The following is a 69,423-nucleotide window of genomic DNA, read 5'->3' as shown; positions in this document are numbered from 1 at the left end:
AACTAATGCGGTAGCCAACATCCGCCTCGAAAATCGTTAGGTGGGAGAACCCAAAAACAAAAGCAATGAGATAAAAAATGTTCTTCATGAATTAACACAGGCCATGAAAAAACTGCAATTTGATACAAAAGATGGCGTTTCGTATACACCCAACGCATCATTTCGTTAACAAGTTTCGTTCCAAACCCCCACTTTTAATCGCGAAAACAATTAGAATTATTCTCGCTCACTTTTTGGTAGTAACGAGTCGTTACTACCAAAACGTGTCGTTACTAACGACAACACCACTCAGCACTTTTCTAGATTTCCGAATAGACCTAGAAATTTTACTTCGTCCTTTTCAAGTGATTTTGATTCAAGTGATTCTCCATACAGGCCCTCACAACCTTTGACGACTTGCATTTTTTTGGATATTGTCACACTTGACTTGAAAACGTTTGTATTTTTCTTAACACAGAAAAAGAGAATCTTCGTGCGTTTGAGTGCGCGTTAGTGCGGTTTGTTGACGCAACATTCAACAACCAGCGGAGCCGCTCCAGCCGGTTGTACTCCAGCGACCGAGTGTTTTTCTTTTCAGTGCTTTCAGAAGTTATTCAGACTGGTGCTCGCCTAACTTTTTCACCATCCGTGAGCACCCTTTGGTTTGGAGACTATTACTTCAGGTAAGAAAAATTTTTCTTTTTTACAATTTTCTTAATTTCTTTTAATTAAACTTTTCTTTTTTCCTTTTGTTTTAGTAAATATTCTGGTTATGCCAAATACCGCGAACTGTTTTCACTGACTCACTCGCGTCTTCTCTGGTGGTTGGAGTCAGATGAAGACATTTTTCACCCGACTCCGCACTCTTCAGAATTTTACACGGAGATAACGCAGGCTGAGATGGACAACCGACTCGCCACGCGTTCAACGTGGAACGACGTTTTAGCGTCGTTCGATATGGAAAACCCCGGGCAAGAAGATTTTCGTCTATTACGGGATTTCTCACATAGTTTAACTTCTCTCCTCGACTACGTCGAGGATTAATTAAACGAAGAATAATGTAACTTCTTCTTTGGCGAATTTAAAAAAAAATACACTTCTTTTTTTTTTTAAATCTTGAATAGTCTTTTTCTTTTATTCCACTAGTATCTCGTTACACATCTTGCGTTTGTAACTCATCCCTCCCGCGGTCTCCGGGTGGAGGGTTGTCGTACTGTTCATGTACGGCTAGTCGTACAGTAAGGGTGTACTGCTTGTAGGCTAGGGCGATTATCCCTAGTGTGAGCAGTAAAATTGCCATTACCAATTCGTAAGGGTAACGTATGGAATATGCTTCTTTCTGTTTTCTAGTTTCAGCGATGAGATTATGAATCTGCTCTCCGGTCATTTCTGTTGAAAGGCTGGCTTGAGCATTGCGTTGTAACAGTTGACTGATGATGTCAAATGATGACGTGTTTTCTCGCGGCAGTTCCACAAAGGGATGTTTCTTGGTAGGCGTGATGTTTACATCTTGGGAGAAGATTTTTACCGAAGGTAGGTCAACTGCTTGTAATTTCGGTGCCACTACGTTTCCTTCTATGCTAGCTGGGAATACCCATTCTTCTGTACGAGCGGTGCATCCCAAAGGTATTTCAAACATTCCTACTGGAGGCAATGTTGCTGTTCTTAGTGGTGGCTGCTCGCCACCAGGTGGACATGAAAACACAATTTCATGCGGCTTTGTTGCTGAATAAACCCATTGGTTTGTTCCAAGGTAAATTACTTCTGGGCCGCGCCATTCCGTAAATTTCTTTTTGCATTGTGTATTAATTCTTGGTGTATCATTCAGGAACACAGCTATTGCGCAGGATTTTCTAGCAGTTCTTTTACTGATGCCGGTGTGGAATTTACAAAGAGGGCGTCCTATCTTGCTACAATCTTGAACATCATCTTTAGAAAGTTCCAAAAATGTTTCGAGATCTGCTGACACGGCAAGGTAATCTGGTAAATTTCCGAACAAGACACCATGAGTTCCATTATCTGTTGCTCCTGGTAGGTTGATAATTTGGAAGAGCTTGTACTGATGGGAGTAATCAAAAATAGGAACATGTATGAAGAGGCGAAAGGAATTTTCCATGGCTGCAACTGAGACAGTAGACTCCCGGTAAGCGACCCAAAGTTCGTTGCTAGAAATAGACCATCCTCTTGGTAATTGATCATTGATGGTTTTGATGACTTTGTTGAATTTAGTTGGAGAGATGATTTGAGGGGCCAAATGCCCGTTGGCTAGGAGACTAAAACCGACGTCAAGGCTATCAGCCAGTTGTTGTAGCCACTGCAAGATCTGATTCATTGCTTCAAATGTTTCATCCAGTTGGAAAAAGTATTTGAAGTGGCTCAGTTCTAAGTCTTCCATGTCAGTTATTTTTATCCATTATGTTGATAGTGGCGTTTCTCAGTATTAAGTATTGGCCTCGTAGATCTTTTATTAACTTTGCGTTTGTTCTTGTTTCCCACAGTGATTCATTTAAGACTGTTGCTTGCTTGTCGACAATGTGGATTATTTCTCGCTGATTTTGGGAGAGATTTTGAATTTCCAAATCTTTTTGTGTCAACACTCCAAAAAGCCATCTTGAATTTCTTCCATTTCTTCAGCTTCGGGGTGTTTCTCTAGGGTTCCCAGTGTCACTCCTTTTTCTAGCCACACTGTTTTTGGAGACAGGTTGGCGACTGGAATATCTTTCAAATCCGTTTGTACGAGCGCGTGACCGGTAGACAGACTTGATGTTGCTAACAGTGAAGCTGATGGTGTCACGATGCACGAACCTTCCATTCTGTGAGAGATAGATGTTGGAATTTGCTTTACCGTGTATGCTGGTATTTCTTGACTATCTTTTGAAATCAGCCGGCTTTCTTGTGACTGTTCTACTTGGAGAGCAGTGATTTCTGGAAGCGGTGATTTCCCTGACGTGAATGATGACTCTTCTAACTCGTAGTCAATGTGGATAGCTCGAAATTGTTGTAGAAAGTCATTTCCTAACAGTAGTTCAAAACCCGACATTGGCATAACTATTGCGTTACCTTTTATAGTTTTGCCTCTGTGGGTTACTACTATGTCTGCCGTACTCTGTGGTGACAGGGTTTGACCATTTACTAGACGGATCTTTGGTCCGACTAGAGGTTTTTTTGACAAATTCCGTTTTCTCTAGTAATTCGGGTGAGATTACTGTGACTGCAGCTCCTGTATCAATCAGTGCTGTTGCAGTTATTTCTCCACACCTTACTGCTTCCTTTATTAGTCTTGCAGGATTCAAGTTGAACACGATCATTTCTGGGTCAGCCAATTTTTCTTCCAACGTATCTGGAACGGTTAGGTTGATGGAAAGATTTCCCTTTGAAGTCTCCCCTGCAGCTGCATCTTCAGGCGGACCCCTGTTTTGTTCTGATTCGGGGTTCTTGAAGCAGTTGCGAGAAATGTGTCCTGACCTCTTACAAAAAAAACATTGTGGCCTTCCTGTTAGAGTGCGACCTTTTGGTTTAAAAGGTCCTTTTGAATTTACTTGCTCGTTTTTCTCTTTTGAAATTAACTTTTCGCAAGTCTCTTGAATTAATTCTCTCATCGTCTTCATCAAATCTGCTTGCTGGTCTGGGTAGACCACTGACAGGTTTGGTAACTGCTCCTGAGGCTTCTGCGGCTCAGCTGTCGTATCCTTCCATCCTCGTGTGTCTGACATGAGTGATGCTTCTGTATAGGATTTTGCTAGTGCCAAAAATTCTTCGCATGTCTTGGGCTTCAGCGGATAAATTTTTCTGAAAAGTGTTGGGCGAAGTCCTCTAAAAAGATGTTCCAATCGGTGCGTTTCTTACATATTCGGGTCAACCAGTCTGCAAAGATTGAGAATTTCGTAGTAGTACCTAATGGTTGGCTCGTCCACTCCTTGGGTCCTACTTCTGAGTCTGGTCTCTTAGAAAAGACCGTAATTATCTGGTTGAAATTCTTTCAAAAACACCGAACGTAGACCGGGTACTGCGGCCACAGCCACATTTCCTGCAGCAGCTGCCTGTGCTGCTGTGTCTTCCCAGTCATTCGGGAGTCTTGCGCACAGGAACCAATTTCTTGCAGTATCATCCAAGTAAATACTGAAATTATTTCTTTTGTCAGCATTTCTCCAACCGTTGTGGGTAGAGATTATTTCGTAGCGCTCTAACCATTGACGAGCGTCTTCCGTTGGACTCGCCCGAAAAACAGGTGGGCTTATAAATTTTCTAACGGCTGCCATAGCTGTACCTTGAAATTGCTGCTGATGTCTTGGAGGTACCAAAGGGTGTTGTCCTATCACAGGAACAACCTGATGTGTGGGCAGAATTAATTCTACTTCGGAGTCGGATCTTTAATCTGCTTCGGAGTCAGGTTGTAAATCTGCTTCGGAGTAAGATCTTGAATCTGACTGATTTTCAGGGTTTCTGAAATCGCCCTGTTTAAATTTTACTTCACCTGAGGTAACTAGATTTTCAATAGAAGTTGAGAATTCTGGATCTTGTGTCGGGCCTGTTGTTGCACTTTCACCACCTGACAATGCGGGTGATTGTTCTGGATGCAATCGTCTACTTGGATCGCGAGGGCAACTAGGTAATCTTGGATTAGATTTTTTCTGCATCGACTAATTTTTAGAGCAGCACAAAATTCGTTAACTACGGGTAACGAGCTGCATCTCCACAATTTGTCACACTTGACTTGAAAACGTTTGTATTTTTCTTAACACAGAAAAAGGGAATACAATGATTACATGAATAATGAATTGAATCCTTACTTTTACTAAGCGTCTAGTTAGGGGAAAAGAGAGCGACTAATAATGGTAAAACAGTGGGTTTTATACTAGCTTTGAAATTACGCCCTCTCCCTAAGGTTAATAGATTTTGCTGCACATTCTAAAGCTATTCTGGAATTTCTACTTATTTAGGGAGTAATGTCTGATAACATAACAGATAGTAGAACATTCGTAACTATAGCGTTTGAGTTTGGCGCTTCTAGGAACAGATAGGGACATCTGCTGTTGTTCCCCCGCGACAATATTGAGACCACACTAAGTCTACTTGTCGCAAATTTCAACGCCAGAATCTGGAACAAGCACAACCCCCTATTTATTATTCTGGCCGCGAAATAGGTCACAAATCTAATAATTGTCCTAAGATAAGAAAACCAAATAGACCTAACATTCCAGGCTCACCTCAACGCCAAAGAAACCACTAGGGATCAACTGTAGCATCGGGTCAGTTGGTATCAAGCCTCCTTTAAAATCCCGACAAGTCGCAAAATTAACAACTATTACAAATAAATCGACCCCAAGAATTCCATTAAAGATTTCCCAAATCCCTTTACAAGCATTATTTGATACAGGCGCGTCTAAAAGTATTATACACGAGAGATTATTTAATAAGTTGCTCCCTAGAAGTCAAGTGATCTGCAGTCAGCTTGATTTGATTTATACGATATAGGGAAGAAAAAGTTACACACACTGGGAAGAGTGACATTGCCCGTTCGATACGGAGAGTCAGTTTTAAGACAAGAATTTATTGTTACAAACGGTGTTACAGAAGACTGTATCCTTGGATGGGGTGCAATCCAGAAACACGGATTTCAGCTTGATGGAGAAGCCAAGAGCATTTATTTAGCAAGAGATGAGCAGGGCCCCTTAGCTATCTCTAGGGTACCAGACATTGCAATTACAACGGTAAAAAAGACGACACTATTTCGTCAGACGTCACTGGTAATTGCAGCGCAAATGAAAGGTTCATTCCGTATGTCCCCCCTCAAACAACATTTATATTTACCCCAGAAGAAAATTTGCTGGAAGGAAATTATATCGAAGAATTCATTGGAAAAGTATCAGGAGAAATGAGAGGAATGATAATATTATGGTCGAAAATAATTCATTCACTGAAGTCAACATACCAAGAAACACTAAGTTAGGAGTAATTGAAATAATTCGTCAAGAAATAGGGAAAGTCGCTTTAAACAAATCAGACCACAAACCTAACGAGAAATTTGAGCCTGTTGTAATTTCGGATGTCGACACGGAATTTCAAGTACCGTTCTCTAAATTATTAAATGACTTACACGAATTGTTCGCTTCAAAAGATTCAGAATTAGGGAATACTAATCTCATTAAACACACAATTGATACACAAGGACGAGGCCCTCTTCGACAACGCCCATATAGAGTAAAAAAAAATCAAATACAATTATTAAAATAAAATGCGTGAAGCGGATGTAATCCGATATTCACATTCACCATGGGCTTCACCCGTGGTGTTAGTAGAGAAAAAGAACGGCGAAATTAGATTTTGTGTCGATTACAGAAAATTAAATAGTATTACAAAAAAGGATTCTTTTCCAATGCCATGAATTGATGAAACTTTAGACAAATTATTCGGAAAGAAATTTTTCACAACTCTTGATTTAGCTTCTGGCTATTGGCAAATGCAAGTGGATGACTCAGCTATTGAAAAAACTGCATTTGTAGTAGAAAAAAACCTTTATGAATTTAAAAGAATGGCATTTGGTCTGTGCAATGAACCGGCTACTTTTCAAAGACTAATGAATTATGTACTAAAAGACGTCTTAGGTAAAAAGCATTAGTACTTGGATGATGTCATCATCTTTTCTGACTCTTTTGAAGATCACTTACGTGATATTCGTGAAATTTTTGACTTATTAAAGGCTGCTAATTTAAAATTAAAGCTTGAGAAAAGCCAGTTTATAAAACAATTGATAATCTATCTCGGTCATGTTATTTCAACAGACGGTATTAAACACGACCCTCGAAAAATTGATAGGATAGTGAACTATAAAACACACACATCTGTTGACGAAGTTCGGTCATTTCTTGGACTTGCTGGATATTACAGAAGATTTATTTAAGATTTTGGGTCAATTGCTAAACCACTGACTAGATTAACTCAAAGATCTCAGTAGAAAACCTTTTGCTTGGGGAACTGAGGAACAACTTGCTTTTGAGAAATTGCGTATTTCTCTAGTAACGCCCCCCAGTTCTTGCTTACCCCAATTTAACTGAAAATGTTTTACTCTTTACTGATACATGTGATTATGGAATAGGATCTTTACTTTCTCAAATGCAGGATGGTCATTAACATCCAATTGCATATTCAAGTCGACAACTGACTAAAGCTGAATTAAAATATGGAACGACAGAAAAGGAAGCATTGACCGTAATTGATGCAATTAAACATTTCAGGCATTATCTATGAACCGTTCGAAATTATTAGTGACCATAGACCTTTGCAATGGTCGAAAAACCAAAAAGATAACAATGGAAGATTAGGAAGATGGGATATACTTTTAGCAGCGACCAATTATGAATTAAAATATAGGCCGGGTCGTATTCATCAAAATGCTGACTGTTTGTCACGCTTAAAAATTGCTAGTATTCAGCTAGCGTCAACCAATATCAAATTCATTTGCCAAAAGCAAACGGAAGGACGATCTTTGTGTTGCAATTAAAAAGTATTTAGGAAAAGGTGAATTCGAAGAAAAATTTTCCCACTGTAAGCCAGATTGGGTGACAGAAATTGAATACTTTGAAATTCTAGAAGGTACACTTTATCGCCCACACCTCATCAATTGCCCTGCCCAAAAAATAGCAAGTGGAACGAATTAAATCACCAATTAGTTTTGCCTTTGTCACTCCGTCATCTTGTGCTAAAAGAATTACATGATGCACCGATGGGAGGACATTTAGCTTTTTATAAAACTTACTTGAAAGTGAAAAATCATTACTGTTGACCGACTATGAGAGCTGATATTAAAGAATAATACCGTGCTTGTGAAATCTGCATGGCCAACACCTCTTCAACATATAGAACACTTTTGCACCCGCACGAAATTGCGAAAGCTCCTTTTCAAGTAAAAGGAGTGGACTTTTTAGGTCCTATCACTCCGATTTCCCCAAATTGTAACAGTTATATATTAGTAATTACTGATTATTTTAGCCGCTGGGTGGAAGCCGTTAATACTATATATATTATACATAGTATTCTATTACTCTAGTATATATATATATAGTATTCTATTATATATATAGTATTCTTTTACTCTGGTAAAACTGTAGGAAAAAAAACAAAGGGTTGCTAAGAATTCGGCAACTCTGGTTGATGCCGCAAAAAAGGAATTTCCATATTTTCGTTTTTTAACCTACTCTAAAATCGTTGAATAAAAAGAAAAAAATCTGAAAATTAGGCTGCAGGTAGAACTAACGTAGCTCTTTTTTTAAGCCCTTTTGCGTCTTCGTAGCCCTAACTGTTGGTTAAAAAAAAAAAGCCAAAGTGACCTTATTTGCATAAGGTCCTCTCGGCTTTCTAAAGACTTTTTCATCGAATTTTCACCCACCCTTCCCATTAAAATAAAGTTCTTGAAAAAATGTGGGACGTTTTCACTATTTATGAGAACGTACACACAAAAAATTGTACCATTTGGGTGAAAATTGTGGCACTGAGAGAACCGCAAAAACGGCGTTTTTGCATAAGGTTCTCTCAGGCTTCCAAAGACTTTTGGTAGGTACTGTACCTTACTTAACTATACTATACTATTAGTAATTATAACTAAATGTTCATCGAACTCAAATAGAAATACACTTAACTAAAATGTATTTTTTTATACTAAGTATCGTTGAATAGTAAAGTAAATAAACAATTTACTTCATTTAACTAAACTATTAACTAATTAAATTTCACTACATGAAATACGACAATCTTACCTAAGCTAGATTTGAACCATAACCCTTATTATTAACAATCCAGGGTCGAATTCCGAACTTTTTTAAGACTTGACTTGAACTTGACTTGAAACAGTCTTAGTTAAGTACGACTTAAGTCAAGTATTGGGCTGAAGTTCGAAACTTTAATTTTCAAGTTGAAGTGTGATTCCGAACAAAAAAAGCTCACTTTATTTCCTTTACTTAACTAAGATTATTTACTCGACTTAGGAAATTCACTTGACTTGAAATTGGCAACTGAGCCAACGAGAGAACGCCTACTGAAAATATTTCTTAATTTAGCAGCAGACGCTTTTTCATTTTATTACAGAGTGAAAAGAACTAAAACGAGTAAACAAGAATTGAGCCGTCGATCGTGTAGTGGTTTTAAGTTTCATTTGTGCTTTTCAACTTGTGCAATGAGTCTTCCAAAAGGTACAAAAAGATCAAGAGATGTGTGGCTTGAAAAGGAAACTTACACGATGCTGGAAACTTTTATTATATACAATGTACCGTGTGAATCATGTCATTTGAACTTAAGAATGACTTTAATTTTGATTTTATTATCACATCATATCACGTATGCTTTTTCGTGCAATATTGGACGTTGAATCCGAATATGAGTTCCGTCAATGGAACCAATGATGCCTGGAATACGGGCTATTTCTGCAAAATCGCGTTTCAGCTATATATTTAACAAAATTTTACTAACATATAAACTTATAAATTTAGAATGTTTTCTCACGTCATTTAGGTTATCGGGGAATCGAATATGATTCAGTGATATAAGGCATAAGGCTAGGGATACTGAAGAAATGGACCGTGAAACAGACGATTGGCTGTATCGAAGAACATTTCCTATTACATTTTGGGATGTTCCAGTTGCATAGAATTGTAATGCAATCAGTACCATGTCAAGTGGAAGTAAATTCCTCTTTGCTGCTGTCTCTCGTTTTGGTAAAATGTCTGTTACCAGTGCTATTAAATATAACAGTTATGGTAGGAATATTCAATATACAACAATTTATGTTCAATTTAAACCTGTTAAATATTCTATGGAAGGTCGATCGAATCTAAATGTCCTCATTAACTTTTCCGCGGAGAAATAAATTAAAACATCTTTCCGTGTTTGGTAAGATGGGATAAGACGACGTTTTCTTGCACTGCGTTCATCGGCTCGTTCTGAATTAGCATAGCACTTTCTGTTGAGAAATCGTCAACATTGTCTGTTAAATTATCTAGATCTTCTAAAAACTCATCAATTACGTCAGTATGATCCGCCATTGTGAAAACAAAAACAATAACACTGTCCATTTCCCACACAACTTAGGCAAACTTGAGCCTTAAGTCAGTTTCAAGGCACCTAGGAAGGTACCGTGAGATTTCGGAGACTTAACTAAGTTTGGGGACTCGACTTTTGCGTTTTCAAGTACAAGTTTTTAACTTGACTTGAGATTTTTGTGCTCGGAATCCTACTTGGATGAAAGTCTGAAAAAATTTTCAAGTCAAGTCGGAAAACCACCTAAGTCAAGTCCAAGTCAAGTAAAAAGGACGTTCAGAATTCGACCCCAGTACTATTCCACTGAGATACCTAATCTTTACCAACGTATGCTCACAAACTTAAGATACAGATATGTCCTGTTTTTTCCCAAAGTAACAGAAAAAGAGTTGTCTAAAGAAATTTGTTTTTAAAATTTTTTAATGATAATAGACATAACATGGATGCTTCATTAAACAATTGATTTCATCACGCTTGGTTCGAGGAGTTTTCAGTTCAGGATGGTATTGCCCAAGTGAGAGGTGTCCAGTAATAAAATACCCATTTGTAATAATTAGCAATAAGGAGTTTTAGGAGCAGTAGTGAAGTTCATTCTAAATTGTACATTTCACAATTGTTTATTTTATCAAATTTCATTTATAATATTGGTTTATTATTAATTTTATTTTTATAGATAAAAATTTAAATTGAACAATTTTAAATTGTTGAAAAAAGGTTGAGAGTTTTTGCCAATCGCGAAGATAGGATAATTTAGAATTTAATGAAGACAAGCCGCAATTTAATTCGAAATTTCTTCCAGTTGTTCTAAATTTGTCATCTCAAAAATTATGTTATGATCCTATTCTGGAGTTTCATAGAAAAGAAGAAGAAAAAAACGAGAGCGAGACGATGGCGGCTCCCAGGAAGCCGACGACGAAGCGGCATTGAGAAGAGAGAAGAAGAAAAAGGGAAAAGAGAGGGGCATTAGACCGACGAGCGGAGAGAGGAACTGTTGAACGTATTGGGCTATCCAGAAAAAGCGCGTGAATTGTTATTGTCTTTTGAGAGAGTATTTTAACGAGTCTTTTTGATTCCTGTTGATTGAATCAAGTGGTGGCCGTAGAAGTCATCTGAAAAAACGAAGGTACTGGGTATACAATTTACTGGTTATGGCTGTCCCGTTGTCTCGGAAATTCATCTGTCTATACGTGAGGCGAGGTAGAAGTGACGTAGTCATAACATTTTGGGTCAGAAGTGGGATACAGAGGCCTTAGAAAGGTCGAGCTTTGTCTCGGCTGCCCTAACCTTGACTCCAGCTATTAAAAAATAAACATGTGATGATGTGATGATTTGAGAATATGTGATGAACCGATGGCGTGTGACGATTATCTTGGTAATATTTGACGATTAAGTGATAAATGATCTAAAGAGATGTGATCAATAAAAAAAATGTGATGATGTGATGAAATGAAAATATGTGATGGAAGGGTGGAAGTCATGGTCTGAGATGATACGAGACGAAGTAGTGAAATGTGAAGCTAGGGGACGGCATATAGGATGCAATAATTTTATCTTTTTCGTAACAAAGTGAGGTGTGTTTGAGAAAGATGACAGGACAGGAAGGTGAGGCGAGAGAGGACAACACCAGATGGGCCATGAGGGAGAAGATCCTCTGATCCAGGAGGAACGAGAAGATAGAGGGCAGCCAAGTCCCGCTCTTTCGCTACTGATTCAAAATATCGGGGCCGTCATGCTGCTCCTCACGAACCTATTAGCTGGGCAGCAAGAACAACAAGTGGCTCAACGGCAGCTGCAGATGATGCAAACGGAAGCCCTCTCAACTGCTTTGCGTAATTTGGCGCAAAGAGAGGCAATGCCGGGGAGGTCCAACAGAAAATTGCCGGCCTTCAGTGTGAATGAAGAAGAGAAAGTGGACGACTGGATTCACGCGATAAATGCGGAGGCACGAACGGGGGCGTGGAATGATGGTATTAAGTTAAACATGGCAAAGGCCGCACTAAGAGGAGAAGCAGCGCGGTGGAGGCCAAATGGATTCGTGGAGAACGAGTGGGAGACCTGGTCACGGGCGTTAGCGGAGGCGTTCCGGAAGCAATATACCTTACAAGAATGGTTCCAGCTAGTCAAGGCAAGGCAACAAGAAATCGGTGAATCTGCCGCTCGGTACGCACTAGAAAAATCGAAATTACTTCGGTATTGTTAAGAACCCTTTTCAGAAAAGAAATTCGTGATATACCTAATACGAGGGATACGAAATAGGCAATTTAGTCCTGGATTAATTCAAAATCCACCACAAACAATTCAAGAGTTTGTGGCTACCTACGGAAAACTGAAAAAACCGTCTTTTGCACCGCCTTTGTGGGATCTTTGCCTCACCGTGTAGGATGGTTTTCCTTTAAGAAAACAAGCTACGTAAGGAATAGTTTTCAGTATAGCCAAAACATTTTATAAATTTACCAAACACAAAATGAATGCTACACACTAATTATTTGGTTTTGATGTTGACATTGGATATTTTAAATCTATCTAACCAAAGTGCTCTTTTTTTATGAAAAAGAATTGAATCAAGTGGATCCCCTGTGTCAGCCGAGGGAGGAATCTGAAAGAAACGTACTTCCCCAACTGACTTGTATCCAATTCTATTATTTGGACACCTTTTGCAAACGCACTTCACATAGTACTTTGACATATTAGTGAGGGCCCTCTACAAAAAATTAAGTTAAGATAACTTCAATTAGACTTACGGTAAAACATTGACACACTAAATGTTACCTGAATAATGTAGTTTGTCACTGTGTAATCCAATTTCTCCAAACAGTATCCCTTGTTGAGATGATTTCCCTTTCGAAAATATTTCCATAAGAACACTGCAGGAAAAACGGTGTGGTTTTGTTAAAATGGCGGATCTCAACGTTGCCGGACTACAGGGATCCTGCTATCTGCAATGTGCATGAGGTCTATTAGTAATTATTCGCTAGTTCCAAGGCTTCGTGCCACTGTTGAGTGTAAAAATTGTTTTTGTCTTCTAAAAGACGATTTCTCATTAACGGTCTCAGTACAGTTGGCTCGAAAGCATCTCGCCCCTTTAGAAGATAGAATAGGGTTTCACCAGTGCTGGAGTGAGGCGTCTGGCTATAGGATGCAACAGCATAGTCTAAGTGCTCATCCCACACGGATGGATTGTGAGCGACATGGGCGGTTAACATATCTCCTAGTGTTCTGATAAATCTTTATACAGCTCCATCACTTTGTGGTTGATAGGCCGTAGTTTTCAATTCTTTTACACCTAACTTCTTGCACAACTCGGTCATTTCCAATGACTGGAAATTGGATCGTCTATTCGTTAGGATTTGAGAGGGCAACCCTTCGGTATTGACAATGTGTTAAGATTATAATTATTATAAACTTACAGCTTATTGTTTGTGCTGAAATTTCTTTCAGTGCTAGTGCTATTACATATCTAGTCGTATGCTCACTTATTATAAGAATGTTTTTATTCTTTTTGTTACTTTTCAGGCCTACAATATCCATAGCCAGCCTTTGCCAAACTTAGTCGGTAATAGGAATTGGATGGAGTGCAGCTTTGCATACGCTAGAGGCTTTCTTCTTTGCATAATTTAAACAGGTAAGTATGTGTGTTTTTATGTCACTAGCCCTTCTTTGTCAAATGTACTTATGGTTGAGAATAAAAACTGTGTCCATTGTGATGCATAGGGATGCTTTATTTAACACACAATAAACAGTGTTAATTAACATTAATTTTACCAGAAGCAGTACAATAGACAAGCACTTTTATAGTGCAACTGAGAAAGTTTCAGGTACTCTTAAATATCTGTGGAATACTTATTTCAGGTTTAGATGACGAACACTCTTGAGAACAAGACTGGTCTAAGGTTTACATAAAGAGAGAGCTTGATTTAAACAAGGTGGGTACAAGAAGACTAAGGAAAGGCCATGCTAAACAGCATCTTCGGTTTCGCTAGGTTTTGGCAACAGCAGATTTCTGTTTTGTTGCATTCCCTAGTTTCAACACTTATCAGTAATGTTAACTATCGTTATTGAATTCCTAAAGGACCTGCTAATTGGTGGTAATGAGTTCCATTTTTTGCTGTCGTAGCGTAAAAATTATGAAAAAATATTCATAAATAAAAAACTTGGGACAAGACGTTTTTTTATAGTTTTTGCGCTCTATAGATATACTCGACCCCATTGACAAAAGTAAAAAATATAATCCCTTTTTTTAACGTAATAATTTTGCACAAATGAATAGATCTTATCAAGAGCTATCCATTCCTGTATTTTTTTTTCAAATATAGAGCTTATAGTTTACCGATTATAATTCATTTAGTTTCACGATCTGTTAAACCACACCGACAAAAATATCCAATCGGTTTAGTACTCGGTTAGGTATTTTTTTTAAGCAAAATTTTAACGGAAGTGGATAGCCCCTATCATCGGCTATCCATTACTGTAAAAAAAATATATTTAGACCTAATATTTTTACCTATGAAGCTATTTTAATTTTGTGTACTGGGATAGAGGGATTACCCGAGACACGTTGAACCGCACCGACGTACCTACCTGAAAAATATCTGATCGGTCATTACTCGGGTAGGTGCTTTTCAAGCGGTTTTCTTTCGTTCAAAATACCCACTTTAAAAGATATGGCTCAGCCTTAACTTTAAAAAGGGTGGGCAAGTGAAGTAAAATAAATAAAACTATAATGTATGGCACAAAACAAGTCAAATAGGGTACACAGAAATGATATCGGGTTTTGAAACCGGTTTCACTACCCGAATGCCCATGAGTTGAAATTCATAATTATTACAGTAATTTTAATGAAAGTATACCATTGCTTAATTAAGTAATCTTCTAAAAACGAAATTATAAAGTTAAAAGGCATTGTATTACGGAAAGGAAACAGAAAGAAAAATAAACAATAAACATAAAAAATAAAAAACACAAAACAAAAAAATAACGGCTCGGGGTTTTGTGTAGAGGTTGCGCTAGTATAGTGAATTGAGCTGCCTATCTCTTGCTGCAAATTGAGGCCAGGGACCTGAACCCTACCAGGAGTTGTCGTCATGGTTTTCCTGACATGGTTCAGGTCCCTGAACGAGATGGAGTTGATATTAGACGAAAGTTCGCTTATAGACCTGTTTCGGATGCTGAGTTGCCAAGTTTCATCAGTTTTATTATAAGGCACATTTTTGTAAAAGATTTTGTTATTTAACCTAATTAAAGTAAATGTAAAATTTAAAAAACCACTGTTCCTCCTATTGGGCTGAGAGGACTGACATCACCGATGCATTTTGAGAAATGGCAACGCAGCATCCGACACAGGTCTTCTTAATTTTATAGTTAAAAAATCCTTTTTTGACAAATTTTTTATTCTTATTTCCTTTCACTTTAGCATTATTTGGTGCCTCAGACGGGTCATAAAAAACATAGTATTAATGGATACCATATTTTATTATATGCTAACTGTGGTCTGATACTGTTGCTGGGACACCATAATAGTTGGCTCTTAATTAGTAAGCATCATCTAGACGATAACTGTTAGCTAGATTATAAGTGTACGCGGCTCTATAGGAATAAGTACCGGTGCAGCTTTGCCATAAGCATCACCTTAGATGTGCGCGACCAACCTAACGAAATAGGTTAAGCAGTGTTTCCACGTTGTAAGCTTTTGCTAAATTTTTAAGCTTTTACGATCATTCCGACATAACACAATGCAGTCTGTCGGATGTCCGGATGTTGAGTACATCTTTTTGATATCCGCCGGACAGCCCAATATCCGATTTGGATGTTCTATGGATGTATTTTTTTTTTTTGTTGACCGCCCTCAACAGCGCCGTCGGACATTCTAAGGATATCCGAACGGGCTTTCATTTGGCTATAAATATGACATATATGGACCTCTAATCTTTAAAAAACATTAGGCTATATCTGGATTCGAATTCGGGTCTCCCGCAGCACAGTCGAATATTTTTCCACTGTGCCAATAGACAAATATACTATTCATCATTTTCGAATAATCGAATCGAATTGTTGTAAAACACTTGATTTTTTTTCGATAACAAATCACCAACAGGATTTTTAAGAAGTCAAGATGATGTCGAACTTAGGTTAAACCAGAAGTGTATAAATTGCAATTATACGATTTATGCTAAATATTTTTGAAATTTTAAAATTCAGCATGATTTATTAAGTTTAAAGTAGTTTTTTATTATTTTTAATTAAAATCCTATCATAAGTATACTTGCTTCGAATATTATTAAATGCCGAATAATATATATTTTCTGTAAGTTAATTTCCAATGGCTTGGTTCCCGTAAGCTAAACGGCAAACCTGTGCAAACAAACTCACGACTTACATATATTTTATTCATTTTTTTGTAATAAATTTAAAAATAAACCACCCGGCAAATAGATAACTACTCCTTTATTTTTTAAATTTTTCGTATTGAATGCTGGACTTAAAATAAAAATACTTTCAAGGGAAAAATTTTAACACGGTTAAGTTCTCCCCTTTTGGAAACAAATAAATTTGACAATTAATAATGAAACCTAGCGATCGGCCCCAATTAGCTCTAATCGAGTTAACCGCCCCGCACCGATAAAGTGAATTCTGGGCTGAATTGAGGTGCCACTTTTTCAACCGGGGCGGTGCGGGGAGAAATTTAAGGTCAACCCGTTGCCCCGACGCAATTTTAAAAAAATACCGTTCTTTCGGTTTCAGAGTAAAAATCGGGGCAGGCGGGTAGATCCAGCTATTATCGGGGTTGTTATCGGATCGATCGGGTGAAATATTCAATCGATTAATTTTTGCATCGATGAATCGATTGATTGCAATCGGGGTAGCATCCCTGATTAAGTACCTCGAGTAAACCCCAATTGAATTCGGGGAGAAGAATTTTCCACCCTGAGCCATGCCTCGATGGCCCGAAATGAGAAACCTGATTGGCAAAAAAGGCCCTGATTCGGACATCCGACGGCAGAAATGTGCTATATGGGTTGTAAGCTTCAGCTTTTTGTAACTTTTTTTAATATTGTGTAAGTTTTTTCAGCAAAATGGAACCAGATGCATAGATTATATGGTCAAACTACTCCTGTACGCACGACGTCACTTTACGCGAACCTCGCTTCCTCCAACAATGCTGCCCCAAGCGGATTTTAACTGGGATAGGATGGATAAAGGATACTAAGGATGGCGTTTTGCATTGCGGTTGGTGCAGCACTGTCGGAGGGATCAAGCCATCGTGAGCGTTAAAAAATCCGATTCACGAAATGTGACGTGGGCAGGGTTTATTTACAGGCGTTTAACATGGAGTACTTTAACCATCTAATCTATGACTGTGATGGAACACTTAGTCTTTTTGGCTAATTTTGGGGCTGCACATTGCTGTCTTCTGCAGGTGGTCTGGTAACTTTTGTATTATAAAGTGGGACAAGTGGTCTAAGCCAATAGCAGAAACAAATTAGGAGACAAACTTTAGATTTTAAAACTCAATACTCATACACCATAGAAGAAGATCCAAATTTCGAATGCGTGTATTCATATCCACATGCGTATGTTTATACGAAATTTCATTAATCTTATTGATTGGATGTGTGGAGTTCTACTTAGCCGGGGGGTAGGGGAGTCTACCGATGATACAGTCTACACTTTTTTCCAGATATTTAATACCTAGGGCAAAAAAAAAAAGGTCTGGACTGACATTACCCAACCCCCTTTATGATGATTTTGCGCCAAAACCGCCCTACCTCTCCTTAAAAAGGTAAACTATTAATATTTTCTACCCACAGATGGCTTTTTCAAAATAAATCGGTGTTCACCTTTTTGTGCAGGATACTGTACAAGCACTTGATGAAGGTTGGTGAGAATCTTCTCTTCCGTTTCACCCGTAACAAGGAAATCATCAAAGTAGATGAGCACGACGGGCAGGTCCCCAAACAAGTCATTCATCGTCTAAAGATAAATTTCAGAAGCCGATTTTAACCCGAATGGCAGTCTGAGGAAGCGATAGTAGCCTTTTGGAATTGCCATCGTACACAGATAGGACGCTGTATTAGACAAAGGAATCTGGTAAAAACCAGATGCAGCATCAAGGCTACAAAAATATCGGGCTTTACCCAGCTTGCTGAAGAGCTGCTCAATGGTGGGAACGGCAAAATGTTGGCGTTGAATGGCTTTATTCAGTTCAAACGGGTCCAGACCAATTCGGACATCACCGTCAGGCTTTCCGACCACCATCATGCGGCTGACCCACTCAGTTGGCTCTTGCACAGGTGCGAGGATGTTTTCCTTGACCATTTCGTCCAACTTCTTAATGACGCGATCCTCCAGCCGGAACGGAAGTCGGCTGGCTGCATACACAACAGGATCCACACGATTAGCACCTGACAGTAACCGAATGTCATTTTCTACAGGCAATTTACCCAATCCCATGAAGACGTCCATGAACTCCATGACGATTGGCGGCAACAGAGTTTTAACTGGCGACTGTACAGCGTCAACTCGCCGAATAAGGTTCAGCTTCTCGCAAGATGGGAGCCCAAGAAGGGGTGGCTGACCAGGCTCATCAACCACTACGAAGTCAATAATGAACACAGCGCCTCTATGAACCACTTTGGCTGTGTGCAACCCCAGCACTCGTATGAGGCCATCTTGTGCGCGATAGCTGATAACAATAGGCCCAGGGCAAAGACGGCGGCACGTTTGGGGCAGCAGAGCAAACGTCTCATACGGTAGTATGTTACAGGTAGCTCCAGAATCACGCTTGACGTCAACACTAACGCCATCTACTGGCACCTGCTGGCACCACTCGGAACCACTGCTAGACGTCGTTAGCGCATGCGAGACGTAATAATCTTCTTCAACTGACTGCGGGAGAGTCATCACCGTACCGCCACTCTCGACGTCACCGACCCATTGCATCTCACCCTCAACAACATGAACTTTTGCCATGGAGTTTGGCGCTTGACTTGACGACACCTGGCGGATGTTTGAGGAGCTAGGACAACAACTAGACACATGGCCGACGACACCGCAAGTAAAACACCGGACATTCGAAACATGAAACTGATTTTTTCTATGGTGACGACTGCACTTGTTGCATCTGAAATGCTGCTGGTCATCTACTGTATTGGTCGGTGGGGTTGAATGTTGATTTGTCACCGGCTGATGATCAGGCAGGGCTCTGGGTATTAACTGAGACAATTCTCGCAAACCTCCTATTAACGCGCCGACTCTGAATGGCGTGAGCAGCATCTGTTGTCGACGTTGTGTTGGTTTGGCTAAGCTGGGCTTTGGACGATTCACACGCACGCACCATTTCACACGAGGCTTCCAACAACAAATTTTTTTCGAACAATAGTTTCTCACGGACCAGGGGATCAGCCACACCTAACACTATCTGAACTCGTAAGACCGAATCAACACCCGTTCCATAGCCGCAGGTTTTAACCAGACTGCGGAGATCAATTAACCACGAATCAAGGGTTTCACCAGGCATCTGATGACGACGAAGGAATTTAAAACGTTCAAAAACCTCACTACGTCAGGGCTCAAAGTGGGCAGTCAATTTGTCTAACACTGGTTAAATTTTACGGGCATCGCTGGCCGGAGTGAACACAAAAATGTCATAAATTTTTAAGCCCTCACTGCCAAGAAGAATGATAAGGGCGCCCACCATCTGTTCTTCATCCACGTTGAGCCCGCTGCGTGTGACCACCATGTACCACGTGAACTATCTACGCCAAATTCCCCACTGGGCTGCCAAATCCCATAATTACATAATTTAAAACAATTATACATTCGCTAGATTTTAACCATAGAATTCAATCGCACCAATCCAGTGCTATACCAATAAGCTACCCAACACTGCAGTCGTATTCAATATTGCAGATTTTATAAACCATTTAATACATAATACCATTTAAGACGGCAACATACCTTACTACGTTTCCCAACATTGTGATTCTAAAATAACTATTATTCTGTCAATCAGTAGAATACAAAACAATTAAGTATATTTGTGTCGTTAAGTAGTTGAGTTAAGTAATAACAAAGTTACTTTGGTCGGGTAAAAAAGACATTATCCAAACCTTGTTTTTGACTAATCTTGTATTTAGGTTTTCGAAGCAGTAGCAGTAGCGAGCGCCATTTGGTGTAGTCGTATCCCTTGTTTTTCCTCTGATTAGTTGTTGCCAGGTAACGCGTCACCGCCATAGCACAACTTGATATCAGCCAACGCGTCGTTCCGTTAGGACGAATGTAACCACCACTTCGTCGTACCGTTACGTCATGTCTTTCAATGTGCTGTCCTCAGCGGCACAATTTTAGTCATAGGAGTGCCCAAATGCAGACGACCTTTTTTTATTTTCAAAAATTCTTGCCGGTAAAATTTTTTCTGAATGATCAAAATGAATGACGAAAGAAGAAACTGATTCGTTTTACGAGGATATTAATATACCAAATCACCTGAAACTTAAGCTTAGAAGAAGCGAATTGAAACAAAAATTCGTCCAGAATATATGTAAAACGAAAAGATACGGTTAATAATAAACACATGAAAATTTTTTGCCAACAAGAAAGCTCATTAATAAGAAAGCTTGTTCTTCGACATAATAGGTGAACTTTGTTATTTATTTACTGTCACTACTGTGTTACATACATTTCCACATTGTAAAAGGTAAAAAATTTTGTTTGTTTGGTTTTTAATGGATGGATCATCAACTACAATGTCATGAACTCATGATTATGTAACCAAAGATTCAGGAACGATTGGAATTGGTGATGTGATTTCGGAAGATTAGTCTGCTGATGAAAATGTTGAGGAGAATTTGTTACAATCTGATGAGCATGTTGATGTTGATGATGAAACTGAAAATGTTGAGTAAAAAAAAATGCAAATCATATAAAAAAATACAAATCATCTCAAGTAGTTTTTGGCCAAAAATTTCCTAATTATGTAAAGTTATAAATAGGATAAGCGTTTTATGTTTACATTAAACCTAATAATAACTTTTCATAAGGAACAACTTGCTGGAAAGACGACGAAGAGTTGTAATGAGAGAGAACTGAGGAACGGCCCAAGTACAAAAAGAACAAGAATGAGTAATTTAAAAAATCAGGTATGTAATATGAATGATGATTCAGGAATGTATTGGTGAAGTTTTTTTCATTTACTGTGCCTCACACCTAGCATTAGATATGAATAAAGCTTTGTTTTTAAAATCTAAATTAGATGGAAAAAATGGTACGTGAAAATGAATGCAATTTCCTTTGTCTGTTGATGAGTAAAAACGAAGTTAAATTTTCGTCAGACCTAATTGTGGAAGGACTATTTGCCAAAGAAATAGAGAACCGCCAAGAATTTCGCGAGGTACAAAAATTATGGAATACCAAAATTGATAAGTTACAAAGTATGCAATTTAATCGTTTTGAATGCATAATATCTCGATGGTCACAAAAAACATTTTATTTCATACAGAAGCTCGCATGTTAACCAGAGATTGGCAAGACCATAAAACAAGAAGAGATGAAAAAATAAAAGAATTAAAGAAGTCAAATCGACTGAACTCCTCTTCAAAGAAATTAGCAGTTGATGAATTCAGCAATCTTCAAGAGCAGAATTCTTCTTCAGTGTTTCTACAGAGAGCCCATCTACGGTTTCATCTGATGGGTTGCAGAACTCTAATACCTCAAAACTGCAAGCTCATTCCAGCCGAAATGCCTTGACAATTTTACCTGCTCCGCCAGCAACTTCTACTGGAAAACCGATCCATTTCTCGTCTAGCTTTGAAGTGGATGACCGCGGCCAGTCTTCTCCTTCCTCACTCCAGGCGTCAGTTTCGGAACCTTTCCATTCTAAAGTTGGGCGCCTGTATTCGCGGTCCCTTGGAGATGGAATCATATACGTGCTTTCGACGTACCGCACTGTTGCCAGGTCCTCTTCGTCTGAGCCCAGGGAGTAGTTGCTGCTGACGAAGCTGACGTTGAATTTTTCGCCATGATGCCTCGCGATGCTGTCGTTTAGCGCTGCAATGTCTACGCCCCTTTCCTGGATGTCACTGGCCGGTGACATCCAGGAAATATATTAGCAGTATGGTGAGGCCCTGTCTTGAAGTAGCGTGGCCGGATCTAGGATAAGGGTTGAAGTGAACGAGAAGAAGGAATCTTTTTCCCAGTGGTCCTCTACCGAGGGTGGAGAGACGTCGTCGGTGTCACCCGAGACGTCTGCGTCGTACATTACCTTGTCATCGTAGGGGTTGTCCGCGCAGTAGAGAATGTCCTCGTCGTCATCAGGGTAGGCCACCACATACAGCAATTCGTCCATGTCAAACGAGTAGTCAGCGCAGTAGAGGATGTCTTCTTCATCCGTGTCGGGAATCCAGGCAGCTTATCCACCTTTTTTATCTTCCCGATCGTGGATGGGAGGAGAAAGGTTTGTTGCTTAAGGGTAGATTTAGTTTAGGATTAGGAAGGTTTGGTATCGAAGGGGTGGTGGGGTGAGGGAACCTACCGAATGATTCGGTAGGGTAAGGGTACATTGCATGGGGGACATTTTATGACATTTTATTTGCGATGATTTTAACTAACTAGTTTTTTCTAAGGGTCTACAGCATTACGAGAGGATTACCTAACCCGGGTAGCATTTCAAGCTCAGGACAATATTACTGCTGATTCGGTATCACTTTAATGGGAATGCCTCGATATCGCTCACCGGCCCGAGCTTTAGCCGACTAGGTCACCAATGGCTAGCAAATTTTGATTTGCCAGTATATTCTAATAGTTATGGTAGTATTTTTGTAGTATGTTGAATATCAATATACTCCCAGAGTACTACCACAACTATTTTAATATACTGGCATGCCAGAATTGGCTAGCTACTGATGACCAAGTCGGTATGAGGTTGGACCGATGAGCGATATCGAGGTGTACATTAGATAGAAATTCTGACATACTACCAGAATACTGGCAAATAAATTGGAATGTAATGGCATGCCAAAGCTGGTTTGCCGTTATCCACTGTATTGGCTAGAGCTCGGGAAGGTGAGCGATATCGAGGACGAACCAGGACAGTAATGTCGATAAAGATCATAAACTGAAATGGCCATTGTGTTTATTAATTAGAATTATACGAAAAGCCAATATAGAAAACCGACCCATATTTATTGTGTAAAAAAAGTCAACACAGCCATAAAAGTAAGTCAACAATTTTGTCACAAAATATGCATTAAACTAGATTGACTGGAGCGAGTTCATCTTCATTGCCTAATGCTGCCAGTCGTTTTATTTCCTGCTCACCAGCAGCGCGTCTTACTGCCGTAATAATTTTTCTTCTTGCAACACCTCCCTCGTCGTCACCGGAATTTGTGTTACGGCGCAAAATAGTTGGATCAAATATTGTCATCTGGCAACGCACGATTTAATGGTTAAAATATATTAAGCTAAGACCTCTGTTTAGCATCATTGTCTGTTTGCCTTTTGTCTGCTAGTCCTGTCAGTGACAAACCACGCTGCTAGACACTTACAGCTAGTTTTCCATTTGTCTGCCTAATTGAACACCGTTTCTTCCTTAGTTTGCTCTGTATTCTTTTCGTGTGTTCTTAAGTTCTACGCATTGTATGTGTTTGTAGTTGCTTGGATCAACTCCCTGTCCTAAGTCAAGCTTTCCCAATCGGTAATTATTATGTTTGTATGTACTCATAGCATGCTAACTCTATCTCTTGTCACTTATGTAAGCTCGCCCAAGTCTAGTGTCCTTAGAAGCATCTGTGTGTGGTCCATCAGTTTAGGTGGTAGCTTTCCTGCCAGTTATGCCATCCTAGGTAAAATGTCCTTTTGTTCTTTCTCATTTGATTGTTTGTTAACCCTTCTTTGTGAATATAGACACTGCATATATACACATCTGAGCTAACCGACATTCTAATTGGCCAGTCATTCGTCTAACCGCTCCCTGCTTACAATAGCGGAGCCGAATAAGACAAGCTCCTGAGATCCCTACCTCTAGCTACGAAACATTTTGGTCCTTCGAACCGGAGCTCACCAGCAGCAGCTTGTACTATACCACCAGCCAACTAGTAGCTGGTCATTAAGATTTTCCATCGACTGCGATTGGCTTGTTTGTTCCGTTTGACTATTTCCAATAGCTGTGTGCTTCTGTGAACCTCGTAACGACCTCGTCGTTTTGTTGTTTCTTCTCGTCTTCGAACATCAACGGCGATCTTTCCCACGCATTCGATTACGGTTTCTACTTCGCACGTTCGATACTTTCTCATCAAAGGGATGGATGGATCAGGCCCCGACGGAGATTATGAACAGGATCCAGCCATCATAAATACATGGAAGGCGCAAAGAAGGGTGGTTCGACAGCAACTCACTACTACTGCGCAGCGAATTGATGGCCTTATTCATATTCGTTGGTCGAGAGGTGCCATATCAGGATTGCTACAAATTCTCGAAGGTCTTCTATCAAGAGCAAGTCAACTTCACACAAATTTGATGTCCGTGGAGGACCAGACCGAGAATGACCGAAAAGATGGCATGCATCTCAGGTATATCCAGCAAGCTGGTGAGGTTGTCGAGAGGGCGAAGTAACATTTAGCTACAAGAGTTGGAGAACCCCCTTCAGAAGTTGCAGTAGCTGTATCGCATCCCCTACAAGTCGGTGTGATACCTGACGGTGCTCGTCAAGCAGAAGATCTTAGGACAGCCAGACAAAGAGCCGATGTTGCACAACGCCAAGCAGAAGAAGCACGGAGCCAAGCTGAAGCAGCTTCTGGTCGAGCGGAAGCCGCCCGCCTTGCAGCCGAAGAAGCCCGACAAGCCCTTCATCAGTTCAATATTGAAGAGGATCGTTTTAGTTCCGTCAGCCGTGCAGGACCTCCCTTCCCTTCGCTCGCAGCTAACTGGGTTCAGCAACAACGCCAACAGAACATGCTGAAATTACATGAAGCACCTGATGATTGGATTGATCAGTATGCCGCTGGTCATCTAAACCCTAGCAATGGAGCATGTTACCGATCACCAGTGTCCGCTGATTTGGATTCGTATGCTGGTAAAGCTTTAGACTGGTTCGAGTGGATCGACCTTTTTCGTGCCCTTGTTCATGACACAGGGAAATCACCAGGGGAAAAGTTAGCCCTTCTTAAACGTCATCTAAAAGGCGATTGTTCAGACCTAGTTCACGGACTAGGAGGAGGAGAAGCCGCCTACAAAGAGGCCTTGGTTCGTCTTAAACAATCATGCGGTCGTCGAGACGTAATGAGAGCTGCACACCTTCAGGCGATTGAAAAGATGGAGCTCAAGAACGATCCAGCGACCTTCAAACGTTTTGCCGAGAAGATACGTACTCATCTATTCGACCTCAACAGGCTTGGAGAGGCTTTTGCTCCAGATCTAATTGAAAAGGTCTGTCTTAGGCTTCAGCTTTCCGACCGATTAGCATTGAACGAGGGACGACGGGGAGGATTAGAGACGAGGAGCCTGGACACCTTTGCTTCTTGGTTAAGTAACAGAGCAGCGGCGTATCAAAATGCCTTCAGTATCGCAGCCGATCAGCTTCACGCGTTTACGCCAAAGACCACCAATCGTCCTCAGGCTCGTAGTCATCAGGCTTCATCAACCCGAACAGAAAGGTTGTCGTTTTCAAAAAATACCTCCCGTCCTTTCTGCTTCAAATGTGAAGGTGACCATAAGCTCGAGGGCTGTGGAGACTTCAAATCGTTGGCGGTTGGAGAAAGAGTGGCCTTTTGCGCGAAACATCGATTGTGTTTTGGCTGTTTTGGTACCAAGCATTCCGCAAGGTTTTGCGCCCAGAAGAAACCTTGCAAGTTTGCATATTGCCGTCTTTTCCATCACGGGCTTCTGCATGACCCAACCCGATCATCTAACAGTCCGCCAGCAGAGGCATCTAGATCGGCAGTAGTACAGACAGGAAGACGACAATGCAGAGTTGCTATGGGAATGATGCGACTTAAGATTTTGGATTACAAAGGAGACTCGGTGTGGGCCAACGTTTTCATAGATGAAGGGTATGACTCTACCTTGATGAGACAGGGATTCGCTAATATCCTGAAAATCGCTGGTGTGCGTCAGATCCTTACCGTGGATGGTGCCGGAAGTGTAGTGAATCGCTATCCCTCTCAACGCGTGGGTTTCCAGATCAGCACTGATTCGGGTGAGGTATTGAATGTCGCTTGTTCAACTCTGCCGACCGTCGCTAGTGCCACACCCGTAACGGATTGGTCGACTCTTAAACGACGCTGGGCACACCTATCTGACCTGCCAGTGAAGGAGACGGGTGAAAGAGTGGATATTCTTATTGGCACCGAACATTCCCATCTGTTGGTGCCCCTCGAATCTAGAGTCGGAAAGGACTATGAGCCTACTGCCATCAGGAGTCGCCTGGGTTGGGTGATACGAGGCGTAATTCAAGATGGCGCTACTATTACAGCGATACGCGTCCATAAGGTAACGAGCACAACCCAGCTAGAAGAGCTTACTGCGGAGTTGCGGCGCTTTTGTGACACCGAAAACTTCGGAACCGAATCGAAGTTGGTGGGCATGTCAGCAGAAGACCGTCAGGCAGTCGCCATTTTGGAAGCCGGAACAAGAAAATTGGACATTGGCTATGAGGTTCCGATTACGTGGAGATCAGGAGAGCCAAATTTTATTTGCAATCGCCAGATGGCACAGCAGCGTCTTAGTGGTCTGCTACGACGATTTAACAGGGACCCTACATTTGAATCTGATTATCGGGCTGCCGTGCAAAAGACGATAGATAAAGGTTACGCTTCAATTTTATCCAAAGAGGATGCAATTTCTGCCAAATATTTCCTGGCTCATCACGGTGTGTACAAGGGTACGAAGCTTCGGGTTGTCTTCGATGCAGCAGCGCCTTTTAACGGAAAGTGCCTGAATGATGCCATTCTCAGCGGTCCGGCACTCCAACCTTCTCTTCCGTCGGTCTTGATCCAGTTTCGGGAAGGAGCGGTGGCATGGGCATCAGACGTGGAAGCAATGTTTAGCCGTTTCCGACTTAGTGCCACGGATGCCAATTATTTCTGTTTCTTGTGGCAAGACTTCGCTTCTTCAAGACTTGTAGTGTGTCGCATGGATCGACTTCCGTTTGGAGCTACCTGCTCCCCATTTATAGCTATTCATACACCTCGACGGGCAGCTAGGGAAGCGGACCAGGGACAGGAAGCCGTCGACGTGGTGGAGAAAAAGATGTACGTTGACGACTATTTGGGATCAGCCGGATCCGTCGCCGAAGCAGTACGAGAGGCTACCACCTTAAAGAAGGCCTTAGCAGCAGCCGATCTACATTTTCAAGCTTGGCTTTCTAACTCAACCGAGTTCATTCGAGCGATGCAAGGCGAGCAGAGGACTCCAGAAGGAGCACCAGATCTTCTCCTAAAAGATGGCGGAAGTGAGAAGATACTCGGTGTCATCTGGAACATTCGTAATGACACTTTGGGATTCCGAGTTAGCGACCTGGAGGACGAAGAATTTACTCGTGTTAGCCTTACCAGCAAGGTTGCATCCGTCTTCGATCCCCTAGGGATTGCTGCACCACTCATCGTAAAGGCTAAGATCCGGCTGCGAGAACTTGGAGTTAGAGGCCTAAAGTGGTCTGATCCTGTGGATGAAAAAGATCGTGCATGGTGGGAGTCTTGGTTTGGGACGATGCGGGAGCTCGCTAATGTTTCTATTGCCCGTTGGCTATTTCCTGAGCAATCAGAAATAACAAGTTCCCAGTTGCATGTGTTCGGTGATGCGTCTGAAGAGGCGTATGCTGCGGTGGTGTATCTACGCCATACGTATCGTTCCGGACGGGTCCAAATCCGGATCGTAAAGGCTAGCAGTAAATTAGCACCTAAGAAGACTTTGTCGGTGCCAAAACTAGAGCTGAATGCGGCTCTGCTCAGTTCCCGTGTGGCTGCGGCTATCCAGAGCTGCCTGAATTATCCTATTCAGCAGTGGTTCTTCTGGACAGACAGCAGCACGGTGCGCAATTGGATCAGGGCCACGCCATCCTTCTACCAGGTTTTTGTCTCAAACAGGATCGGCGAAATTCAAACCTTGACTGAAACGGAAGAATGGCGCTTCGTTCCAGGACGACTCAATCCCGCTGATGCTGCGACACGGTCTAGAATCGACGAAGAAACGTTTCCAAAAATCTGGCAAGACGGGCCAGAATTTCTCCTTAAATGTGATTCAGAATGGCCTCAAGATTTGCCGTGGATGGCTGTCACCGTAGAGCTGAAACATACCAAGCAGTATCATATCCGGGACGCTGCCGATCCGTTCGACTGGTCAGAATTTAAATTAGATCAATCTAATATCTCCTCTTTCTTAAAATTGGAAGGCGAGGGCCTGGAGTTTGTCAGACGTTGCCAGACGGAAGCTTTCTTTAAAGACATACAGCATCTTCAACGAGGGAAGGCTCTTCCGTCTTCTTCACATCTGTTAGCCCTCAGCCCAACCATTGGAGAAGACGGCTTGCTGCGTTTAGGTGGACGGATCGGGCGTTCTAAGTTGCCGTACGACAACCATCATCCTCCTCTACTGCCAGGCAAACATCCGCTTACCCAGAGGCTCGTCCAAGTTCTGCATGAAGAAATGCATCACGCCGGAACTGACTACTTGTTTGCCAAACTTTGTCAACATTTTTGGATTATCCGGGGGAGAGAAGTAGCAAAGAAAACCCGCCGACTCTGTCAATTTTGTATTCGGGAGAGAGCTGCTCCAGCTGGCCAGATGATGGGCGATTTACCAACGGTCCGTCTCAATTCGTACTCACCTTCTTTCTCGCATGTAGCCATTGATTATTTTGGACCCTTGGAAACCAGTCAATGGAGAAACCGGGTCAACAAGAGATACGGGTCGCTTTTTACATGTCTCGTGACCCGAGCGGTTCATCTTGAATTGGCAGAATCTCTTTCTTCTGAAGATTTTCTTCTCGTATTCCGGCGTTTTATAGGCTTATTCAACAAGCCAGTCTCCGTACACTCCGATAATGGTACAAACTTTGTCGGTGCAGAACGTGATTTGAATGATCTTGTCTCAAAGTTAAAGGAAGATGACAAACTACTCAAGTTCCGGACCGAAAAGATTATCGACTGGAAGTTCCAGCCACCTCGAGCGCCTCATTTTGGTGGAGCGCACGAGAGTTTAGTTCGCTCTAGAAAACGGGCTTTATACAGAGCCTTTGATATAGAAAAGGGAGCTCTGCGTTATCCCACAGATGAGATGCTCCGCACTCTACTAGCCGAAATCGCGGGTTTTCTGAATGCGCGTCCCTTGACTTATGCTAGCTCTGATCCAGCGGATTTTCGTCCGCTAACACCAAATGATTTCTTAAATCGCCCGCCAACAACGGATGTATTACCAGGCTCCTTTGATGATGCGTTACCTAGAGAACGTTTTCGCTAAGTGCAACGAATGGCCAAGTTATTTTGGGATCTGTGGACGAAGCTCTATCTTCCGACACTGGTTCCGCGTAAGAAATGGAAAACCGCGAAAGCGAATCTAACAGTGGGAGATGTTGTTATGCTTCTCGATCCGAATCTAGCCCGTGGCCAGTGGAAAATTGGCCACATTATTGAAGCCTACCCGGGTGGCGATGGTCTTGTACGAGTAGTTAAGGTCCAAACGGAGAATGGAACTTTTACGCGAGCCATCCATCGCTTGTGCCTACTGGAACGAGCTACGACCCCTTCGACCCCGGCGCTTCAAGAAACAACAAATTCTGCCCAACCTACTTCCATCCAAGCCAGACGAGGCCATTGCTTGAGAGCTTGTTTCCTGCGCCTTAACGAGACTCATCCGTCTTCTTCCGTGGAGTCGTAACCGGATTCGGGGGAGAATGTTACGGCGCAAAATAGTTGGATCAAATATTGTCATCTGGCAACGCACGATTTAATGGTTAAAATATATTAAGCTAAGACCTCTGTTTAGCATCATTGTCTGTTTGCCTTTTGTCTGCTAGTCCTGTCAGTGACAAACCACGCTGCTAGACACTTACAGCTAGTTTTCCATTTGTCTGCCTAATTGAATACCGTTTCTTCCTTAGTTTGCTCTGTGTTCTTTTCGTGTGTTCTTAAGTTCTACGCATTGTATGTGTTTGTAGTTGCTTGGATCAACTCCCTGTCCTAAGTCAAGCTTTCCCAATCGGTAATTATTATGTTTGTATGTCCTCATAGCATGCTAACTCTATCTCTTGTCACTTATGTAAGCTCGCCCAAGTCTAGTGTCCTTAGAAGCATCTGTGTGTGGTCCATCAGTTCAGGTGGTAGCTTTCCTGCCAGTTATGCCATCCTAGGTAAAATATCCTTTTGTTCTTTCTCATTTGATTGTTTGTTAACCCTTCTTTGTGAATATAGACACCGCATATATACACATCTGAGCTAACCGACATTCTAATTGGCCAGTCATTCGTCTAACCGCTCCCTGCTTACAACAGCGGAGCCGAATAAGACAAGCTCCTGAGTTCCCTACCTCTAGCTACGAAACAATTTGCAAGAAGGGTTGAAATTGATCTAAGAATCATTTGGTCGTCCGGTTTCCTTTCCTCTGAATATCTTCTTCTTATGACATCTGAAAATCGAAAGAAACATAAGATTATTGAAAAAGTAACTGAGAAAAATAGGAGATACAACATATAACCTCTAACAAAAGGCCACATCTTCGTTTCTTTGAACACCTTTTTGCCGGTATTTTTTTTCTGTGCAACATAAGTTAATCTTAAAGCTTTGTCCATTAAAGCTCTAAGGATGAGTCGCGTGATGTCTTGAATCTTAGTGCCGCCCAGCAAATTAAGGGTTGCCTTAAGATGGTTTCAAAACGGGAGATCTTTTAAGGCTCGGCAAAGAGTGGCAAAATCTTCCTCTGTTTCAACCGGAAGAGAGTCAAGGGGAAACAAGAACTCAGAAGGGATTGACTGATGGGTTTCGTCAAGACCGGGACTTCGAATGGCTAGCAATTCCAAAGCATGTTTTATTCTTGAAATGTCATTCTTCATCTCGATAATAATTCGAGCTACGTTTACGGGAACCATTAACGACAGTTTTTCTGTTATGGTTTCTAAAAAAAAGGTTTCAATAATTAGATTTAACAAAAAATTGTTAAACTATGATATACTTATTATTTCTTCTTCTGTTAGTTCAATAAAAACACCATCAGGCCGCTTGACATACAGATTCTTCTGTGGATGGTTCAATTCTCCCACAATATCGCTAACTTCGGGTTGTAGACCAATGTCTTCCAATGCATTCAGTAACTCTTCTTCATTGTTTATAATTTCAAAGGATACGGCCTTCGCTGATTGGTCTGACTCTTGTAGTGACCCATTTGACTCACTTCTTTCATCCGATTTTACTAGTTGGTCAGCTTCTTCTTCCATTTCATCTTCTATCTTGTCTTGGGATAAGTCATCGTCGTCCCCATCACCCAGAGAATCTTCCGATTGATTGATGATCGATAATATTAAGTTAATATTTGGCATTGCTTCATCCTCACTGGCATATTCTTCACCAGATGATAGACTACCTGAAGATAGCGATGGGGCCGCTCCTGAAAAACTAAAACAAATGTAGAACCCCTCCATATGCTATCAAATTAAAAAAGAAAACAACTTGTTGAGCCCTTGGCAGATAATGCTTCTGTAGGCTGCTTTAAAACTTTTGGTTTCTGGTTGATCAGCTTTTCCCCAGGGCCTTAAACCAACACACCAATAATATTCGTTAACAATGATAAAGCCAATGTGAAAGGCTAACATTTTACCTGGTGTAATATGGTTTGTTTGGCCTTTCTTGCTACATTTTGGTTTGGAGCACGCATTTCTTTCGGCTGGCACAAATTAAGTCAAATATCGTTATCATTCCAATGAATATTATTAAAGAGGGGATAATTTTACACTTTGCTATGATATAATTTCTTTACCAAATTGCACTGGAATGAAGGGAGGCAAAACCTTTCTGGTTTGTTTCGGTTGAGCACGCTTAATGGTCATAACACGTCCACATTCAGTTGAGGATGAAAGTTCTTTATAATCCGTGAGTTTGGTGACTCTTTTCTTCCTATTTTTTATCATATTTGGCTGACCGTCACGTTTAAAAGTATCCATTTCACAAATAATTCTTTCACTGTCGTATTACACTCTTGAGGCCTGGAAAATGCACACATCAGACACAGCTGTTTAACACGTTTTAGATTGCTAGTCTTTTGTCTTCTGCTACTATAATTCTGTATGGTTGTCATATTAGCAAAGAAAATAAAATAAAAACCTATAAAGAAATGTCGGCTCGTGGAGATCACTGACAAAATTTACAATTATTTTTTAATTTAGACACACAAATCGCGTTATTAACTATTTTAATCTATCGCACATAATGGAAAAGTAAATCGTTATCTTATTTGTCAACTTAAATTGGGTAATATACATAGTGGAAATTGCGATCTTATTACCGTTGAAGCTTGCGACGCAGTCGCTCCGAGTTCGAATCTAGAAAACAGCCTCAATAATAACATGATTCTGACTGGAAATATAGTCATGGGGAGCGCTTTGCCCCGCTACCATTATTCGAATCTTGTTTGACACTACCAATTTTTAATTTAAAACAAATAACAATCAAAATAATAATGCAAAAATTTTAAATTATACTTAATAAAAATTATTTTTTTTTTTTTTGCTTTTAAAGAATGAAAAATGTAGAGAATAAAGCTGCGGCTAATCTGTGATGGTACGAGAAATTACAGTCAATTTTGCCATACCCTAGACATATTTTAATTAATAATTCAACAAAAAAGGCGTAAAGTAGAAAATGAATGTTTCCTAACTTTAAAAAGTGCAAAATTGCAAAATTCATTTCTATTACCAGTTAATTTAATTAGGCGTTTTAAAGCTGCCATCTTTAGGGCTCGGCCCCGATTACCTGAACCCCAAAAAACCTCACCGACCTACCCGAAAAATGGCCTATCGGTTATGACCCGGGTAGGTACTTTTCAAGCGGCTCGGTTCGGTTGAAAATACCCGGTGAAACCGATAGCCCCGGCGCCATCTTGAAAAAATGGCGTATCTGTGGCGCCAAATTAGAGAGACATGAAAAACACGAAGAATTTCTCGAATTTTGAACTTATATAAAATTTCTGGGGGAGATCCGGGGCAAAAGTTGGGTAATGGGGACAGAAAGCCGTGTAATCCGGGTAAATAACCACGTTTTTGGAACCCATTGGCTTCCCTCCCTTGCACCGGTTTTACCCGGAAGTCGACCCAAATGCCCATGGGCAGGAAAAAGGCCCCCCCGAACCCGATAGAACCGCACTGAAAACCGAAACGACCTAACCGATCAGCCCAAAAGCTACCCGATTAACGCGGGGCCGAGCCCTAGCCATCTTATAAAAGAGTTAACCGATCCGTTTCTGGAGGACCCGAACCGATCGCAGCAGATCGTCCATTTTTCGGGTAGTTCAGATCGGTTTTTTGTTGATGATTGTTTGCACCATTAACAAACAAATTATTTACTCAGAACCTCTCAACAATACAATTTGCTAATGTACTAAAATGGAAAAATACAAGGGCTGAAATGTTAGCTCAAATTCTCGATGTATAATCATGTCCAATATTGCTCCTCGCCTGGCAACCCGATCTACGAAAACGAAACGTAAAATTTTATGTTTTCATGTAAATTGCGGGGAAAATAACATTATTTTGTTACCTGCTTTGTCTTCATATTGAATGGTGTAATATTGGAACGATGCAGCAACCTTTGGCAGTGGGTATAACCCAGCATTTAGAATGCAACTGCAAATCATCAATTAGAGCGGTTTCAATCTTTTCTTCCATTCCGCTCGATTTGCTGATGTATAGATTTGTAGATTTCACTGGTTTCGAAAAGAAATCACCTCTTAATATGAAGGGTTTGAATGATATTTGAGTGTTGGAGAACCCCGTAACTTTGATAACCATGCCGTTTTCGCAAAGGTAAAAGGAGTCTTTTTCGGTACTCGGTTTAACATGATGTTTCAGTGTTCTCAGCATATCAACTGGACGTTCATGGTCAAAAATTGATTTCTTGCTCACTGATTCCAACTGTGAAACATGCTCAAGTTCAGATATTCTCTTAACAATTTGTGCGAGCACTTTGTTTGGAGATCTTACGAGCATCTTCATTTGGCCCAGGAAAGTTTCAAATGGGAAAGCAGAACTAGAATCAAGTGTGCCATGGATCTCACAGTCATCAACTATATAAATAAGTGAGTGAACATTGTAAATTATGTGATTCTTGCCATAAATCTCGCCAAACTGAAACGCGAAATATTGCAGAGAACTTCTTGCCAAGTGGGAGTAAGTTTTGGATAAGGTAGGAGAACACAGAATTCGAATAGCTAAATGGAGGTATAAAAAATGAATGTACTTCTCGCTAGACAAAATTCCCTTAAAGAGAACAGGTCCAGTATACAGAAGAATTGTACGGAGTTCGTTGGCTTTCAACTGTTTGGGGTATTTTAATGTTATGGTAATTCGGTGAAATTCCTCTGGGTATGAATGCCGAATTCGACGAAGTCTTTTCTCAAGTTGGGTTTTATCCCATGTTCCAAGTCTATGTTGATAGTGCTTTTTTCTCCAGTCCCCTGTCCAAATCGTCAACAGTCGCTTAAAAACTCCAAAAAGGACAAGATGCATATAGTCCAAAGGGAAACTTGATATCATGTTGATATTCAAATCTAACAAAGGACTATTTCCCTTGTGATGGTTCTGGTGTACCTGATATCGGAAAGTGTCATCGGTACGAAGGGAAATGTCGACCAACTCCGGGAAAGTCATGCAGTGGTAAACTGCGTCAAACACGCCTGTTTGACTACAACGTTCACAGCCCCCATAGCCTCCATGCCCAGTAATGACCTTCAGAAATTGTCTAGCAGGTGCGTCACAAACAAAAGAAATGATCTCAACTGAGTAACATTTGCTTTCGAATTCAACACCTTCGCTTTGCAGTTGGATCATTTCAGTAAGGAATGGTCTTAGATATTCTTCTAAACTTGGAGGCTTTCCTTTACCTGCAAAAATGATAATCACAAAAGGCGACGAATCAAGTGAGTTGACCACTCGACAAAGTATTGGCCATAAGTCGACGGAATTGGTTTTGAAAACAGGAGTACCATCAATGTTGATTTGACATTTAATAGTGAGGATGCCACTGCCAATCATACCTTTCTTCAACTTTTGCAGTAGACCATTATTCAAGGAGAAATGATGGAATGACTTGTTACGGATTGGAGTGTTTGTAGTTTGGAGAATAGTTCTAGGGTCAATCGGTATATCATGCCCTAGTGCTACTATTAACTTAGCAATAGCTCCAACGGCACTAAGAGAGAGTTTTTTCCTAACATATAATAAGGCAAGTTCTTTCATAATGTCCTCCTTGCTTGAAATATGCCGAAGAATGTTGTCGTTACTAAACGCATTGTCCGTCAGAGCCAAGTGTGTCAGTAGGAGGAATATCATAAGAAGCAGAAGTGTAAGGCCTGGCAATGATTTTCGGTTTGCCAGCAGGCAACTGTGATACTTGTTGGACAATTTCACCATCCGCGTCAGGGAAAAGGTTCACTTCTTCATTTCTATGTACGTAACTGTAAATGTTAAACAAATCAAATCCCTAGATATATTGTGCACATTATTTTACAACTGGAAACTCCGGTGATTTTTCTACAACAGTTTGAATACTAGATTGCTTTGTAGATTGCAACAATTCAGCCAATTCTTGGTCAACAGCACGTTTCTTGGAGAATCGTGATACTTTTTGCATATTGTTACACAAACGTAAAAAAAAACAGATGTACAGTATCCTGCACAAAAATCCGAACACCGATTTAATTTTTTAAAGCAATACTCTGGGAGGGTTGTCCAGATGGGGCGAACGGGTTATTGGGGTTTGTATTGTAGCCCCACTGTGGAACTGGTAATGTGGTGACTCCCTGTAGTGATGTGAACGGGTATGTGTTGGTAGTTCATTGTTGAGTGCCCGTGGTTGGCGTGGGTTGGGTCTGCTCCGCTTGAGTAAGGGTTCGGATATTATTATTGATTGCCGTCTTCATGTCTATGCCGGCTACTAAAAGTCGGGTTACCTCCTTTTCGTACGCCTCGAAAAACGTCCCAGGCTGTGCTGGAGGCGGTTTGCTTGCACCCGCCCCATACAAGGGGAGGATCGGTGAAAACGACACCTTTTGGTTGGACGGTGTCTTCATTGACACAGGGCACAGGGGGGCGGATACCGGTGTTGGATGCAGGGTGTGGTGGTGCTACATGGTTGGCGAGGCGTAAGGTGAGCTAGTTGAAGTCAGGGGCCCGAAATTGTCCGAAGATTCAAAAATTCGAACAGTTTTACTGGGGTATCTAGGGAGGGGTATAACGCTAGTAGGGATAGTAATGCGATTCTTGTGTGTTCGTTGCTTAGACGGTTTCGACCGTTTGCCTCCAGATGGTGTTGCAGCTCGAAGATGAGTTCGTCTTCTGGGATATCGTGAATGCGGGTGTGCCACTATGGCTGTGGAATGAGGTCCTTTTCTTGTTACTATGCGTGAGGGAAGTGTCTGCTTTGTGAAGGAGGGTGCTCGCTTATCGAATCAACTCCCTTCTTTCCTCCTCCGTGTCACTGTATTCTCTGAACAGGGATCGTGCGTGGTTCAGAAGTACGTTTTTTTGCTGGATAAATTGCGTTTCTCTCTACGTATCTTGCAGAAAAATGATAAAACCGATTTATTTTGTAAAAGCCATCTGTTGGCAGAAAATATTGTCACACTGGTTGTATTTAAACAAGCACAAATGAATACAAGTGATGAATTAAATCTAAACAATGGTTTTACTCGAACAAAATGTGATAATCGTTACCAAAAAATTTAGAAGCGTCTGAAGACCTCCAGGGAAACCAGGAAACTCGTATTTAACTAACTTTTACACTCGTATTTATACTGCTATGCTAATTAGCAGCGTGAGGGATCGAAGGCTGTTTGCAACAATCCTAAACGGAGCTAAGGATGCGGATACCTGTTTGGATTTTACACCGTTTTCAGAGGAAGTTTGGGAATTGGAGTTCTATTACAGGTATGTTTCTCTGTGTGTTCTAGGCAATTACTTCCTGATGATTTGAACTTTTTTTTTGGTTTTTTTTTTCTTTTTTTGTTTTGTTTTGTGTTTTTTTTTTTTTTCTTTATTTTTTTATATTTTTCTTTAGCACGTATCCTGGCTACGTGAAGTACCGGATTTTTATTCCCACAGCTATGCTAGACTTCTGTGGTGGCTTCAGTCAGGGGAGGATCCGACCCCACAACGTTCCGACTTCCATCCAGAAGTTTTGTGCTCCACGGTGGAGGCTCGGCTGGCAGTCTATCTGGTCACGCTGGAAGTTTTGAACCTTTGGGGGGAGAATACGGAATCTGAAGCCTTATAATTTTTTCCTTTGTTGATTGCAATCCGGTATTCCTTTTTTAAAAATTTCAATACATTTTTTTAACACAACTCTTTTTCTCTTGTTTCTACGCTAAAGGGCATTATAGGCTAAGTTTGACATAATGGTACATGATTACTATAGGTGCATAGTAACTACGAGGAAGTGAATTATTGTTTTACAGGTTCTGCATTTCCAACTCGTCCCTCCCGCGGTCTTCTGGTGGTAGGCTGACCACATCGTGCTGTTCGTGAGCAGCCAACCTTGCACTAAGTTGGTAAAATTTATACCCCAAAAATATGATTCTCATGCTCAATACTACAGCTACTATTATTAATTCATAGGGATATCAGGCAGAAGATGTCTCCATCTGTTTATCTACTTCGGTCAAGAGGTTGTAAATTTGTTTCCCCGTCATTTGAGCAGCTAACCTGGCGCGGTCATTGCGTTGGAGTAATTCACTAATGATGTCTATCGAACTCGTGTTCTTCCGCGGAATTTCGATGATGACGTGCTTCCCGCTGCTGTTACTGGTTGGGTCCTGAGAAAAAAACGTTGACAGATGGCAGCACCACCGCTTGAAGGTTCGGGGCTTCTATGTAACCTTCCGTGTTGGCTGGGAAGACCCAATCTTCTGTTCTCGCCGTACAACCCAAAGGTACTTGGGTTGTATTATTATTAACTTACCGTTCTTAGAGGCGGTTGTCCAACATTGGGTGGGCATGAAAATACTATGTCGCGTGGTACCGTCGCCGAGAAAGCCCATTGATTGCTACGGCACTGCTTCTTGATTCGAGGTACATAGTTCATAAATGCTGCTATGGCGCAGGACTTGCGAGCGTTCCGTTTGTTGATGCCCGTATGGAATTTACATAACGTTCGGCATATTTTTTTGCATTCCCAGACGTCATTCTTGGAAAGATCCAGGAATGTTTCGAGGTCAGCTGCTACTGCAAGAAAGTTTGGTAAGTTGCAAAAGCTGACACTATGCGTTCTATTATCCGCGGCCCCCGGCAGGTTGAGGATCTGAAACAGCTTATACTGTTGAGCATGATCGAAGATAAGGACCTGAATGAAGTTCCTGAAATGATGTTCCAATGATGCCACCGTGACTGTGGATTCCCGATAAGCAACCCAAAGCTCATCGCTAGAAATTGACCATCCTCTAGGTAATTGTCGGTTGACATTTTTAATCACTGCGTTAAATCGTGCTGGAGAAACGATTTGAGGGGCTAAATTCCCGTCTGCTAATTGACAGAATCCTATGTTGAGACTATCGGCAAGTTGGTGTCGCCATTGCAGGATTTGATTCAGCGCCTCAAATCTGTCTTCCAGCTGGAAGAAATAATCGAAAAGGTCTAAGTCAAGCTTTTCTACCTTTGTAGTTCAGCATTGCTGCTAACGTATCATTCATTCTTTTCACAGCCCCGTTTGCTTGAGGATGATAACTGGATGTTCTTTTGGTGTGTAACTTTTTGACCAATGCTTAAGTTAACTCAGCAACGAAGTATTTCCTCGATCAATGATAATTTGTTCTGGAGCTCCATGGCGTGGAAAAATTTGGTAAACGAAGAATTCAGCGACATCCTCTGCTTTGCCGGTTGGCATAGCTTTCAGCTTAACCCATTTAGTCAGGTAATCTACTGCAATAATTATCATTTTGTTACCCTTGTGAGATAGAGGGAATGGGCCAAGCAGATCCATACCCATTTTCACAAAAAGTGTTTCTACTTTAATGCACTGCAGGAATCCCGGAGGTTTATCTAGGACTCCTTTTCTTCCTTGACAGCTTACGCAACTCTAAACGTAGCGAGTTATGTCAAGATTCATTTTCGGCCAAAAGAATTGACTGCAAATTTTGTGGAGAATCCGCTTGATGCCTAAATGACCAGAAACAATGTCATCGTGATAAGCTTGCAAAATTCTTTTACGACGTTCCACAGGTACACATAATCTTATGTAATTTTTCCCATCTTTAAAAGTTTCTTCGTAGAGTTTTGCGTTGCACAGCAAGAAGTTTTTCACCCTTTCTTTTCCATCCTCGAGCTTCGAGATTTTTTCGTTCCAATAACGGTGAGCTCTTTGATTACTGACAATTGAGCAGTCTGCTTCGGGAGAAAGGATATTCACTGCGTTTGGTCCAATGGCCGCAACGATGAAACATCGATCATCTTCAGTTTCTTCTATCTGCTGAAGTGGGTTTCGTGAGAGGAGGTCGGCGTTGTCGTGTGTTTCTTCACTACGATATACGATAGTTATATCGTTCTCCTGAAGCGAGAGACTCCAACGCGCTAAACGTCCGTAGAGGTCCCGCTTGCTCATTAACCAACAGAACGCTTGATGATCGGTGATCACTTTCACTTGACAGCGCCACACATAACATCGAAACTTGGTAAGACACCATACCAATGCAAAACATTCTTTCTCCGTGATAGAATAATTTGTTTCTGATTTCGATAGTAAGCGGCTTGCGTAAGCTACTGATCTTTCGACTCCATCGATGCGCTGGACTAGTACACCTCCTATGCCGATACCGCAGGCGTCCGGTAGAATTTCCATTGGTAAATCGTAGTTGGGATGAGCAAGCACTGGAGCTGAAGCTACTAACTTGATCCGTTCCCCAAATGAATGGAATGTCTTTCTTTGTTAGCGATGTTAGCGCACGTGCGATGGCTGCAAAATTGTGGTTGTGACGCCGGTAATAGAAGCACAATCACAGGAAGCTTTGTACTCGTTTGACTTTATTTGCTGTTGAATGGCCAACTGCTAGAGATAGAAAATTTTCCATCGCCTCTAGTTTTTTAGATCCAGACCAACACCTTCCTTGGTAACGACGTGACCTAAAACTTTTAATGTATTCTTAGCAAATGAACACTTTGACCATTTTAGTTTCAGGTTGGCTTTTGCAAGGCAATCCAGCACTGATTGGAGTCGTTCCAAATGTTGTTCGAACGTTGCCGAGTAGACGATGACGTTATCTAGGTACACTAGGCAAGTTGGCCATCGAAGTCCGGCTAAAATAATATCCATTGCCCGCTGAAATGTGCCCGGGGCATTATTTAATCCAAATGGAAGAGCACGGAACTGATATAATCCATCCGCAGATACGAAAGCTGTTTTCGGTCTATCCTTGCTGGCGACTAGTACCTGGTGATATCCGGATTCGAAATTCATGCTGGAGAAAATTGTAGCCCCCTCCAGGCGGCTCAATGTATCGGCCACACGAGGCAGCGGGTAGGAATCCTTTACGGTCACTGCATTAAGTTTGCGATAATCAACAAAAAAATGCCAAGATTCACCTTTCTTTTTTACTAAGACCACAGGCGAAGACCAAGGGCTGTCAGAGTGTTCAATTATTCCCATACGTAACATTCCTTCCACCGGTTTTTGGATCACACTTCGTTCCTTCCAGGCACTCTTACAAGTAAGCTAGTGAATTGGAGGGTTAACTCGAGTGTTAATGTCGTGCTCCACCAACGCACAGTGCCCCAAATTATCTTCACTAAATGCGAAACAGCTGATGGAACTTTTGAGAATTTTCAACACATCACTTTTTTTATCTTCGTGCAGGTTTTCTCCAATTCTGCTTTTCAAATTATCCAATAATTTTTTAACTTTTTGATCCATTTTCTCAATCGCAGCATCTGCTCCTGAAGCTTAACCAGATTCTTCTGGGTTTTCCACTTCTTGGAATTCTTCTAAAGTCCCCAATGCTACACCTTTCTCCAGCCACACTGATTTGGGAGACAGATTTGCTACAGGAATGTTTTCCAGGTCCTTCTGCACGAGGGCGTGACTCGTAGACAGACTTGTCGTTGCCATCAGTGAAACTGATGGTTTCAGGACACAAGCGCCTTACAGTTTACTAGACACTTTCGCTGGAACCGGTTTAATTGAATACGCTGGAATTTCCTGGCGATCGTTGTGTAACGAAACGCCAAGTGAAGCCCCTTCTTGCCCCTTTTATTTTTGCTTAATTAAACTAAGACCTTATTTCTTAAACTCCCCTTAACTTAATACCCCACTAGTTGACCTAGTTATTAGACTTTCTAGAAAATATAACAACCGGAGAGAACAAGTCTCGGCACGCCCGTTATAAATAGAAACTTTTATGATTTGTCCAAAGCCGTCCAAAACGGCCTTAACCTGCCGTAGCTAAAAATAGATATATTTTGGTCTGTTGGGAATTGCCCGAAACGGCCCGAAACTGCCCGGCCTATTTTTAACAATCGTCCAAATTCGCCCGATACCGCTTGAATTTGTCCGCCTATACCTCTTCGTGACGTCCAAATTCGCCCGATACCGCCCGATTTTGTCCGCCTATACCTTAACATTGTCCCGCATGTCCCCCACGGGATGATGACTAACATATAAAAAGCGACCATAAACTCCCAAAAGACAGTCAGATCTACTCTGCCTGCTCCGTGTGCCAACTTAGGCCTCTGCAGCTCTCCCGCCGAGCCCGCTACCGTAACTCTTGCAAGCCGCAGAATAAGTACCCTTTAAGTAATCACTAAGTAGCTGATTGACTATTACTTTATTACGTCTATGCCTTGAAGTTAGTACCCATTGGTAACCTTAAAGTGTCATGAGTCTTCTTCCCTCAATTTACGAGCTTGTTTAATTATTCTACGGCTACCTGTCGCAAATCGGTTTATAATACACGGCTTTTTATTTATTGCGTGCGTGTTGTTTTATGCTTGCTAAGTATACAAGACATTGTGAGTAAAGACGCTGCATTAAATTAAACTTTTCCGTAATGGAGACAACATGACAACGTCGTGTACTCCTTTACATCTGGTGGCAGCGGTTTTCGAACTCACTTACAATGTCGCTGTATACGGGTGCTAAGCCTAAAACTGGACGTACCTTCTTCCAAAAATCTAATAAAACTGATAATGCTCCCGTTGAACTCTCTGAAATTCCACCTTTCACGGCTGATCTGACTCAGCCTAATACGTACAATCCTCACAATTTTCCTCCTTCCCATAAGAGACCTACTCGTTCAACGCTAAATTACGTACCTTTAGAGCAAGTAGATAATCCTGAGGCTATTTTACGATCTAAGAAGATACGCATCCAAAACACTGACAACGTAAATCCGTCACTTATAACCAGGATTGCAAATTTCTTTACACCCAAAAAAGTGACAAATCTAACCAATTTATCAATAAGTACCGAAAGCTCCAACGAAGGCAGTATTAAAACAGAAACCATAACTACGCAATTAAGCCTTATTTCCCAAGCCCCGCAAATTACTGTCATCCCTGAATCACATAGTGCAAACACAACGCCCACGATCAATTCAGTAAGTGAAAAAACGGACCCAGCAAACAGCAAGGTCCTAACAAATAACACCCCATCCGACGAAACTAACACTGACCAGCCAATACAAAATATCTGTGTAATAAATAACGAGGCCACCACATTCCACCAAGATCGTGTAGACAACCAGACTATTGAAGAAGCACTCTCGACCATAATTCCAAACACTTCAGACCTTCCCCCGCCCACTAGCAACTCATTTTTCGAATTAGTCGACCGTCTCACAGGGCATCTCCATATTCCACCACCAGATACCAGTACTCCCCAAGGAAACATTACACCTAACACGCTCAACTCCACCACAAACGCCATCAATAATCCCCTACCTTTCACGCCCTACATCGAAATCGAACACATCCTGACAGCCCTAAGCCAACACAGCAACGCTATCGGCGGAGACGAAATAAGCCCCGATATCATAGAATACCCTTTAAGAACAATTTCCGCGCATGGAAAAGTGGAACACCACGACGAGGATTGCGACATTGCACAAACAGTACGCCCATCTACTCCGGCAAGAGCTGAAACACATACGCCCAGCGTATCCACAAGCCAGTGCAATAATCGATTGGATAACAACGGAGCTAGAGAGCACCCCATCCAAACAGCAAATCCATCCCCTCCGACAGGCCATTCAGCGTGCATATCTAGAGACGTGCGACCATCATTCCCACTTTCCACTCCAGCCCCACTTTTCAGAACTATTGCACAACTTAACCAAACTCGTGGAAAGGAAGAAACTCACGAAAGCTCTACAACTCTGGCAGCACGAAGCGAGCGAGCTGACAGCCCTTTTGTGTGCATTTGTGACCCCTGCAGTCAACGAAATAAGATCCATTCTCCACTTTGTGAAAATAACGGGCCAATTCGCGGTCGTAGCGCAGATTTACACCAGCGCTCCGGAAAGAAGTGAGTACCAAACACACGACACGACAAGGAACCTACTCTCTCATCCAGCCACTCGAAACCCTAGCAATAACACTGAACACAAAACACCGGATCGGGATCACGCTATTTTGTACAAAATTCAGTCAACTGATCAAACCCCTGTTCGACCTCAACCACGTTACACCCCTGCCGTCACCCTTGAAGATCAGAATCCGATCCCTCATTTTCCAAATACGTACGGACCAGTTTATTACCCCCCACAAAAGATACAAAATCCTCACCGTCTCTGGTTTGATACAAACCGAGCTGACACTCGAAAACAAACCGAGGCATATACGCCTTACCCGAAAGAAGCGGGCTATCAAACTCCCGAGAACAGCACACACAAAAAAGCTCGGGTAAACTGCACCAATTACTCACCCACTGACGTCACACGGGACGAAAAGAAAAGCGAAGACCAAGAGTGTTTATTTAACGAAAAAGGATTCAACAACATAAACATCACAAAAAACCAAGAAATGGCATCACCCCCAAATTATTACCGGAAAAATGACCACCGTAAGGGCAGGGAAGCCATCACCATGCTGAATCAACTGCAAAATTTCTCAGGCAGCCCCGCTGTTCGCTTCGATCGTTGGATTAAGCTTTTCGATAACGTCGTAGCCATGTCAAACTGGGACAATGCAGAAATAATCAGTATGCTATCAACTAAAATGTCGGGCGAAGCATACGACTTACTACAAAACATCTTGGAATCCAGCGATACTTACGAATACGAAGAAATCAAGAAACTCTTCCAAGAAAATTACCATGGATCCGAAGACATAGATTTTTATCAAAACCAATTCGACGAGATACAACGGAAGCCAAAAGAAAATATTTTAAATTATGCCTACAGACTTAAAACGCTATACACACGTGCCTATCCCTCCAACAACCAGGAAACACCCGAAGAAAAAACCAAGCAACTAAGATTACTTCGACAAAAACTTTTGCAAGGACTGGAACCAGAACTTCAAAACATCGTAAGACACAAATCAGTATCAACATTCGAAGAACTTGTATCTATCACACAGAAGTACGCAAAGCGCGTCCAATCGGATACGATAGAAAAAGACAAAAGGATATTTGTTAACGCGGTAGCTAGCACTCAAAACGAAACAGCTATCCTACAAGCATTCGAAAAACAAAGTGAACACATAAACTCAATCGCATCCTGCCTGAAATTAGCCACCACTGAACCTGCTCTACAAGAAACAAGCACATCGCCCGACTTGAGCGGAAAAATTGACCGTTTAACGGACGTCATAACAAACCTCGGCAGCATCATGCAGGCTAGCATTCGCCAAACAAATGAGATACGTCAACCCCCCAGAAATAACTTCAGCTATCCCCCGAACCAATCAAGACACGGAAATTTCTCAAACCACGCCCCCCAAAACAGTTTCAACCGCCAAGGCCCGACTTGGCGGCAAAAAATTACAGCTTTCAGTAAATCAGCAGCCCCTCGACTTTCTGTGAAAATTCACGATATTCCGTTTAAAGCATTATTCGATACGAGTGCAGCGCGGAGCCTTTTACATATAGATATTTTTAATCGGATAGCGTTGGAAGAGCAAGTGAATTGCTCTGAGTCCGACGTAGAACTATACGATGTGCACAACAAAAAATTTTTCACGTTCGGGTTAGTTTCCCTACCGGTTGTTTACGGAGCCAATTTACTAGACCAAGAATTTATCGTCACCAACGGTATATCAGAATCATGTATATTGGGTCTGGACGCCGCAGACAAACACGAGTTTATTTTTGATGGCCGCTTTAAAACTATATTCCTTGCCCGTGACAAACTGGAAGGTAATCAGGAAGTTAAACAAGATGGGTTATTACCGACGAGCCAAGAGTCAACGGTCAACGTAGCCATGACTCTAGTTAGGAAGGTTTTAATTGCCCCTAGATCTTCTCAAGTTGTAGAGGCCACATTAAAAGAGCAGGGTGATAAATTAGGCACTAGCTCTCTCTTTTTATTTTCCCAGAGTATGGATTTACCAGAGGGAATATACATAGGCAATTTCGTAAACGCTACGAACGAAAACAGAAAATATCAGATTGTTGTAGAAAACAATTCCAATATGTCACACACTCTACCGAGAGATAGTCCCCTGGGTGAGGTAGAATTCTCTTGTCAACTGATAGGCAAAGTATCATCAGGTCAAGACTCTGCTTCTCGGGAGACCGTTTCCACTGAAGGGTGTGTTCCTGAAACAGATGTGGATGTTGACCCACAATATAAAAAGCCGTTAGCTGCGCTTCTAAACGAATTTACTGATTTATTCGCGACAAAAGACTCTGGTTTAGGGAGTACAGGATTAATAAAACATTTTATTGATACGGAAGGAAAAGGACCTATTCGACTTCGACCCTATCGCACAGGCCAAGGCCAAAGAGAAGAATTAGAAAAACAGTTAAAAGAAATGCTGCAAGCAAACGTAATACGACATTCGACGTCCCCATGGGCAGCTCCAGTAATTTTAGTTGTAAAAAAATCGGGGGAATTGCGTTTTTGCATTGACTATAGGAAATTAAATAATTTAACAAAAAAAGACTCTTATCCACTTCCGAGAATCGACGGCACCCTCGATAGGCTGTATGGAAAAAAATTCTTTACGACCTTAGATCTGGCATCAGGATACTGGCAGATCGAACTAGAGGAATCCTCTAAAGAAAAAAACTGCTTTTATTGTAGAAAATAATCTATACGAATTTGTTAGGATGCCTTTTGGTCTATGTAACGCACCCGCGACTTTTCAGCGCTTAATGAACCATATACTTAGGGATGTAGCAGGACAAAAAGCTTTAGTTTACTTAGATGACGTAATAATTTTTTCCGATTCCTTCGAGAGCCATCTGAATGACATACGAGAAGTTTTTTCCCTAATTAAAGGCGCAGGACTTAAATTAAAATTAAAGAAATGTCAATTCATGAAACAATCAGTGAACTATCTTGGGCATGTCATTTCTACTGACGGCATCGGCCCTGATTCCGCTAAAATAGACAAAATTGCCACTTATAAAGTTCCAACATCAGCGGAAGAAGTACGATCGTTCTTAGGCCTAGCTGGGTATTACAGACGCTTTATCGAAAATTTTGGATCTATTGCGCAACCTTTAACTGCAAAGACACACAAAGACGCATTGAAAAAACCCTTCACCTGGACCGATAAAGACCAAATTGCTTTCGAAAAACTCCGTACTTGCCTAATCACCCCCCCACTACTTGCGTACCCTAACTTCGAGCTTGAATTTCTGCTCTTCACCGATGCTTGCGATTATGGAATCGGCTCCGTCCTTTCGCAAATACAAGACGGTGTCGAAAAACCTATCGCATACGCCAGTCGCCAACTAAAACCAGCCGAGCAGAAGTACGCCACTGTAGAAAAGGAAGCCTTAGCCGTCGTATTCTCTATTAAACATTTCCGACACTACTTGTTGGATAAACCATTCACAGTCATCAGCGATCACCGTCCCTTACAGTGGTTAGAGGAACAGAAAGACAACAACTGAAGATTAGGCAGATGGACTATTTTACTAGCCGGCACGAATTACAAAATTAAATATCGACCAGGACGCGTGCACCAAAACGCGGATTGTCTGTCTCGCCTCCGCGTAGCCCATATTCGAACGAGCGAGGCGTACCCGGACATTTTAGCAAGCCAGGCCGCGGACCCGTTATGTCAGTCAATAAAGGAATACCTCAACGATGGAGTTCTTTCGGAAGAAAACGAAAAAAATATGCCAATCTGGGCAAAGGAAATTAGCCTCTACCAAGTTACAAACGGCATACTCTACCGAATAGAAACTCCAACGTCGAAACGCAGAAGAAATTTTTTAAATCCCCAAGTGGTTCTACCCCTTACCTTACGCCGAACAGTGTTGAAGCAGATGCACGACGAACCCATTTCCGGTCATCTGGCATATCTCAGGACTTATTTAAAAGTTAAAAATCATTACCCTTGGCGCACGATGAGGAAAGATATAAAAGAATATTGTACCGCTTGCGAAGTTTGCATAGCAAACACCAACTCTACTCTCAGAGCTTTCCTTTTTCCTCATGAGCTAGCAAAATTCCCGTTTCAAGTAATCGGGATAGACTTTTTAGGCCCTATCCAACCCGTGTCCCCTAATGGAAACAACTGTATTTGCGTCATCACCGATTACTTCACAAAGTACGTGATCGCTGTCGCCCTACCTGATCAAACTGCCCGTACTACGGCAGAATGCGTGTATAAACACGTTGTGTTGACCCATGGGCCCCCACTGGCCATCGTCTCAGATAGAGGACCGAATTTTACGTCCGGGTTATTTAAATACTTCTGCAAGCAACTCAACATCGAACAAAGATTCACCACTGCATACAATCCAGCGAGCAATGGGGAGACGGAGAGATTTAATCGTACCCTAACGACTATGCTAAGAAAAGAACTCGTCGACGGCCAACATCATAATTGGGAAGATGTGCTGGGGGAAATCTGTTTTGCATACCGAGCGTCCGTCCATTCTTCCACAAACGAATCTCCATACTACATGATGCACGGCCGGGATTGCAATTTTCCCATAAACAAAATTTTAGGGGCAGTTCCCGAAGCCGTACCCTCATCAGGTGGTTACGTGGACAAACTCCTAGAAAGACTACGATACAGCTTCCACCGGGCACGAGAGGAAAATGAAAAAGCCAGGGAACGACAAAGACAACAATATAACAAAAGGGCGAAGGTCTACGATTACAAACCGGGAGATCGAGTCTTACTAGACGTCAGAGTTGTTCAAAAAGGCGACAACAGGAAGTTCACTTCGAAATTCCGAGGACCTTATCGTGTCGTGAAAGTATACCCCAACCGCACAGTGGATATAGCAGACAATTCATACAACTGCCAACTAGTGCATTGTAACAGGCTTAAGCCGTTGTACGAAACTATGTTATGGATGGACGATCCGATACCGGATATCGAATCATCGGTCGAAACAAGAGACCGATTCCGGAAACACATCGCCACCCAGACTAATACAGAAAAACAACAGGAAAGTGAAAATGATTACGAGCACGACGTGACGGAACAAAACAATATTATGGAAGACACGGAAGGGGAAAGTAGTGAATCTCAAAGTGACGCGACTTCAACACCTCCGAGTGTAACCTTGCAAACAGTGGACGACATGGTTCCCGAACACATGTGTGACACTCCCACTGAAACATGTGTTTCAAGTAAAAATCTTCCACGGCTACGCGCCAGGTTGACAATTAGACCAAAGACGCGTCTCATCGCCGAAATTTAAAAACCTAATAAATAAACAAATCGAGGTCAAGAGAGGACATAAAAGTTAAGTGCTGCACATTGGACGACACTCGTGGGACAATTAGCCGTTTACAACCGAACAGCCTAGGTCAAGATCCTCCAACGAAAGTTCACTAACTCTACAACACGCTGACGAATAGCGGAGAAATGAGTATTTAAGGACCTCGAAAACGAACGTCAAGCATCCATTCCTTCCCCAACAAACTTACAGCAAACATGTCTACTCCCCAAATCATCTCGGATGAAGACTGGAGTCTCATCGAGGACATCTGGAGGATGGAAACGTCGCTCAACGACACCGTTGAGCTGGACGATACCATCACGGAGGACGACGACACCGTCAGCCTCCCAGAAACCCGCTCCCTTTCCACGGAGTTGGGGCATTACGTTTCCGATGATGCTCTGGATGAGTACTTCGTGAACCGGAACGCTTTTCCGAGCATAACCAGCCATCCGGATGGAACTCCCAACTGGGAGAACATCTTCGCCCTGGACTGCTACGTGGGGCGGCTCACCCAACCGGGTGGAGATAGCGAGCGGAGATGGACACCATTCGGCCTCCCCCCAGCAGCGTGGCCACCGGCCTCCTACAGCCGGATGTCCACGATGGACCTACAGCTGCCGAGAGCAACTCCATCACCGGGACTATTCATGGCCCCCACACGTCCAGGCATAAACCACAGGGAGCTCTTCCTTATGTTACTTTCCTTAGTGCTAGCTTTGGTTTTATACACTATGTATGTGTTATAACTATGTAACACAAAAACAAAAAAATGTTTTTCTCGCTTTTTCAATAAAAAAAATAAATAAATAAATAAAAAACTTTGTCAATTGAATACCAAAAAAACAAAAAAAACAAAAAACAAAACAAAACAAAAACAAAGACAAAAAACAAAAAAACAAAAAAAAATACAAAAAAAAATACAAACAAAACAAAAAAAAAAACTAAACATAACAAACAAAACAAAAAACACAAGAAAAAAAAAGAAAATAATAAAATAAAAAACAAAACCCAACAAAAAAAAAATAAATAAAAATAATAATAAGAATAATAATAATAAATAAATAAATACTTATAATAATAACTGGGTTGTTTTTCGGGAGACACTGTTAATGCTGCATAAACTCCCGAGAGTCCGTACCGGCCATCATATAGGATGCGCCCGATAAACGCGGATGAAACTAGCAATAAAATTATAGTTGACACGCTAACTCTAAGCTCGTCTACCGTTTTCCCCATCTCCTTGCTCTATATCACCCTTGCTCATTCTGCCTTTACCCAACTTCCACCCCGTAAAATTTTTGCCGTACATATATCTCGGGAAAACGCCCCAGGCAACCATATGGTGCGCCCTCTATGATATTTTCACCCCTTTTATTCATATAGCCATATAGCACTCCCCTTGCATTCCTTTTTCCCACTCCTACGGTAAACGAAAAATCAACCTGCCATATTTCCATAATAACCCTCCGTGACACGACTGTCACGTAGACTGTTCCCCACCCCTTCATACCATAGGATGCTTCCGATAAAAACGGATAAGGCTCCAACAGCTATACGATTCAATAGGCTACATTTTCAGCCATCCGATACTATAACCCGCCAAACCCCACTCCTTACCCCTCTGCACGCTCCTGCAATAGTGAATCGCTTTTCTTCGTGTAAACCCCTCAATAAACGAACTCCCACCACAACCACCTCCCTCCCCCCCACAATTAAGGATGTCGGGAATAAAGCCGGATACAAACAGCGTATGCAAACGTACGTTGCGGCAGTCCATTTCGCCATCTCTCACTTCTCCCTCCATCTTCATCTTACTTTCCCCCATTGCCCCCCTGCGACAACGCCATGTTTCCCCCTGTAGCTCCCCTTATCCGACCATCGGCCCCTAATGCTTATTACCCCATATAGGATAGGATGTTTTAGATACAGATAGATAATAATATTAATATACGGCCATATGACATTGCTCTCCACATATATGTCCATCCCCCCCCCAAACCCTATAAGTGTATCAAAAAAAAAAAAAAACAAACAAACAAACAAACAAACAAACAAACAAAAACAAAAACAAAAACAAAACAAAAAAAAACTAAACATTTCCTGCCTGGAAATACGGTAGTAAATCAAGGTGTTTTTATGATTACCTTAGATAATGCCGACCCTCGTCACGCTACTCCTACTGCTCTCCTCAACCAATGCATTCCAGACCACGACATGCGACTGCAACAAACCAAGCGGAGTCGGACTCCTCCAATTTTCCGATGGCTCCTGCGAACCTGCCACACGCAATTCGAATACGAAAGTCGACTATCGAGTCATGACCGACAAAAAGGCAGCTTTTAGCTTCCCGGGATACATCTGTGGTAGATGGAAATCAATTAAGCATATCACGATCAATTTCGTAGGACAAGTTATTACCGTTACGGAGCGCATCGCCATGGAAACGACGGTGGTAGAGTGTGATATCATGAGACAATCGAGGCGATGCAACGAGAGCCCAATGATGAAATCAGAAAACAAATGGATATTTAACCAAGAACCGGAGGACTTCGGTTATTGGCTAAGAACCACCACTGTGGTTACAGTCAACTGTATGTTAGAAGAAGTCGTCCTTTCCCGAATTGACGAAGGAGACATGATAAACACGCCACTAGGAAAAACCAACGTATCTCATGGATCTCTATCCCATAACCATCTAACATTATTTTGGATCGACACCTACGGAAAACCAGCTGATATCGTAATCCGACAATTAGAGAAAGGCGTGGGATTCTGGTACGAATCTTCAACGAACGGGACTTGGATCCTCCAAGACGACTCCAAACAGTTGGACTTTCACGTACGGTTGACGTCACGCTGCCAAACCGTGAAATGTGACAAAAAAATAGACAGTTGGACCGTGATCGGAGACAACCATTTGTTCATCATTAAATACCCATTGGGACCTTCCGCAGTTACCGTACCATCCATCATCAAGGATATTGTGACAAAAAGAAATGACCCTTTAGATATCAACATCCGACAAAACGCAAGAATCCAGTATTTGGAGGACGCCGCCATCCGTCACGAAAATGAACTTATCCGCGTCATCCAGAGCATGCAGTGTGACCAACGACGTGCTAAGCACGCACAAGCCGTGTCAACTGCCCAATACAATGGATGGCTGGCAGCCGCACAGCTGGGTCTTCGGCAATGCATCAAACTGATCGCCACCGGAAACATCGTCTCAGCCCTACAATGCACCCCTACAACAGTAAATTTCACGACGGATACAACCACTTGTGGACCTCAACCGCGGTTCAACAATTTCACCATTGGCCGGTCCGGTTGGGAACTCACTGCTTTTACGCCATGCTACTGGGCTGGAGGTATCGTGAATTTTAACGACAAACCTCACGCCTATCGCAATAACACGTGGCAACCGGTCGAAGCATCCGTCGTCATCCCACAGCGTGATTTGGCTGACGCTTTCCGATATCAAGACGTCAACTTCTTCGAATATCAACATCAAACCAACCCCGCTTATACGGAAACCCTCATTAGCCCAATGGATATAATGGCCGATATCACAGCCTCCATGAACGAACATTCACTGACTGTCCCCAATCAAATTACAGGGACATCGGCTATCGTCGTATCCGCAGCCGAGAAAGCAGGTCTCGGAACCTTTACCAATTGGTTCGAGAATTTTAAAGTCTACTCATTCATCATCCTGCTCATCGCTATTTTCCTACTGATCGCTCGTGCTTGTTACGCCCTCGGACTTTGTGGTTTGATATATAAATGTTGCTGTAAACCCCCACGTCCTCCTTCTACGGCGGTTTACCAGCCGAGAAGCAGCCGACCCACAGGTCCCTGAATTTTCTTTTGGATTGCGGGACGCAATCTAGTATGACGGGGAGCGATGTAACGAAACGCCAAGTGAAGCCCCTTCTTGCCCCTTTTATTTTTGCTTAATTAAACTAAGACCTTATTTCTTAAACTCCCCTTAACTTAATACCCCACTAGTTGACCTAGTTATTAGACTTTCTAGAAAATATAACAAGCGGAGAGAACAAGTCTCGGCACGCCCGTTATAAATAGAAACTTTTATGATTTGTCCAAAGCCGTCCAAAACGGCCTTAACCTGCCGTAGCTAAAAATAGATATATTTCTGTCTGTTGGGAATTGCCCGAAACGGCCCGAAACTGCCCGGCCTATTTTTAACAATCGTCCAAATTCGCCCGATACCGCTTGAATTTGTCCGCCTATACCTCTTCGTGACGTCCAAATTCGCCCGATACCGCCCGATTTTGTCCGCCTATACCTTAACATTGTCCCGCATGTCCCCCACGGGATGATGACTAACATATAAAAAGCCACCGTAAACTCCCAAAAGGCAGTCAGATCTACTCTGCCTGCTCCGTGTGCCAACTTAGGCCTCTGCAGCTCTCCCGCCGAGCCCACTACCGTAACTCTTGCAAGCCGCAGAATAAGTACCCTTTAAGTAATCACTAAGTAGCTGATTGACTATTACTTTATTACGTCTATGCCTTGAAGTTAGTACCCATTGGTAACCTTAAAGTGTCATGAGTCTTCTTCCCTCAATTTACGAGCTTGTTTAATTATTCTACGGCTACCTGTCGCAAATCGGTTTATAATACACGGCTTTTTATTTATTGCGTGCGTGTTGTTTTATGCTTGCTAAGTATACAAGACATTGTGAGTAAAGACGCCGCATTAAATTAAACTTTTCCGTATTGGAGACAACATGACAACGTCGTGTACTCCTTTACAGTTGGATACTAACACGGTATCTTCTGATTCTTGTTTTGCAGGGAGGGAGATAACCGCTAGCGGTAAATCAACCATAGTGGGAAGATGTTTCTCTGCCTGGTAATTAATTCGTATAGATCCAAATTGTTTGAGAAAACTATTTCCCATCAAAAGTTCCATTCCTGACATTCCCATAACGATTGCTTTTCCTTTCACAGATCTGTTTTTGTGCGTAACCAGGATTTCGTCTGCTCCTTCGGGCATCATTCGTGAACCGTTCGCGAGAATAATTCCGGAACCATCCCATGGCTGCTGAACGAATTGTGTTTTCTTCAATAATTCAGGAGAGATCACTGTCACTGTTGCACCAATATCAATCACTGCCGTAGCATTCACCTCACCACAAAACACAGGTTCTTTAATCAAGTTGGTTCCACCGAAGTTCAACAGGTGATTTCTTCCTGTACGTTAGGAGCTTGAGTCGCCAGGTTTACTGCTGCATTCGCTGTTAACGTCGTAACTGGTGCTGTATCCCGTGTCGGAGCTTTATAATTTGGAGATTCTAGATTTTTGAAACAGTACCGAGCGATGTGTCCGGGTCTCTTGCATTGGAAACAAAATTGTTTCCCGGCAGTAGAACGCCCTTTTGGCTTGTAGGGCCCTTTTGCTTTCTCTTGCTCGTTTTTCTCCTTCACTATTAATTTCTCACAGGTGTCTTGGATTAACCACGCATTGACTTCATAAATTCTGCTTGTTCGTCTGGATAGACGACGGAAAGGTTTGGTGTCTGCTCATGAGGTTTCTGCGGTTCCATTGCCATATCCTTCCATCCTCTTGCTTCTGACATGAGCGACGCTTCCGTTTAAGCTTTTCCCAGTGTTAAAAACTCTTCACATGTTTTAAAAAGGATGCTACAATCGGTGTGCTTCCGACATATTCGAGTCGACCAGTCTGCAAAGGTTGAGGATTTCATAATAGTACCTAACAGCTGGCACATCCATTCCTTGTGTTCTGCTCCTTAGTCTTGTCTCTTGAAAAAGATCATAGTTGTCCGGTTGAAACTCTGTTTAAAACATCGAACGAAGACCGGTAACTGCAGGTGTGGCAGAAATTCTCCTGCAGCAGGTTTTCCGTCGTATCTTCCCAGTCGTTCGGGATTCTTGCTCATAGGAACGAGTTTCTTGCAGTAACGTCCAAGTACAGTATCCTGCACAAAAATCCGAACACCGATTTAATTTTTTAAAGCCACCTATTCGCGGGGTAGCGGGTTTTTTGTTTTTTTGTAAAGGGGGAGGGTAGACGGGGTGATGGACACGACAGGGCAGGGTTGGGTAAGTCTAGACCTAAAAAAATGCCTTAAGGTATTACGCTTTAAGGCAAGTTACAGGTCAGGACATTTTTGCAACCCCCAGGGTGGTGTGTTTTTTTTACGACAGTTGGAAATTTAGGGCTTGGGCTTGGTAATAATGCTTACCGAAACAATTTAGCTTATGTTCCAGCTGCCTGTGAATATATACGTCGTTGTCTATGGCGTAGGGGTAGCCTTTCTGAATGTGATGCTGGAGATCGATGTTCAATTCCAAATGAGATGATGAATTATTGTGGTTTACTTACGAGAAATTCTCGTTCATATATAAAACAAGTAGTCATCGAGCAATATGTGGTTTTTTTGTTTTTTAAATAACTTAAAAAATAATAATTCACTTCGTTCTAAAAAATTTATATTCCCAGCATATTCGAATGAAAATATTATAAAAATACGAAATATTTCGCAATTCCTTATCGGGAATCGAACACTGATCTACACCGTCGCAATCAGATGCTCTACGCATATGCCATCGGTATCAATATAATTGTGCACAGGCAGCTCTCTGACTTATTTTGGGTAAGGAATATTACACAGCCAAAATCCAACATTTCCAACTGTCGTTTAAAAAAAACACATCACCCTGGGGGTTGCAAAAATGTCCCGACCTGTTACTTGCCTTAAAGCGTAATACCTTAAGGCAAAAAAAAAACTTTATAGACTTACCCAACCCTTCCCTATGTGTCCATCTTAAAGTCTACCCTCCCTCTTAAAGAAAAACAAACAAAAACCCTTTCCCCCGCCAATAGGTGGCTTTAAAAAATTAAATCGGTGTTCGGATTTTTGTGCAGGATACTGTACATATTGAAATTATTACGTTTTTTGGCGTCACCCTATCCATTATGGGAAGAAATTGTCACATAACGCTACATCCATTGGCGCGCATCTTCATCCGGACTACCGCGAAAGATAGGCGGGCTAATAAATTTTTTGACAGCTGCCATAGCTTGTCTTTGTGGCTGTAAAATATGCCCTGATGGCACTATAAATTGTAGTCCGCCGACTGGAACAACTGGACTTGCAGCTCTCAAAACGACCTCGGTTTCTGAATCCGAGTCTGAATCTCTTGCAGTCTTGACTGATTCACCCTGACTGTCAGCTTCTTCGGTCAAATGATCCTTTAGAATAGAACCTTCAAAATTTAGGGCTTCACCAACAAAGGAAGTTCCACTCTCCAACGATGAGGCTGGGGTAGGTAAAGTTTCTACCGGAACATTTGACAGTTCTTGAAGCGGATGTAATCGTCGGCTGGGGTCTCTTGGGCAAATAGGTAGCCATGGGTTTGTCCTCTTCGGCATCGGCTAACAAGGACTGCAGAACGACGTTTACTCTCAGGCAACAAGCTGCGTCTTCAACAATTGCCACACCGCAGCACAAATTCGTTACTTACTGGTAACAAGCTGCGTCTTAAAAATTAAAACTTTGCAGCCCTAATACGTCACTTACGGGTAACGAGCTGCATCTCCACCAATTGTCACACGGGTTGTATTTAAACAAGGACAAATGAATACAGCAAGTGATGACTTAAATCTAAACAATGGTTTTACTCGAACAAAAAGGGATAACAATTACCAAAAGTTGGAGAAGCGTCTGAAGACCTCTAGGGAAACCAGGGAACTCGTCTTTAACTGAATTTTACACTCGTATTTATACTGCTATACTAATTACGCCCCTTCCAGAGCGCATGTCTCCGTGTCTACTTCTAGCGCTGATGATCTGAGATGATTCATTCCCACGGTCGCAGCGTAGTTCAATGAGCGGGTGAATCATCTCTGTGAAGAGATAAACATTTCCCCTTCTTCACCTGCGACAATATTAATTGTTTACTTTTTTAAATAGAGGTACGACGGGTTTGGCGCAAAACCATCATAAGTGGGGTTGGGTAATTTAAGTCCAGACACCCTTTTTATTTTGCCCCAGGTAATTCTTAAATGTCTGAAAGAAAGTAGACTATATTTTTGGTAGACTCCCCTACCCCCCAGGCTAACAAGAAAAATTTCTGCAACAGAAAACCGAGTCACCTTCCATTGTTCGTTGTGGTCATTATCGGATCGGGTATAGTTTGGGTATAGGGTGGTTCGAGGTTGCCATCTTGGCACGGTATTTCTGGTCCCATAGTGCAGCCACAACTGGAAAGCATTGGCTTTTTTAGGTTTTTTGGTGGCAAGTGGGATGTAGTTTTAGTTTGTTTAAGCGTGTTGTTTTTGAAAATGTCAGAATTTTCAAATTTTTCAAAGAACTTGGATAGTGAAGTTAAGTGTAGGTTTTTGGAACAGTTATCCCTATAAAAAATTGACGATCCAAATTGGATTGACGACGATCTGTGGATGAAACACCATGACGCTCTCACAGTTATTCCCCAGTAACTTGGGCAAAACTTATAGACTATTTCCAGAATGGGAGAAGTCTAATAACTGGAGAGAAACTGTATGTTGAAAAATATGTAATATCAGCCATGGAGCAGAGTCTAGAAAACAAAAGGTACAGTGACTTTTCTGCATTGCAGCGTACAAGCAACACAGTCGTCATCAAAGCAAAAGTGTGTAACCATGAAATGCTTATGCTTTTTATTTCAATCGACTGTTACATTCTTCTTTTCTTAGGTTACAGCATCTCAAACACTGAGTGTTACATATTATCCTTGGGGTAGCTTGTGCTAAAGATGGCATGGTACAATTTGCCCATTGTACATGTACTGCAGGGTAAAATTCCACCTAGTGTTCATCTTTTTATAGATTATAAGTATTAAATAGTACTATGTAAAATATGATATAGTCTAGGTGAAATGTGTACGCATGTAGCCACACTTTTGCATGTATTAATTTCGGCCCATGAAGTGAATACAAACAAAAATTACGCTGAGAAAAAATGTGGTTGGATTGAAAACCCTTCTAAGCCGGTAAAGTAATGGAAAAATATTAAATATATGTTTGCATGAATAACTTTCATTGTAATAACTGTAAAATACAGGGAAAAATTAACAATTGGAATTTTGACAGCTTCCCTTTATTTCGTAAACTTAGAAAAGCCAATGCTTTTCAGTTGTGGCTGCACTATGGGTCCAGAAATACCGTGCCAAGATGGCAACCTCAAACCACCCTATAGTCGGGTAGCAGATAGAAATACTAAATTCTTTTCATCGGTATGTTAGAAATTACCTGGTAAGTCATTAATGGCTTATAAGGGAGACCTGCGTTCAAAGCTTGAATGAGACAATTGTTTTCGTACATCATTAAATATTTAATTCATTATATTAGTGAACGAAATTTGCTTTAACAACTTAATCGAGCTTGGAACTGATCCTTCTGCAGGATACTGTACCTCTCCGAGTAATAACCGATCAATGATTTTTCAGGTAAGTAGGTCGGTGCGGTTTAACGGGTCTCTGATAATCCCCATCCCTATAAATACGGAAAATTTAAAGATTTTTTTTGCGGTAAAACTTCGAAACTAATAAATTTTACATAAATGGAAATAATTATTATTAGAAAGCCGAGAGGACCTTATGCAAATGAGGTCACTTTGGCTTTTTTTTGAACAAACAGCTAGGGCTACGAAGACGCAAACAACGCACTCAAGGGCTTTAAAAAACGAGCTACGTTAGTTTTACTTGTAGCATAATTTACATTTTTTTTCTTGATATTCAACGATTTTGGAGTAGGTTAAAAAACGAAATTATGGAAATTCCTTTTTTTCGGCATCAACCGGAGTTGCCGAATTCTTAAAAACCCTTTTTTAAAACCCTTTGTTTTTTTTCCTACAGTTTTTTACCTCATTTGCATAAGGTCCTCCCGGCTTTCTAATGACTTTTTAATCGAATTTTTACCCACCCTTTCCATTTAAATAAAATTCTGAAAAAAATTAGGGACGTTATCACTATTTGTGAGATCGTACATACAAAAAATAGTACCACTTGGGTGGAAATTGTAGCACTGAGAGAACCGCAAAAACGGCGGTTTTGCATAAGGTTTTCTCAGGCTTCCAAAGGCTTCTAGTAGGTACTGCACGTCTATAGACCAGTTTCGGATGCTGCGTTGCAAAATTTAAAAAAAATCCAGGGGGGTTTCGATTGCAGGGGGAGATAGGAAAAAAGGGGGTTTTTGATTTATTTACCCTAGTAATACTTTTCCAATTCAGGAAATGTTCTAGAATACTACACTTTAAGACATTCTGCGTCTTCTCCAGTCTTTATAAATAATTAATCATCCCTAAATTATCCATGAAAATTAATTCAAGTAAAAGGGTAGGGATGCTGTTTAGTATTTTTTGCGTTTCTAGTGTCAAGAAAATATGTAAACATGGGTGATTCAAATGTTAGCAATCTAATACCTCAAACAATAAATCTATTTAAACTGTCCGACTACGCCAATGGACTTGTTTCAAACAATTTGATCGATGTCTGCCACATTTGGTCTGGGAAAAGGTATGGACAATCGATGTTTACTTTTACCAATTTTTCTAAGTAGATATCCTTCTCTATCTGCACAAGTCCATTGGCGTAGTCGGGCAGTTTAAATAGATTTATTGTTTGAGGTATTAGATTGCCAGGGTTGTTAATATCGGTATCGGATTCGATACCGATAGTAGCGCCGCTAGCGATACTCAGTATCGGTACACTATCGGCGCTCCTTTCAAAAACAGGTATCGGAAGACTATCGGTCGAGTATCGATCGATACTCGATACCGATACTTCGTCTGCAAACCTTTTTTTGTGTATCCGCCGAATTACTGTTCTCTACAATGTCAACTCGCGTTTTCGTTTGTGAAAGTTGTTTTGAATTTCGTGGCCCAGCTTCTAAAGTATTCCTACTTGTATAAATGCAAGAAATGTGCTCTTAATGCGCTAAATAAGGACAGTAAAGAGTCGTTGCTTTCATGCAGTGACATCTCTAGAAATAATCTAAAACAACATTTGAAGGTATGTTTTTCTAATTTATATACAATCTTTGACGTTTTTCTATAGTCAAGGCATCCATGCTTGGTTGATGCTTTTGAAGAGGCGTGTAAGAAAGGAGGAAAGGGTGTTAAAAGGAATGCAATTTGCATGGATGAACCTGATGCCTCAGGATCGCTCTCTCAACCAACCATTAGAGATTCTATTTCTGGCAAACGTCATAACATTTCTATTACGCAGTCACAGTTTGATGAGCAGCTTCTTGATTATATGGTAGGAAGCCTTCTGCCCATTAGGCATGTTGACAGTAAAGAATTCAAAACTTTTTGTAATGGAATATCTCATGGAAGTAAGGGTTTACTTATACTGTTTTTTCTGTAATGTTTATACTAATCTTTTTCTCTTTAAACTAGACTTCAAAATTATGTGCAGACAGTCTATCACAAAAAAGATTGAAGACAGGTTTCAAGCATCAAAACAAGCACTAGCCCAAATTTTTTCTAAGTTAACCTCCATATGCACGACAGCTGATGTGTGGAAATCTCGTGGTCGATCCTACATGGGTGTTACCTGTCATTGGCTTGACACCGAAACTCTTCTTAGAAAAAGTGCATGTCTCGCGGTGAGACGTGTCTTTGGAAGTTATACATATGACGTTGTAGCCAAGACTTTATTCGCTGTGCATAAAGAATTTAAGGTTTTCCGCAAAATTGTTGTTACAATAACTGACAGTGGATCTAACTTTCCTAAAACTTTCCGGGTTTTTTCTCGTGAAAATGATGTTCAGGTTGATGAAGATGTTGATGAGGAATACGAAGATGAGGAAATCGTAAGTTTTTTTAATTATGGTTGAAACATTTCTTGCTCATAATTTGCTGTTTTGTTATTAGGACTTAGTTGAGATTGATCATGTCCTAGACGAATGGCATGGTAATGTGAACCAAGAGATCTATCCTCTGCCACCTCATAAAAAATGCGCCTGCCATTTGTTGAACTTGGTTGCAGCAGTTGACTGCGAAAACGCTCTCAAACGTGATTCTTATTCATCACTTCATCGATCTACATTTGCAAAGCTTCATACTCTTTTTAATAAGCAGAGTCGTAGTACCTTAGCTGCAGAAAAAACAAAAGAACTATTGGGTATTATTTTGTTTTCTTTGTTGTCTTGATACAAAAGTTAGCTTATTCTTTTCTATAGGTGTTCTGTTTGTCATCCCTAATGCAACACGTTGGAATGCCTGGTTTGATTCTGTAAACCATGTAGTTAAACTTCTTGAAGCTGATTGTAACATCTAAGAACACGAGAAATTGCTAGAGAATTTAAATTTGTTATGCGAACATCATGGGGTCGGGGATTTCAAGTCACAGGAGGTTTTGTTTATGGAAAAGTATGTTTCTCTAATGAAGCCAGTTGCAACGGCTTTAGATATTTTACAAGGGGAAACGGGGAATCAGGTAACGGCTGGCCATTTGCTACCAGCCATTGTTGTGATTAAGCGACAAATTAATGACCTTAAACCTTCAAGGAAATTGAAAGTGTGTTCTCCCTTGGCAACTGCTTTACTTGAAGGCATCGAGAAAAGACTCAGAATTTTTTTTCTGTTAGATGAGCTTCGATTTACTTCCGCAGTTCATCCAAAATTTAAATTCAATTGGTTGGCTGATGGCTTTTCTTCAGTAGAAGAAATTGACGGGATTAAAGCTTCCCACATAACACAAGGCAGTCCGTCGGATGTCCGACAGATGTCGGGGTCGGATGTTGAGTACATCTTTTTGATATCCTCCGGACAGCCCGATATCTGATTTGGATGTCCTACGGATGTATTTTTTTTTGGTTTTGACCGCCCTAAACAGCGCCGTCAGACATTCTAAGGATATCCGAACGGGCTTTCATTTGGCTATAAATATGACATGTATTGGACATCTATGCATGAAAAAAACATTAGGCTATACCAGGATTCGAACTCGGGTCTCCCGCATCACAGTCGAATCTTATTCCACTGTGCCAATCTACAGATATATTATATATCATTTTCGAACAATACAATCGAATTGTTGTAAAACACTTGAGCTTTTTCGATAACAAATCACATACAGGATTTTTAAGAAGTCAAGATGATGTCGAACTTAGGTTAAACCAGAGGTATATAAATTGAAATTAAACAATTTATGCTAAATATTTTTGAATTTTAAACTTCAGCATGATTTATTAAGTTTAAAGTAGTTTTTTATTATTTGAAATTATAATCCTATCAAAGGTATACTTGCTTTTAATATTATTAGATGCCGAATAATATTTATTTTCTGTGAGTTACTTTTCAATGGCTTGGTTCCCGTAAGCTAAACGGAAAGCTTGTGCAAACAAACTCACGACTTTCATATATTTTATTCATTTTTTGTAATAAATTTTAAATAAACCATCCGGCAAATAGATCATTACTCCTTTATTTTTTAAATTTTTCATTTTAAATGCTGGACTTCAAATAAAAATACGTTCAAGGGAAAAAATTGAACACGGTTAAGTTTTCCCCCTCTCAAGAAAGTTTGACAATTAATAATGAAACTTAGTGATCGGCCCCAATTAGTTCTAATCGAGTTAACCGCCCTGCACCGATAAAGTGCATTCGGGGTTGAAATGAGGTGCCACTTTTTCAACCTGGGCGGTGCGGGGAAAAATTTGAGGTTAACCCGTTGCCCCGAAGCAATAAAAAAAAATGCCGTTCTTTCGGTTTCAGAGTAAAAATCGGGGCAAGCGGGTAGAACGAGCTATTATCGGGGTTGTTATCGGATAGATCGGGTCAATCGATAATGTTTTTTGCATTGATGAATCGATTGATTGCAATCCAATTGATTGCAAACCCCAATTGAATTCGGGGAGAAGAATTTTCCACCCTGAGCCACGCCTCCTTGGCCCGAAATGAGAAACCCGATTTGCAAAAAAGCACCCCGATTGGCTCGAGGCCGATCCTTAAATGAAACAATTGAAAATCTTTTTGGCTGTTGGAAGGAGGTCCGTAGAATATAATTTTCGCACATCCATTGCACTTCCAAGGTGACTAGCCGACGGACATCCCTGGAACTACCCATTGAGTACATAGATATCTAACGGATGTTCGGCCATGATTCGGACATCCGACGGCAGAAATGTGCTATATGGGTTATATCATGGCTGAATTGAAGAAAAAAATTGAAGTCATGATCCAAGCTGATTCAAAATCTGTTCCAGGCATGGAAAACGATGTAGTGGACGATGACAGCCCAATAGATCTGAAAGGCTTTTTTTCGCCCCTTAAATCTATTTCAAACCCGCAAAAAAGATTTTCGCCAGCAGATGATGAAATCAATCGGGTCTTTGAAACGAAAACGTGCAACGATTTCCGGGTACTTGATTCTTCATTTCCATATCTTCGTCGGTTGTTTATTCAACTTAACACCGGTTTGCCCTCAAGTGCCGCCGTTGAACGTCTGTTTTCTCTGGGTGGAAGAGTTTTGATGCCAATGCGTACTCAATTGAGTGATCAGCGCTTTGAGTCCTTAGTTTTTCTTAGAGCTAATAGTTGTCTCTTATAGTACCAATAATATACAGAATTAAAACTAAATTTCTTTATTTTTTTTCACGGACTATCGTTATCGGTATCGGTTTCGATATCGCCGATACCATCCAAAATAAGGATCGGTATCGGTATCGCCGATACAAATACAAGCCAGTAATGGTATCGAAATCGACGATAGTTTTTTTAAGTACCGTTAACAACCCTGTAGATTGCTAACATTTGAATCACCCATGTTTATATATTTTCTTGACACTAGAAACGCAAAAAATACTAAACAGCATCCCTAGCCTTTTACTTGAATTAATTTTCATGGATAAACTAGGGATGATTAATTAATTAAATGACTGGAGAAGACGCAGAATGTCTTAAAGTGTAGTATTCTAGAACATTTCCTGAATTGGAAAAGTATTACTAGGGTAAAAAAATCAAAAACCCCCTTTTTTCCTATCTCCCCCTGCAATCGAAACCCCCCTGGATTTTTTAAAATTTTGCAACGCAGCCTCCGAAACTGGTCTATTGGGTCGAGTATATCTATAGAGCGAGAGAGAGAGAGGGATTTAGTTTACTAAATATCCGAAGGTTTAGAGGTCTTTATAGCAGCATAGGCTCCTCCTCCGTCGGTCGACCTGAGAAGCTTTATTGGGAATTTTCTCAACCAATAGGAATCGTTGAAAGTGAAAATGGTTAGTAATGACGAATTAAACATACTTCCAAGCTGAAATTGACAGATTTAAATTATGGCAAAGGTAACTAATAATGGTTCGCATCGTTTTTATGCTTTGAACATGAACCCATGTGACATTCTTTTCTTTTATTTGCATTTTAAAAAGTAAAAAATCGGCCATTTTGTACTTTTTTCCGGCATTTCAACATTTCAAACATAGATGGCACCACTTGTTATGTAAACACAAGGCCTACTTGATGCTTAAGGCCTGTAAACTCAAATACCTCCTATGGCGGGTAGGCGTTCCCTAATAAGAGCAAAATAACAAGGGTTACGACGACACCGTCTGGCGCTCGCAATTATAGCCTCTTTGAGAAATACCCCCAAAAAACTTTAACACTTGTTATAGTTACATAAACACATGAATAAAGATAAAACAAAAAGAAATCAAATTTTTGATAACATGATATAATATAAACTTGAATCGACATACTCATTTCCATAAATCACTAGACGGAGTCTTTAACCACCATCCCAATATCGATAAAAGTTTGGTTGAAATGGTGAAATTTAATGATCAAAATATTACTTAGTGGACACAAATCTTTTTCAAAGAAGTGATTTTCTACACCTACTGGAATTGTTTAACTAAGAGTTAAGGATTCTAAGATACTCTTAATTAAAAAATAAAAGGAAACCCTGTTTTTGCTTACTCTTGTATTTAGGTTTTCGAAGCAGTAGCAGTAGCGAGCGCCAGATTGTGTCGTCGTAACCCTTGTTTTTCCTCTGATTAGTTGTTGCCAGGTAACGCGTCACCGCCATAGGAGGTATACGAGTTTACAGGCCTTAAGCATTAAGTATGCCTTGGTAAACAATCAACTTGGTCTCCACGAGACGGTCTCGAAGGGCCGAGATCGTCACCGCTATATCCCAGAGGGACTATTCCGGCCCTCTGATTGGCTCTCTCCTTCTCCTCACCCTGAAGCCCCTCCACCCCTTCTGCTTGTGGTGTGTGGTGTGTGTGGGCCTTTGGGGAGTTTTTCGTCGGGCGGTCGCCTTCATTTGTTTATTTTTCGTGTGTTTATTTATACTAATTAGGACTCGGCCTCGGTCACATTCTAATCGATGACACCGCTAAGCTTCCCCGATTAAAATGAATCGGGGAAGTTCGGTGCGGGGAATTCTTTTTTCGGTGCGGAACGGTGCTATAATCGGTACTGCACCGATAGCACCTCTACTGCCATAGGAGGTTGGTCTAACCAGTGACCTTGAGTTCTGATAGGCCAACGAGAATCCCGTGACTAGGGTCACATTTTTTTCTTGTTGGCCGTAGGGCAACTGCCAATTTAGATCACTATTCATTGATAATCAGGGAAGGCACCGATCACCGATATCACCGCACCGAGCACCGAAATCTCTTCCCCGATTAAGATTATCCCCGCACCGGATCGACTAAAAAGCTCCCCGATAGAGCAGTAAAACATCCTACGTTGCACGTTCTCCACAAATGCGAAAATCTCATTTGTGTCCAAGTTCGTCTGCTGCGGCTCAAGCGTCTTATGGAGAAACCAACTTCTTCATGTTAAAAAATAAGTTTTCATAAATATAATTAAGATTTTCCCCCTTTTCTTCCTAGCAGTGGGTACCCTATTCATTTTTTCATTTCCCAATTTTTTTTTCTAGCCCTAGTTCTATCTGGTTTATTTTTATTTAGCTATTGTTTGTGAATAGTTTGTTGTTCATCCCCTCGTAGCAGACGAATTTCTGGCAGCAAACGAAATTCTTCGGCTAAAAGAGACGAGCAATTTACAAACAAAAATAAAATAAAATAAAGTAGATAGAACTGGAGCTAGAAAAAAAATTGGGAAATGAAAAGATTAATAGGGTACCCACTGCTAGGAAGAAAAGGGGGAAATCTAAATTATAGTTATGAAAACTTAATTTTTAACGTGAAGAAGATTGTTTCTCCATAAGACGCTGCAGCCGCAGCAGACCAACTTGGACACAAATGAGATTTTCACATTTGTGAAAAACGCGCAACGCAGGATGTCTTACTGCTCTATTGGCACGGGGCCGAGCGCTAATACTATTTATGTTTACTTTTATTGTTTGTTATTTATTCTAATACTATATATTACTATATATGTAAAAAAATTAAGATAATTTTCATAAACAAAAAAATTTTGGACAAGATGTTTTTTGTAGTTTTTGCGCTTTAGAGATATACTTGATCCTATAGACTTAAGTAACAATTTTCATTGTTTTTAAAACTTTTTTTATGAATATTTTTTCATAAATTATACAGAAATAGATAGCCCTTGTCAAGAGCTATCCATTTCTGTAAAATTTATTAATTTTCGTCTTATTATTTTCCCGCAAAAATTATTTAAATTTCACGTATTATTGGGGGTGGGGATTAACGGATACTTTATTATTTCAAAATTTTATTCTAATTCTTTTTATGGTTATTAAATTATAGATTTACCCCCTCTTTTCCCTATTTTTCAGACAGGGAGGGGGTAAATGTATAATTTTTCAGATGTGTTACATCTGAAAAATAGGGTAAAGAGGGGGTAAATGTATAATTTTATTACCATACCAAAGAATTAGAATAAAATTTTGAAATAATTCACGGGATACAAGAAGGGGATCTAGAAAATTCCGGTGTACGGTTGATGACGTAAAGTAAAATACAATTCCCGCCAATACGTGTGTGTGAAGCACGTATTCAGTACTAACATTAGAAAAAGTAGAAAAATTTCAGAAAGTATACTCCCGCTTCCCTAGCGGTAAGACCAAGCATCGCCTACTGGATTTCTCTCATCCTTATGGCGATGATAGCGGTCTTTACTTCGTAGTCTGTGCCACGACTTTACTTTCATGATTCTAAGTGAAATGAATCCACCCCCAAAATGTAAAAAAAATATTACATTTCTACATGTAATAGTGAATCTAATAGAATTCAGACTAAAGCTGACACGAAGGAAACGACGGAACTTTGACTTTCATTACAGGACTTTCTGCCAATGAAACATTTCCAAAAGTTATTAACACCGTAATCAACTAAACTTAAATAACCTTAAATCCCGAAGGTGCCCAAAGGGCTTTATTAAAAAGAAACCATAAAGGTGTGGCTAGCCAAGTCAGCTCTGTTTAACTCAATTAATTACACAAAGTTGCTTTTTTTAACCAGCTAAATACAAGTTTGCAAACGGTTTTATTTTTTTCTTAATTGAAAGAGAGCAAAAAATGCACCGCAACACTGAGTAATCTTTCAGTCTCGGTCTAAACATATACTTCCTTTTGAATCAAGGAAATCATAATACATTCTAATAGGAAGACGTTTATTACCGCAAAATCCATTTAGTCTGGAACTTGTTTTTTTGTGAGGAAAATACTATTCACCATTTAGGCTCACTAATAAGGTAAATAGTATTTCGAAAAACCTTAATAAACGATCATACTAAACCATTAGAAACCCTTAAAAGACTCGAACGAAAACCGAACGAATACTTCACTTTTTTAAAGTGAAGGATCGATAAATAGTAAAAAAGAAGCGTATAAACTAATCATTCGGAAAAGATGGTTGAACAGGACCATTACACCGATCACCGACAATACTGTGGAGATCAGTAGTATTCTGCTGGAGATATGAAGGTTCATCCATTTCGTTTCTTTGATTAAGCGAATTATCCAAGTCGACAAGATTTTCTGGCAAATGCGCTTCAATTTGGATGACACTATCTGCATGAACACCAGTATTACGAAGGAGCTCATTTTCCTTTTGAACTGCAGACAATTGGTCTCGTGTTTGGCGTAGTTGTTGCTGCAGAAAGTAAATGGTTGACTGCATGCCTTCAACATCTTCATCCAATTCCAGTAAAAACTCGTCTAATTCTGCATGAGACGAATGGATGCAAAATTTATTCATGGTCATTAAAAAACTCTCGATCAGTCAAAAATTAGCTACATTAAAATACCGTGAAAGAAAGTGGGTTTGTTTTTCCGAAAAATGTACTACACAAATGTACAACTAAATTTCTCTACAATGCTCTTACCTTAAGCATGCCTCATTACTCAGGCTAGGAATGAAAATAAAAAATGAAGCAAGAACAAAAAATACCATATACAGTACCTGACTGAGATTTCTTCATTTCTTCACTAAAATTTCTCTGCAGAGCTAGATCACCTTCAAGCTTTGCCAGTCTGCCAGAGGATATCATTCTTCCCAATTCTTCATTTTCTTGGTAAAGGAGTCTGCATTTCGCCATTAATCGTTTCCCTGTATTGCTATAATTTTCCAAGAGAAGATGTTCACGCTTTAGGGCATATTGCATATGACGTGGATAACAAATGTATTGCAATAAACTGTAACATGAAAAAAAAAGAGAGAAAAAGAAAGAACAACCTGTCTGGAGTAAACTTCCATGCACTCAATTCATTCTGTGTCTCCTCCAATGCTGATTTAGACTTATCAAGCTCCCCACGAAGGTGTTGAATCAGTACATTGACTGCAGGGTCTAACAGAGATGACCTCAATGATGTTGAGCTACCAGCTTGTAATGCTTTCAGTTCATGAATTTGGACCTATTGTTGCAAAATTATTGCAGTATTCAGGAACAACATACTACCCATGATATTTATAGGTAATCTGCAGTTAATGCAAGTAATTATTCGATTAGCTTAGAAATACTCACTATTAGATCCTGAATTTCTTGTTCTTTAGTATTTAAACGCATTAAAAGAAAACTTTCTCTTCGGCCACATTCAGAAGAAATTGAATGTTTCAACTTTTCCTCAAATTCTCGTACTGGAGCCAATGCTGAGTAATAATTACAATTAGTAAGTGTCTAATGCTTCTTCAACCGCAAATCAGAGAGCACAAAGGAACTAACCAATTTGTGCAGAGGATAGTTGTGACTCTAGCCAACTAATATAAGATTCTTGTTTTGCCCAATGCTGAAGGAACTGGGACTTCTCAAGATTAACTAGTTCTTCTTCATTCAATAACACTCTAGTGGGAGGGTCTCGCTCCACCTCCCCCATTGTCTGGATGTTCTTTGAGGAAATTTAATTACGAACTGTAACTGAAGAAAATCTCTTTTCCTAACAATTGTTCTAATGCGATTAAAAAACTACGTATACAATATAACAAC

At 41.0% G+C, this 69,423-nt stretch overlaps 4 protein-coding genes across 4 annotated transcripts in view; 3 read left to right on the top strand and 1 right to left on the bottom strand.

The window, feature by feature from the left end:
• Positions 1–24,300: 24,300 nt before the first annotated feature.
• On the top strand, positions 24,301–27,200 carry LOC116922554. Its single transcript, XM_045171778.1, has 3 exons — positions 24,301–24,586; positions 24,647–27,038; positions 27,098–27,200. The coding sequence occupies exons 1-3, from the start codon at positions 24,301–24,303 to the stop codon at positions 27,198–27,200; spliced, it is 2,781 nt and encodes a 926-aa protein (XP_045027713.1).
• A 46-nt stretch (positions 27,201–27,246) lies between these two features.
• LOC116922564 lies at positions 27,247–29,454 on the top strand. Its single transcript, XM_032928938.2, has one exon. It carries the CDS (start codon positions 27,247–27,249, stop codon positions 29,452–29,454), a length of 2,208 nt encoding a protein of 735 aa, XP_032784829.2.
• A 22,040-nt stretch (positions 29,455–51,494) lies between these two features.
• Positions 51,495–61,733, top strand: LOC116917489. The gene is made up of 7 exons (XM_045171601.1): positions 51,495–52,804; positions 58,413–58,510; positions 59,696–60,073; positions 60,119–60,398; positions 60,463–60,878; positions 60,940–61,189; positions 61,248–61,733. The coding sequence occupies exons 1-7, from the start codon at positions 51,502–51,504 to the stop codon at positions 61,343–61,345; spliced, it is 2,823 nt and encodes a 940-aa protein (XP_045027536.1). The 5' UTR covers positions 51,495–51,501; the 3' UTR covers positions 61,346–61,733.
• A 5,732-nt stretch (positions 61,734–67,465) lies between these two features.
• LOC116936603 (pre-mRNA-splicing regulator WTAP) overlaps positions 67,466–69,423 on the bottom strand; it is a 1,992-nt gene continuing 34 nt past the window's right edge. Inside the window, exons 1-5 of the mRNA XM_032943799.2 lie at positions 69,163–69,423; positions 68,965–69,089; positions 68,676–68,854; positions 68,403–68,557; positions 67,466–68,164 (exon numbers count right to left, since the gene is read on the bottom strand). The exon at positions 69,163–69,423 is cut by the window's right edge and continues 34 nt beyond it. Of these exons, the coding sequence (XP_032799690.2) occupies positions 67,833–68,164; positions 68,403–68,557; positions 68,676–68,854; positions 68,965–69,089; positions 69,163–69,313 (942 nt within the window). The 5' untranslated portion in view covers positions 69,314–69,423 and the 3' untranslated portion in view covers positions 67,466–67,832. The remainder of the gene's footprint in view (positions 68,165–68,402; positions 68,558–68,675; positions 68,855–68,964; positions 69,090–69,162) is intronic.

This window comes from Daphnia magna, linkage group LG1, assembly GCF_020631705.1.
Source record: "Daphnia magna isolate NIES linkage group LG1, ASM2063170v1.1, whole genome shotgun sequence".
NCBI classification, from domain to species: domain Eukaryota; kingdom Metazoa; phylum Arthropoda; class Branchiopoda; order Diplostraca; family Daphniidae; genus Daphnia; species Daphnia magna.
Note: the sequence above shows the minus strand (reverse complement) of the source record. Positions and strands in the feature narration are given on the sequence as shown.

Excerpts from the sequence above, each read along its gene's own strand:
- LOC116917489 (XM_045171601.1), top strand. The coding sequence starts at position 51,502 with ATGAGACAATCGAGGCGATGCAACGAGAGCCCAATGATGAAATCAGAA. Across the intron at positions 52,805-58,412 it reads TTACGCCCTCGGACTTTGTG|TGAACGAAATTTGCTTTAAC; the intron begins GTTTGATATATA and ends TCATTATATTAG. Across the intron at positions 60,399-60,462 it reads TAATGGAATATCTCATGGAA|ACTTCAAAATTATGTGCAGA; the intron begins GTAAGGGTTTAC and ends TCTTTAAACTAG.
- LOC116922564 (XM_032928938.2), top strand. The coding sequence starts at position 27,247 with ATGTACGTTGACGACTATTTGGGATCAGCCGGATCCGTCGCCGAAGCA.
- LOC116922554 (XM_045171778.1), top strand. The coding sequence starts at position 24,301 with ATGGATGGATCAGGCCCCGACGGAGATTATGAACAGGATCCAGCCATC. Across the intron at positions 24,587-24,646 it reads CAGGTATATCCAGCAAGCTG|AAGTTGCAGTAGCTGTATCG; the intron begins GTGAGGTTGTCG and ends AACCCCCTTCAG. Across the intron at positions 27,039-27,097 it reads GCATCAGACGTGGAAGCAAT|ACTTCGCTTCTTCAAGACTT; the intron begins GTTTAGCCGTTT and ends TCTTGTGGCAAG.